This window comes from Andrographis paniculata, unplaced genomic scaffold, assembly GCF_009805555.1.
Source record: "Andrographis paniculata isolate CXL003 unplaced genomic scaffold, ASM980555v1 Contig83END, whole genome shotgun sequence".
NCBI lineage: Eukaryota > Viridiplantae > Streptophyta > Magnoliopsida > Lamiales > Acanthaceae > Andrographis > Andrographis paniculata.
In genome coordinates this window covers 984,594-1,056,682 of record NW_026137621.1, presented here as the reverse complement: position 1 = coordinate 1,056,682, position 72,089 = coordinate 984,594, and the positions used below count along the sequence as shown (strand labels likewise).

General features: G+C 39.0%; 5 protein-coding genes across 7 annotated transcripts; 3 read left to right on the top strand and 2 right to left on the bottom strand.

Annotated features, from left to right (window-relative positions):
* Positions 1–2,022: 2,022 nt before the first annotated feature.
* On the bottom strand, positions 2,023–2,816 carry LOC127241858 (glycine-rich cell wall structural protein-like). The gene is made up of 2 exons (XM_051261089.1): positions 2,620–2,816; positions 2,023–2,513 (listed from the first exon to the last, which is right to left on the bottom strand). The coding sequence occupies exons 1-2, from the start codon at positions 2,735–2,737 to the stop codon at positions 2,257–2,259; spliced, it is 375 nt and encodes a 124-aa protein (XP_051117046.1). The 5' UTR covers positions 2,738–2,816; the 3' UTR covers positions 2,023–2,256.
* A 15,708-nt stretch (positions 2,817–18,524) lies between these two features.
* Positions 18,525–34,082, bottom strand: LOC127241865 (uncharacterized). Of its 3 annotated transcripts, none has more exons than XM_051261097.1 (14): positions 28,224–34,082; positions 28,060–28,154; positions 26,827–26,895; positions 22,037–22,354; positions 21,716–21,953; positions 21,375–21,615; positions 21,058–21,265; positions 20,886–20,975; positions 20,661–20,759; positions 20,254–20,562; positions 20,099–20,161; positions 19,913–19,997; positions 18,960–19,099; positions 18,527–18,869 (listed from the first exon to the last, which is right to left on the bottom strand). In XM_051261097.1, exons 6-14 carry the CDS (start codon positions 21,455–21,457, stop codon positions 18,852–18,854), a joined length of 1,095 nt encoding a protein of 364 aa, XP_051117054.1. In that variant the 5' UTR covers positions 21,458–21,615; positions 21,716–21,953; positions 22,037–22,354; positions 26,827–26,895; positions 28,060–28,154; positions 28,224–34,082; the 3' UTR covers positions 18,527–18,851. The 3 variants fall into 3 exon arrangements, with proteins under 3 accessions (XP_051117056.1, XP_051117054.1, XP_051117055.1); XM_051261098.1 differs by having other exon boundaries at positions 30,946–34,082; XM_051261099.1 differs by having other exon boundaries at positions 18,525–18,869; positions 20,886–20,942; positions 28,060–34,082.
* A 14,072-nt stretch (positions 34,083–48,154) lies between these two features.
* On the top strand, positions 48,155–48,943 carry LOC127241834 (glycine-rich cell wall structural protein-like). Its single transcript, XM_051261056.1, has 2 exons — positions 48,155–48,344; positions 48,451–48,943. The coding sequence occupies exons 1-2, from the start codon at positions 48,227–48,229 to the stop codon at positions 48,705–48,707; spliced, it is 375 nt and encodes a 124-aa protein (XP_051117013.1). The 5' UTR covers positions 48,155–48,226; the 3' UTR covers positions 48,708–48,943.
* Positions 48,944–69,234: 20,291 nt separating this feature from the next.
* On the top strand, positions 69,235–69,777 carry LOC127241636 (uncharacterized). Its single transcript, XM_051260779.1, has one exon. The coding sequence runs from the start codon at positions 69,235–69,237 to the stop codon at positions 69,775–69,777; it is 543 nt and encodes a 180-aa protein (XP_051116736.1).
* Positions 69,778–70,525: 748 nt separating this feature from the next.
* On the top strand, positions 70,526–71,068 carry LOC127241635 (uncharacterized). The gene has a single exon (XM_051260778.1). The coding sequence runs from the start codon at positions 70,526–70,528 to the stop codon at positions 71,066–71,068; it is 543 nt and encodes a 180-aa protein (XP_051116735.1).
* The last annotated feature ends 1,021 nt before the right edge of the window (positions 71,069–72,089 follow it).

Here is a 72,089-nt window from a genome sequence, read left to right as displayed (position 1 = left end):
AACAACATCGAATTCATGCAAATATTTATGGCGCTTCTCACCTGCGAGACCATAAAAAGACGGCAGTAAGTGAATTAATCCAAATGTCAGTTCAAATTTAATGGTATCATCTATGGCAGGGAAAGTAATGCAGAGGGGCTGTCGAGTTAAATTTGGAGCGTCTAGCTCCCTGAGTGTCCAGTGATCTTCTCTAGCCATGATAGTATCACAGTACTCGTTAGAAGTGTAGAAACTGTCTGACTGTGTATTGGAGTTTTTGTCAAATTCCACTTTCCTTCTAGCTTCTTTCCTCAACTTCCCTGCTAGCTTTTTGATCTCTGAATCGTATATTAATTTTCTAGTCCGAGAAGATCGAGGCATAAACTAGAATCAAACATAAGGAGAATAATATAATAAATAATAATATGTACATGTTCTTCTTAATCAATTTCATAATAGTAGCAGCATAGTCGAATCCATAGGGATTGTGATTGTGTTTCTTTAGTTGATTATTTAGATAGAATAGGGTGGGGGTGTTTCAATCAGGAATTAAGATAATTATACTAGGAAAATTAAATTAAGCCAAATAAAATTCAACAATCAAGAAAATAAATAAATTGATTTGTGAAGAAGTAAAAGCTCTAGTCCAAGGATTGGGTGAAAACTCAGATAAAGACTTTGATCATCGAATTTGATAATCTAATCAATCAATTGATAAATTAGTTATAGGTCATACGATCGACATCCAATTTTTCCTAACATTGTCGGTGATAACGGTACAACCAATTGACCACTCTCTAATCGAAGGAATTAAACTAGGTACGACCATAGTAAAAGTTATTTGATTGAAAATAGCGCAAGAAAAACTCAATTCGGATATTTAATCTATTATAAAAGATTTTCTATTCGATCGTACAATTCTTAGGCTAAGCTTATACAATTACAGATGCAGTTATTCAATTAGCACACAATCAATAGATGAGCTTAAAATTTGTACACTATAATAAATCCCACCTAATAATTGTAGACACGATACGCATAAATTGCACAAATATATAATTAAAACACAAAACCATTTCACAAATTCATAATCCAAAATTTCAATACAACCTTAAACTAGAATTGAAAAACTTAGGCATTAAACACAACTAGAAATTCAACAAGAAAAAGATTATACTTGATAGAAGATGACGCAGGTTTGTGCAACCGTTTCTTGATCGCTCCAGCTGTTTGCACGTTTTTTTTTTTTTTTTTTGATAAAAAACGTCATCCCCTAGAATTGGGCTTTAATATTTTTTTTCTTTTTGCTCCACCAATTCATCTTGATACAAAATTTCAATATGCCCTTAAGTCTTGACTTATCCAAATCTTCTCTAAGTATGGACATGCCTAAATGAAAAAAAAATAATTTGATTTTTTTTTAAATATCTTCAATTTTTTCAATTCCTAATACAAAATCAAATTCGACTAAAAATAAGTAAGAACTATGCAAAATTATAGTTAATATGCACAATTAACATATACAAAGTTAGATAAACAATAAGTTCATCATATATACTTCTTCCGTCTATTAGTAAACTTTCTATTTTATCATTTTAGTTTGTCCAAATCAAAATTGTTATTTTATTTTTTTTTAGTAAAAGTAACTTTGAACTAAATTTTAAAATACTCCTGCCTTTTATTTTTCACACTAATCTTACTTTAATATTAAGGGTAAAATATACATTACAATATTTTATTATAGTACATATCTATAGAATAATAATTTAGTTTACTCTGTATGTAAAAGTCAAATAAAAAATTTACTGAGAGAATTATAATATATAGTCTGTCCTTCTGTATTGCATGTTGTCAGCTCTTATATTATGTGATCTCACTACTAAGTTTTATAGTTGAGTACATTGACAACGGACACGAATATGATAATTTGAATGAATAATTGTTTCTTACGATATATTTTAAATTAAAGAATATACATTTGATTAGATAAAAAACGATCTTAAAAAAACCATAAAGAAAAAAAAATAAAAATAGAGATGCAAATAAGTTTGAAAGCAGTATAAATTTCACAGTAACGAGGTAGTCATACTCATACAGGAGAGTGGCTGTGCCTAGATAGATCGATCGTGACAACATACAGATCATTCTCTTGCACACTATTATTTATTCACCACATAAGGAAAGGAAAGTGGTCGAGTAAACCACAAGATACATACATATATATATATATATATATAGTGCATGCACTCTCTGGCTTTGCCTTGGTCTGAAACAAGTCTAGTTTTGGGTGTCGGCCTGAGCGTCGAACTCAGCCTTCTCAGCGGCAGAGCAGCAGCGATATCCGCAGCGGTACTGGCACCCGTAGCCACCTCCATATCGGCCTCCTCCGCCTCCATATCTTCCGCCGTATCTTCCGCCATACCTTCCGCCGCCGTATCTTCCGCCGCCGTATCTTCCACCGCCGCCGTATCTTCCGCCACCATATCTCCCACCTCCATATCCGTACTGGTCAGTTTCAGCTTCACTTTCCTCGACTGTTTGTTGTTAATCCCACAAACAATTACAATAATTATTTCCAACAATTTAAAAGAAAGAAAAAGGACATGACATGATCAATTCTGCAAAATAAAAAGCACTTACCTTGTTGTTCAGTGGCATCAGTGTTCTCAGCCAGATCTCTGGCAGCCACTTGGGAGGCAATCAGAAGGAATGCTGCCAAGAAAAGGATAAGAACAGCAACTGCTTTGGAAGTAGCCATTGCTAAGTAATTCAGATAATGGAAATGAATATATGTTTGAGAATCAGTTGTTATGATTGGGGTGAGAATCAAGGAGCATTGGTTGCTCTATTTATAGGGACACCAAATGGATCACATGAGTTGCAGTGATAATATGAGTAGGGCCTTAGGTGGTTGGGTGTTGAAGTGGCCATTAAATTAATGGATAGGGATTGAGCTGCAAATTGAAGAAAAATTCAGCCTTGGGTACCATTCATTACCAGCTACAAAACTTGGACTCATTTCAATTTATCTTGATGTGACATTCCACGTTGCAAAATTCCGACTTAATTGGTTGTTCAGAAGCTACTTCGTCCACTCTTATACACAACATTTTGAACATATATATTTATATGTGTGTGTTTTATTGATGTTCATAATTGTGAAAGTACAATCGAAGCATTAATTGGAAGCAAGATTAAATAAAAAAGCCATTAGGCATCAACCTCCTATCCCTCTAAGTCTTTGCATCATCCTTTCCTCTTTTCTCTATCTATTTATAAAATTTAATTAGCTGTGTTGAGGCTCATTATTGGGGTTTAGAATTGAAATGATTCCAATTTCAACTCAGGCAAATAACAAATTTCCGCTCCGTACAACAAGAGTTTTGAAAGTTATTTTGGTTCGTGAGGCTTTTGAATTAGAATTTTTTGGATAGGTTTTTTTTTATTATTATAAATACTATATAATAAATCATGTGATTAATAAAGTTGAAATGAAATATTAATTTAATATTTAATAGAAAAAAAATTAAATTTGATTTTGAAGATATATTAATGAAAATATAATCAATATATTTGCTATTTTATAAAAAATTATAACTTTGTATTTGTTGATGTATTTTTTTAACAAAAATAAAGTAAAATTCAAAGATATAGAAAATATCCTTAAACTTGATTAATTAGTGCCTGAGATTAGGAATCTCTAAACACTGTATGGTACAGAAAATAAACTGGAAAATAAAAGACTGAAATTTAAAGTGGTGATCCCCAAATCTGACTTTGCTTTGTTGAAGTTGATTGAAGATACCCTGCCAAATGATGATTCAAACCCTTAAATATTCTCTGGGAAACTGTACTGAAAACCGTCGCCCGAACGGTTACAACGTCTCCTTTCCAACCGTCTTCCAACCCTTCTCCTGCTGACACGTGTCCTCAGCGGACCAAAATTGTCACTATATTTCACTCTTTGAGCCGACCACAGACCTTCCGCCCTTTTGGCCCGACTGCCAATCTACAACCGTATTGGTCCGACTGCCAATCCTCCCGACTTGCAAACCATCTGACTTGTTTGGATTAGCTACAGACATCCCGACTAACAAACCATCCGACTTGTTGGTCCCGCCGCAGAGTTCCGACCTGAGAACTTCCCAACCTGTCCGACCTGAGGACTTTCCGCCCTGAGGACTTTTCGACCTGCGGACTTTCCGACCTGAGGACCTCCCGACCTGCGGACTTCCCGTCCTGATGACTTTCTGTCTTGAGGACCTCCCGACCTGAGGACCTTCCGACCTGAGATCTTTCCGTCCTGAGGACTTTCCGTCTTGAGGACGTCCCGACCTGAAGACCTTCCGACCTGAGGTCTTTCCGTCCTGAGGACTTTTTGTCTTGAGGACCTCCCGACTTGAAGACCTTCCGACCTGAGGTCTTTCCGTCCTGTATTTTCCTTAGAAATAAACCTATTTTCCTTGATTTCCTCACGGTGTCCTTCAGCCAGTTCAATCAACTCTATTGCCAGGCCCATTTTTCTTTTACCTTGGGCTTTTTAACCTAATTCTAAATTTCATACGTAACAACTTGCCCGCCGCCAAGGGACTTTCAAACGCCATTTATCAATCGACGTTTGGAAGTTCATAAAGCACCACCCTCTTGAAAAATTTTCTTAGCAACTGCACCAGTTACTGCAACACTCCTGATTAACTTCCCTTTCCGCAATACGAGCCTTTGTGAATCACAATCTCAACCACTCTAACCATGGCGAATCGATACATTCCTGCCCTTCCCTTTGACGGAACCCTCCCAGAGGGCCCGTTTTCAGCCTCGAAAGTACTAACTCCGACCATCCGCCCATACTGCACTACTCCTGAAGACTCAAATCGGATGAGGGAAGTTTTGGAATCCCGAAATTCCTTGGCTATCAACAACCCTACTTACCAAGCAGTTCGCATTCGAGACAGCATCAAAACCCATCTCACAGACCCAAAAGATCCTTATCGCTCTTGGTATCGACGGGTATCAGAACACTTCCAGACCCAATGGCGATCTCAAAAAATCGACCAAGCGATTCTATTATCCACCATGCCGATCAATCTGCACGAGAAGGTGCTCCTAGCTATGTCGGCCTTCTGGAATGCGGAAAATGGGACTTTTCTCTTACTGTCGGGCCCCTTTGGTCCAACTCTTATGGATGTAGCGATGATCGCTCATCTCCCAGTCGTGGGTGAAGACCCTGTGATGGGAGCCCTAGATGGGCAGGAGCCACCAGAAGACCATCCAGGGTGGTCTTTACAAGGCGTGAAGGAATGGGGCTGGACAAAGTTCGCGATTGACCAGCAAGGGGCTCCAGGGACCCCCGTGACCGACCGGGAGCATACTGCCTTTATTCTTTTTTGGCTTTGTAGGTACGTCATTGTTTCCCCTTCTAAATGCGTTCTTTCTTCTCACCTCGACCTGGCCATTCATATCGCGTCAGGTCGGTTCTTTTCCCTTGGCACTCTGTTTTTAGCCAATCTGTTTGAAGGACTCACTAGAGTTAGCCTTCGTTTAACAGATAATGATAATAGAAAATTAGACACCGCCGCGTCGGGTCCTTTTTGGTTTTTAGAACTTTGGCTCCGTCTTTACTTCCCCAACGCGTTCAACTTAGGATCTCCACCCACTATGCCAATATCCGAAAAACATTTGGGATTAGCCCTCAACCGACTCTGCTCAGGACGCAGTAAACTCCAATCCTCCGACCCAATAATAACCACAATTTTGACAGATACCCGCAGTAACTCTCGATTTTCTATGTATAAAAATATGCGGGTTATGCTCCCGACCACTTTTGGCCTTTTCCGGCACCAAATCCTCTTCCGACTCCTGAGCCTTGTCCTCATCCCACTTATCCTTTTGCCTGGGACGTTGCCCTCAAACCCAGGTCTCTTTTTAGCAGTAAAAAACTTGATAAAAAAGGGCAAAAAACTTTTTGCACCTATAATTACGAACCTCAATTCATGGCGCGCCAGTTCGGCTGCTGCCAAGGTATCCCTGGACCCGTCGCTTGTCCTCATATAATTTTTCAAAGTCCTGACCGACGGGTCCTACCTAATTCAATTCCTTCTTATATCTCCCAGCTCACCACGTATATAGTTTCCAATTCTTATATTCCTTTCCGCTCCAACCCTGAGACTGTAAATACATTCAATGAATGGTGGTCGGTTGTATGGGCCCTGATCTCCCCTGATGAGGATCGATTGCTGAACGTGCTCCTTCCCCCTCAAGGATTGGTTATAGGGGCAGCTAAACATACCAGCACTCAGCAACAAACAGCCGCCCCGGGAGTCGGATCTAGCGTCCCAATGCGGAAAAGGAAAGCTTCCCAGCTGCAAACACCTCCGACCTCTGGGGCTGACCAGCAAGCTCCGGCGGACCTTGGAACTACTAGGACGTCAGCAAGGACCCGACCCCGAATTGGTAATTTTCTGAAAACCGTGAACCAATTCATTATATCTTAACTTTGATTTCACTCATTTCATTCACCAGAACCGACCTTGGTAGCATCGACCACACAAACGACGCCAGCCCCAGCTGACCAACCAATCGTCCCTTTGGTCCAGTCTCAGGCACTTCCTCTCCAAACGAGCAGTCGGGCGAAGGACCCGACAAGGAGGCAAACTCTTCCCCCCGCGCCGAGGAGCGGTCGGACCAGGCACCCGACCAAGAGGCAATCTTTACCAGCACTGCCTATAGAACCAGTAAGTCCTCTCATCTGCAATACTTAGGATTCTAATGATCAACCTTGGTGTATTTAACAACAACATTTCCATACTTTTTCACAGACACCTTCACCAATCGCATCAGCAGCAGGGGTCTCTTCAGACAGCGAGGGGACTACTTCTCAGATGGGTCGACCGCCATACATGGCATCAGACTCATCCATTTCGAAAGAAGAACCGACTGCCCTTGCCGAAGCTGACCCTCAAGACAACATCCCTGCTGCTGCTGATCCCGAAATCGTCCAATCGGATGCAGCAGCGCTGGAAGCCGAAAGTACCTCAGCTGCGGCTATCCCAGTTGCTCCTGAGGTACCGGCTGTAGTGGCCCTAGATGCAGCCGCCCAACCAGCAGCCGCCCAGCCAGCAGCGGCCCTACTTCCAGCAATCGAGTGGCAGGCAGAAGAACCACCTGTGGCAGCCCAACCTCCAGAAATAGAAGAACCTTCTTCGTCTAATTCGGAGACTTCTGTGAATTTGGTAAGATGAAACCAATTCATGCCACAATGTTTCTTTCTAAAAACACTAACTGTTTTATATACTACTTTCCATAGGGACCCAGGTCGGCACCTCAGCGACCATTCGCAGCAGCCGACGAGTCGGCTGCTGTTATACCAGCTGTCCGCCCTACTCGACAGACCTCATTGTTGCCCCCCTCAATGACAGCAGTTCGCCCAGAGGTAACATATATCTCGCCTGAATAATTTTGCATCTCCTTTGGAGTACTTATTGAAACTGTAAGACTTGCAGGGGCCTTCGGACTTAGCTATCCTATCGACTGTTCCGGTTCCAGCGGAGGCCCAAACTATATTCACCGAGGCCATTAACCATCCCCTTCCAGAATTAAGATCCGACCTCTTGGACAAACTCATTCAGACGGTTGGTGGCCTTCTTTTTTATACCCCGACGGAATCGCCAGCCGTCCCCATTCTGCATCGGCTGATGGAGAGACTTACTGAGCTCAAGACTGAAGTGTTAGTTATTGGACTCCTGTCAGCCGAAACTCCCCAGCCTGTCTTCGATCAAACAACACTGGAGAATTCTTTGGCTAAGACCCGAGAATCCCTTCAGCAAACTACTGGAAGGTTGGACGGTCTCCTTAGCACGAAGGCTCAAGTTGATGAATCCATTCAGAAAAAGGAGGCAGAATTGCAGGAGCTAAGGAAGGAACAGTCTATCCTGGATAATCAAATTACCAATGAGCAGCGTCTGTTTGAGAAGTATACAAAGAACGAGGCCGAATTGGATCAAGAGCTAAAAACCCAAGCTCGATCTCAATTCATCAAAAGATATCAGACGGCTGCTAATACCAGAAGGCTATCCAGGGATGAAGTCAAATGGACAAATATAAAAACTGCCCTTGGGGCACTTTTGTAATACTTCCCCCTCTGTAACATCATTTGACTTAGTAATATATTTTTCCTTCTTCTCTCAAAACAAGGATCACCTTCCAATTTCCAACTTTTGAGGAACCGAAACAAACTCCTCCCTTAAAAGAACAATGTTTCTCACATATTAAGAAACACACCAAATTCCAAGGCATATTTTGAAAACCAAAACACTTGAAGTGTTAACAAACATGGCGAACGACCGACCTCATGTTCCATCAAACAACTGGGAAGGTGTTCTTCAACCCTTCTTTGTAGGTAATCACCCTGTTGGAGGACATGCAGAAGACTTGTTACATATACTCAAGCAACTAGACTTCAAATTCCGATTCTCCCAACGAGGTAGAAGAACCATTCATCGCGTCATCCGCCTAATGGAAAAAATCATTGAGGGGTATGAAACTCTTCGTGACATCCTTAGCCGCATTCCTGACCTCCATCATCACATGGAATTGATTGAAAATCACACAGCAACCATACTTCCAGACCTTGGTTGGGATAATATATTTTCCAATCAACGAAAAGTCTTTTCAAGATTGCGTACCATTGTTGACCGTGAATATCAAGCCATAACAGACATGCAAGCACGTACCAATCAAGATTTAGACGAAATGCAAAACCAATGGGAGAGGTACCGACCAGATTTGGAAGATCTTATTGAAGAAGAACCAGAACTAATATCCACTCATTGGGATGAAAATTCTGATTCAGAGGCAGAAAATTTCTCACAAATACATGATGACTAACAGAAATGAACCTTTAAATAGGTTCGAACCCCATAAATGGGTTCTGAATAATATTTTGTTTCATAGAGTTTTGTTATCTGAAAAGGCAGGATAATACCTCTTCAGATATTTAGCATTAATACAATCATGTACTCTCTTACCTTCATGATTTACAATAATGAAAGCGCCATTCCCAATATCTTTTTGAATAATGTATGGTCCTTCCCAATTTGGTGACCACTTTCCCAATTGGTCAGTTTTCTTATATGTAGGAAGAATGGTCTTCCAAACTAGGTCTCCTTTTTGGAATGTCCTGTAAAAAACTTTCTTTCCGTAATTCCTTGCTCTGATTTCACTCTGTTTCATACTTTGACCTATTGCACGGAGTCGGTTAACATCCAACTCCTCCAACTGTTGCAACATAAGCTGTTGGTATTCTTTTGTAAGATCACCATCAGTAAATTCTGTCCGGCCAGACGATACTCGGATTTCGGCTGGTAAAACAGCATCTTGGCCAAAAGTGAGTTGGTACGGTGAGAACCCTGTGGCCGTATTTCTGGTATTCCTGTGTGCCCATAAAGCCCGAGACAGTAACAAATGCCACTTTCTTGGGTTCCCTTCAATCATCTTCTTTATAATCCCAATAATGATCTTATTTGCTGCTTCCGCTTGTCCATTGGCTTGGAGATAATAAGGTGACGAATGGTGTAATCGGACACCAAATTCTGCCAAGAAACTAGAGAACTTTTCCCCTGTGAAAACCAGGCCCTGGTCGGTTGTTATAGACTGAGGAATACCATATCTGTAAATAATTTGGTTCAAAACGAAGTCTATCACTTCTTTCTGATCCACATTTTTCAAAGCAACTGCTTCTACCCATTTGGTAAAGTAGTCAGTCGCGACCAATATGAAACAATGGTGTTTCGATGAAGCAGGATGTATCTTACCAATGATATCCATAACCCATGACTTAAAAGGCCATGGTTTTACCAAAGATTGCAATTCGGTTACTGGCAAATGGTTTAAATTTCCATGTCTCTGACATTCCTGGCAGCCTTTGGCAAATTGTATGCAATCTTCAAAAATCTTTGGCCAGAAAAAACCCAAACGATGAATGGCCCATCTCATATTTAGACCTGCCCGATGAGCTCCACATATCCCATTATGTACTTCTGTCATTACCTCTAGAGCTTCTTTAGACCCCAAACATTTTAAAAGTAAACCTTCAAATGATCTCTTATACAAAATTCCATTTATTAATTGAAAACGTAAAGCCTTCAATCGTATCGCAATTGAAACATTCGCACCTGGATTTTGTAAATACATGATAAGTTCTGTTCTCCAATCGGTCGCTGTTTCACTGGTATCTTTGTGCCCGACTGTAACTACGCAGTCGGGCTCCTGTCCGACGGTAACTACACAGTCGGGCCCCTGTCCGACAGTAACTACGCAGTCGGGCTCCTGTCCGACAGTCTCTTGTCCGACCATTCGATCACATATTTGGTCTGTCTTTCCTTCTATGTCCGACTTGACCTCCGAACACATATCCTCCAGAATTCCTTTACAGGCCCTTTGAGCCAACTCATCAGCACGTTGGTTTTCTTTCCTTGGAATGAACGCAATTATTACTTCTGAGATTTTTGTCAGTAACCGACCCACAATGTCCCTGTATCTGCGAAGATGAGGGTAATTGCAAACATATTGATTGTTTACCTGGTTGATTACTAGTTGAGAATCCCCTCTTATGATTACAGACTGGACCTTCCTGGCTATCAAAGCCTCCAAACCCAAAATTAAAGCTTCATATTCTGCCGAATTATGGGTCATGGCTTCCAATCGTAGTTGTAAGTTGATCTTTTGACCATCAGGTCCTTGCAAAAAGACCCCTGCTCCTGATTTGTTTCCAGAGGTGGAACCATCAAAGAACATCAACCATGTTCTGGTACTTATATAAGGCACACATCCGACCTGTAGATTATTCAGATATGACAAACAATTGAGTGGTCGGACACTATCACAAAAGGAGTATCCGACTTGTGAAAATTCTGCTAAAAAATCGGCCACTGCTTGTCCCTTGATTGCCTTCAAAGGGGAATGTTGGAGATCAAAATGAGCCAATTTGATGGCCCACTTCATGAGTCTGCCCTTCATAGTAGGTCTCTGTAAAATCAATTTGATGAGATCCACCTTTGATATGACTTCAATTCTTCTGGGCAGCAAATAATGCTCGAGTTTAGTGCAAGCGAAGACCAATGAATAACACATTTTTTCTGGCATAGTATAATTCAGTTCTGGTCCTGTAAGGGTTTTACTGAGATAGTAAATTGCCCTTTCCTTCCCGTCATCACCGTCCTGTGCCAATAAACAGCTAACCACTTCATGTGTATTTGCCAAATAAAGTTTGAGCGGCCGACCTTGTTTAGGAGGCATTAAGACTGGAGGGTGAACCAATGCCTGCTTGATAGCATCTAAAGCCGTCTGTTGGTCTGGACCCCATTCAAAAGCATTTTTTCCAGCTTTTAACAATTTAGTAATTGGTCTGACCTTGCCAGCAGCATTAGAGATGAAACGCCTCAAATAGTTCACCTTACCCAAAAGACTTTGGATTTCTTTAACCGTCTTGGGTGGCCGACTGTCAAGAATGGCTTTAGCCTTATTAGCATCGATTTCAATTCCTCTCTCATGAACTAAAAATCCTAAAAAGCTCCCAGCTGATATTCCAAAAGCACACTTGGTTGGATTCATCTTCAACTTGTACTTCTTCATTCTTTCGAATGCCTCTTCAAGATTTCTCAAATGTTCGTCAAAACTGGAGGATTTAACAATAACATCATCAATATAAACTTCCATAGATTTGCCAATTAAATCATGAAAGATTGAATTCATGGCTCTTTGGTAAGTTGCCCCTGCATTCTTTAACCCGAATGGCATGACTGTCCATTCATAAATACCTAAAGCCCCTGGGCACCTGAATGCTGTCTTAGGAATGTCTGCTTCTGCCAGAAATATTTGGTTATAACCTGCATAACCATCCATCAAACTAAGGACTTTATGCCCTGCTGCTGCATCTATCAACATGTCGGCCATAGGCATCACATATTCGTCCTTAGGGGTAGCTAGATTCAAATCCCTGAAATCGATGCATATCCTTATCTTACCATTTTTCTTGACCACTGGCACAATGTTAGCCAGCCACTCCGCATAACGGCAAGGCTGAATGAAACCCACTTTGAGAAGTTTTTGGATTTCTTCCTTGATTTGAGGCATCAGATCCGGGCTCATTCGCCTTGGGGGTTGTTTGTAAGGTTTGCAACCTTCCTTGATAGGCAATCGATGCTCTATTAAACTTCTTTTCAAACCAGGCATTTCTGAATAATCCCATGCTAAACAATCAATGTTGTTTCTAATAACTTCGAGCATCATTGTCTGTTGCTCTTTAGACAAATAACCACTTAGCCTGATCACTTTTGGAACCAATTCGGTTCCTAAATTAAACTCCAATAATGGGTCTTGTGATGAAGCTGTTGGTTCTGTTTTTTCTAATAAATCAGGCCAACGAAATTGTTAATCTTCTTGGAGGTGAACATCAAGAATCTCTTTACTATTTTATGCTTTATGTAATAACTGCTTTAAATAGAACCTATTAATAAGAGAACTACATACTTCTAAACTTGTATCATCCATAACAAACAAATTATACGGGAATGGGTGTGGCTTTATCATGAGCCATACAATAAAGTTGTTCTTTTAATAGAACATCGAGTTCTGGCCAGTGACTTTATAACCCTTGTTTGGGTATTCCCTGGCCATATATAACTGAGACATCGGAGCCAAATGACTGGAATAAAAAACTGACTCTTCAACTTGTTCTGACACATCGAATGGGTTGTCATTTGCTTCCATTTTGAAGACCTGATTTCCTTCCCAGAACATTAATTGTTGGTGCAGTGTTGATGGCACACATTGAGAGGCATGAATTCAGTCTCTTCCCAGCAAGAGAGAGTATGTAGTATCCGCGTCCACAATAAAGAAAATAGTGGAGATCTTTTTTGGTCCGACTTCAATTGTGGCAACCATCATACCTTCAGGCTTGGTCGGCTGCCCTGTAAAGCTTGTCATTTCGAATTCCACAGGAGACAGATCATGAATTCCTTTCCCTAGCTTCTTGAGAGTCTTCAATGGCATAACATTAAAGACTGCTCCATTATCCACAAAAACCTTTGTGATTGGTTTCCCGCAAATGTGAGCATTAACATACAGAGGTTTCAAATGGGAGATCGCACCCTCTGGAATAGGAGGAAACACTATCGAAGGTGTCTCCGACTGAGACTCGGAATCTGAAGTCTTTGCCCACTCTGTTTCCTCTAATTCATCATCTGCCAAGAATGCCCATAAAGGTTCGTCCATAGTATCATCTACCAGACTCGCCCACATCGGTTCATCTCTCATCTGATTAATCTCTGTCATTCGACAAGGGATTCGTGGCCCCAGACGAGATTTAACAGATCTCGAATTTTCCTCTGTAGTTACAATTTCTTCCTTTGTCTTATTCCGAGATCGAACCGTCAAAGATTCTATGCGGAATTCTTCAGGAGATGGATTGATGTTGATCCGTTCACAATGTTGGCATCTAAAACCTCTAATTATTTCATCTGATATTCCTTTACCTTTCCCCTGTCCCGACGAACTTCCTTTGGTATAATCTGAAGCGCCTAATCCGTCGTTCGGTTGCTTTCTTGAACAGACCCGACTGGACCGACTTTTTGGAGATTGAATGGCTGCTCCCTGCTCGTTGGTTGTTTGTTCTGTAAAGACTCTAATGGACTGATCTCCTGCCAAGTGGTCGGCTGCTTTTTGTTCGTCGGTTAGTTGTTTTGCTGAATGAACTCGTTTCCCATACTTCGCAGCATACCTGCGTTTGGCATTGCGAATCTGTGTATGATTCATACCTGGGAAACGAGGATCTATATCAACTGGTAAAGGCTTTTTATTTCGAGCCCAATTGTTCCCGACTGACCCTGTTTTTCTGGTCGGGTGGTCACGCACTAAAACCTTTTCTTTCACCTCCACATTAAAAGAACCGTCTGGATGGTCCCATTTTTCAGCGACTGGCTTTTCACAAACTTTGAGTCGTTCTTCCGGTCGGCCACTGTTTGGCTGACTTCTTCTTTTTGTTCCGGGGCTTGCCTGAGTTCGTTCCCCTGTTTGTCCACTATTGGCCGAATTTTTCGCTGTTCCCGAACTTGGCTGGATGTCAACCATTGCCGTTGTTACTTTCGGAAACGGTTGCTGGTCTACACCTAGAGTGATGTACTTGAGCCGACCTGTCTTGATGGCCTTTTGAATTTCCTTCCTGAAATGAGTACACTGACTTGTATTGTGTGTGAAAGAATTATGCCACTTACAATATGGTCTCCCTTTGATTTCTTCTTTAGTGGCCAATCTTTGCCCCTTTGGAATACGGATCTGGCCATCAGTCAACAGGATATCAAAGATTTCGTCAGCTTTCGAACTATCAAACGTCGGTTGATCCTTTCCTTCAGACCCTGGTACAGGCTTCAATTTGGGGCATACATAAGGTTTTCCTGAGAGGATTTCAGCTGCCATCTCTTCTGACTGATTAAAATCAAAGTCACACGTTTCTGTTCCCATACTCGCCATATGTTGGCCTCTATTACGCCTGTTATTCTGATCTTCCTCTCTGAACAAAGACTCTAAGCGCCTAGCCTTAGATGCAAGACTTGCCAAATCCTCAACATCCAGTGCAGTGAGTGCCTTTCTTAAGCGAGTATGCATATTCCGGACCACTAAATTGGTCATCTCTTTCTCACTGATTACCGTAGGACATCGCCCTTTCATCAATCGCACCCTTTCTATAAACTGTGAAGCAGATTCTTCTGGATACTGTCTCAATTCTAGTAAATCAGTTAAAGAAACAATTGGTAAAGGATTGAAGAATCTGGCATGAAATGCCATCTCCAGTCCTTCCCACGTCTGAATTTGTCCAGGAGGCAGACTTGCGAACCACGAAAACGCTGTTCTAGTAAGAGATAAACCAAACAGTTGCAACTTATAAAAAGGGTTATTGCCAACTTCTCCCAATTGTGCTGTGAACCGACCAACATGTTCTATGGTGGAAGATCCGTCCTTCCCTGAAAATGCATGAAAATCGGGTGGTCGATAATTCCTTGGGAGGGGGTGTTCATTAATGATCCTTTCTGGGAAAGGTCTCTGATATGCAGGGCGGTTAGCCATCTGAGGAGTTAGCCCAAACTGATCCCTTAATATATGTGCGATCTCATCAGGATCTACATGAAAGCGTTGATGATCAGGAACATGGAAAGGATCCTGCACAGGAATATGAATAGGATCATGTATATATCCTCCAGGCCTATCCTCCCTTGTATTGTTCGGCTGCGGACTGGAAACCCTTGGTCCCAGCGGAACAGTGTTTGGAAAAGTCAGAGGAGATTTTCCCCTATCCGTTCGGTTGGGATTTGTGGCACTTGGAAATGCACTATCCACGAATGATGGCCCTGCGAAATTTGCCTGTAGTCTGGATGGTGATACTCCTGGTGGAGTTTGAGTGGGTTGAAGACTAACCCTCGACAGTGCTTGATCCAACATGTTCTGTATTAGATTTTGTTGTTCACGCAACATGTTCGTTTGTTGCTCACGCAACATATTCTGCATAACCAAAGTTTGCTGGTTGTTCATTTGTTGAACATAAGACCTCCAATCAGTTGGTGGTTGTGGGATTTCCCCGGCATTTGGCACAACAGGTGGTGGAACGGATTCTCCCGCCGGTGCCGAAGATGATTGAGGTTGTGAACCTGCCATATGGACCCTTCCGATGATACGGCCGGATCTAAGACGTATGAAATTATCGCCGGAATTGGAATGAGCAATTTTGTCTTGCTCCCACTGTGGTCGCCAATTTGTTGATGTATTTTTTCAACAAAAATAAAGTAAAATTCAAAGATATAGAAAATATCCTTAAACTTGATTAATTAGTGCCTGAGATTAGGAATCTCTAAACACTGTATGGTACAGAAAATAAACTGGAAAATAAAAGACTGAAATTTAAAGTGGTGATCCCCAAATCTGACTTTGCTTTGTTGAAGTTGATTGAAGATACCCTGCCAAATGATGATTCAAACCCTTAAATATTCTCTGGGAAACTGTACTGAAAACCGTCGCCCGAACGGTTACAACGTCTCCTTTCCAACCGTCTTCCAACCCTTCTCCTGCTGACACGTGTCCTCAGCGGACCAAAATTGTCACTATATTTCACTCTTTGAGCCGACCACAGACCTTCCGCCCTTTTGGCCCGACTGCCAATCTACAACCGTATTGGTCCGACTGCCAATCCTCCCGACTTGCAAACCATCTGACTTGTTTGGATTAGCTACAGACATCCCGACTAACAAACCATCCGACTTGTTGGTCCCGCCGCAGAGTTCCGACCTGAGAACTTCCCAACCTGTCCGACCTGAGGACTTTCCGCCCTGAGGACTTTTCGACCTGCGGACTTTCCGACCTGAGGACCTCCCGACCTGCGGACTTCCCGTCCTGATGACTTTCCGTCTTGAGGACCTCCCGACCTGAGGACCTTCCGACCTGAGATCTTTCCGTCCTGAGGACTTTCCGTCTTGAGGACCTCCCGACCTGAAGACCTTCCGACCTGAGGTCTTTCCGTCCTGAGGACTTTTCGTCTTGAGGACCTCCCGACTTGAAGACCTTCCGACCTGAGGTCTTTCCGTCCTGTATTTTCCTTAGAAATAAACCTATTTTCCTTGATTTCCTCACGGTGTCCTTCAGCCAGTTCAATCAACTCTATTGCCAGGCCCATTTTTCTTTTACCTTGGGCTTTTTAACCTAATTCTAAATTTCATACGTAACAGTATTATACAAACAAATGAAAGTTTTATAGCTTAAAATAATACATAATATACGAATATATATTTACTTCCAAAAGCAATAGTTTCAAAATCTATCAAAAGGTACCCAACATTAATTGGCTTGTAGGAAAAGAACCAATCTCTCTCTTTTTTGTTTTTTTTTTTTTTTTTTTTGTGGTAACAGATATGATACGTGCAACTAAGTACTCAAGTGATAAAAAAAATGTATAGAGTATGTCAGAGCATTCTTATTATAAGATGAGAAGTCAATAGTATTTAAAAAAGAAAAAAAAAAAATCGTCTTACCATAAACTTTTCAATACTGTATTTCAACCCACACAAAACCAATTTGTTACGAAGTCAGCCGCACAAAAAATCATTACTCCAAAACTAATGTAATTTTTTTTTTTAAGAAAATACAATTTACATAGTTTAACAAGATACAACCGATTCGAGATTTTTGCAACCTCGCAAATCTAGCGATGGATAATTCAAGCCTTTTGAATCCATCGAAGTGATGTTCAAATGAGTATGATCCCATCTTAACCAATGGAAAATCAATATGATTGTTGCTAACTACGAATTTGTTGCGCCTATAGTTATTTATATTAGTGAGGATTTGGGAAAGAAGAATTACTTCAAAGTGATGTTGGAAATTATGAGGAACTAAATCTAAAGACAATGATTTGTCGCATTAAATAATTGAAATAAGAAAATAAAGTAAATTAACCTCATTCCATTAGCATAAAAGGGATCTCAAATTGATTCAAGTTATTGTGTTATGCAAGCCTGTTAGGCGACCTCTCCTGAGAAAACCAGTAAGTTTATGCCGTTAATTTTATGATAAGATATAAAAATAATGAATGTTCTGTCTAGACTTGGGATCACAAACCTAACATATTTAAACCTTATTAATAATTGGCCTCATTACCAAATTAATAATCACCAGGTCTCTACATAGGAAGGCCGCACTTACGAAATATATTTAAATTCAATAAATTTAATAGATCACACTATCAAAAAAAAGTTTTCTGCTACAGTCGGAAATTCGTAACAAAAAGCCAATTTTCGTGCAATATGCGTATTTGTTACGCATTAGTGACGAGTTTTATCCGTAATGTGTACTCGCGAAACGAATGTTTTTTGCCACGCACATTTTCGTAACCACTACTCTTGGTCAACGATCCTTATGGCAAACTTTTTGTTACGATATTCGTTACAAATTTTTCCTCATAATAAAAAGTCGAGCTTCCCACGCGTGTGCTAGGTCTTTTAGTCACGATATTTGTTACAACAATGCCTCGCGTTACCAAAACATGTTAGCCTGATCCCTTGTCAGAGTACGGTTTTTGTAACGATTTGTTGTTACGTTATTGAAGCCGTAATAAACAATATATTCTCCTATGGTGACGAAACCGGCTGTAACAAAAAAATCCCTTCATATTTGTTACGTCGAAAAACAACTTTTCGTTACAACATTTCATTTTTTTTGTTACGTCATTTACTTTTTTGTTACGTCATTGAACCCTTACCAAAAATACCCATTCTTATGGTCACAGAACCGGTTGTAACAACAAACACCAAAACAAACATTTTGTTACGTCATTTCTCATTTTTGTTACGAAAAAATAGCGTCTCATAAAAACGAGTTGTTGTGGAACAGTTGAATTTGAGCGTAACAAATAAACCTGTTGTGATCTTTCTTATACAACCATGCTATAAATATTACAATCGGCCATAATTGTAAACAATAAACAGTATAAGGAAATCCCAACATAGGATACTAACATAACAATATTTACTAGTCGATGTCCTCCAGCAAACAACAAAGTAAATTAACCAATCGAACAAGGCTAGCAACATCTCCACTTCGACATTATGTTCCATCAAACACAAGCATTTCAAACATCCAACCTAGTAATAAGCAAGTGGGGAGATCCATCAATCCATAGCAACAATTCTTACCACACAAAATATACATCCAAATGTCTATGCATCTATTCCATAGGTATTTCACATATCCATAAGAACCTACCATCCAAACACATCCACAACATGCAATTGATAATGCAAATAGAGATAAAACATAAAAGAACCGGTCGATATGCTTCAGGGGTGGCGCATGAGCTGCAATTACAAACAAAATAAGGTTTAGTTTAAGTAATAATTATTGTATTTACGAAGCCATACGTAAAAGTTGTGAAAGTCGATCCATACATCCTTATAGTTCCACTCAATAGGATCTTCATCGACCACCTCGCAAAAGGTAGTCGCGCCAGCAATTGTCGGCAAAATAAGGGGTGTGTCCGGGACTGCGGTAGATGTAACAAAAACCTTGACCAGGGAAAGTGTGTCACCTACAAAATTCACAAGAGCAATTTAAAAATATGTAGTTCACCGTATATATCAACACATTAAACTGTACGTAAAACATGTCATAAATTATTTGAAGTGTATATTTCCCAACTTATATACCACGAGTATGTACATTCGGACATGTACTACGATACATGATATTTGACCCATTAATTAGGCACCAAACTACACTACTTTCTAATTTTCAATTCGTTTGCAACTCGAACTATAAACCAGTCATCCACAAATAAAACCTACGTAAAGCAGTTGATCATGTACAATATTAAAATAATAATTTCAATAATTAATAATTCCTTACGGTTACCCCCAAACCCGGGCTGCTCCATGTATGTGTTTTAGTATCATGCCATTGAAGATTAATTATCATTTATGCGCTAAATATAAGCAGACCCCCACAGATGAGTTAGTGATCTTCATCACATAAAAACCTGTTGTGTGCAGGTCGGGACTACACAAATAGTCAATAATAAAACATCCACTCATCGGTGTTGGGACGTAGTGTGCAACTAAATAGTATAATAACAACATAGCCATAAACAATGTCATGTCAGCAATGAAAAATATAAGATCAACATAGAATCAGCATTACACCAACATAGCCACTATCCCTACAATAACAGCCTATATATACACAATACTTTAACTGCCACATATGTCAAATTAAAGATGCCCATACTTAATAAAACCATAATCAATTGCACTATGAGACTTGTATGGTCACAAAATCGACAATGCGGTATGAACATCATATTGAAGGATTCAAAAGAATAAAATTAAGGCACCATGCCACGAACCTGGTGCAGGGGGGCTGAGCAGAAGTCCCTCAGCAACAACTTTCTTCTCTCTGGTACGAGATAATATAAGCACACGGGTGCCAACCTACAATATAGATTACAGAAGAGTTGGAAGCATACAGGTTGGAGATGAAGGTTAGCCTAAAGTTGACACTTAGTTAACATTAGGGTTTCACAAAATCATACCGTCATAGATGATTTAGAGACGGGCCTAAGAAGCTTAGAGACCGTATCAATACGAACTGTGGCCTATGAAAAATAAACGGATCGTACTGAATTTTTTAGCCATTCAAAGCTCGTGGGATGCAATTAAAGAAAGTATGAATATTAAGAATACTTACAGATGGGCCACTAATTGCTCCGGAGTTTCTGTGCATGAATGCATACACATTAGCTTTGATGGTTTTGAACTCAGCCATCATTTCCTTGAACTCTGCAAATCCGCTCTGCATTTCTTCCCACCCTTGCTGGAATGCTATAGTATCTGTTAAACCAGTTGCCTCACTGCGGGGATGAGCTGAACTGGCGGCACTGTCAACCTTTGAGCATTTTTTGGTCTTTCCCCCAAGAGCCCGTTGGTAAAGAGTCTCCCGAACAGCCGGAGTCTGCCCTTCCGGCGGAATTTTGTTTAGCTCATTCTGCAAATATGTCTACAACAAAAGAATCAACTGAGGCCGACCTTGCACGTATAGTTATAGAGGTAGTTAATGTCTAAATTGTATTAACATAGGAAATGAATTTATTATACCAATATCTCTTCAGTTTTTTGATTGTCTGTTCCCTTGCCTTGTGTCCGACTGGATATCCATATCTCTAAACTGTCGGGGTCCTTCCCCTTCGCCTTGATCTGCATCAACACAAGGCCTTGCGTCATTGAAAAACCCATCAACTATACAAAAGGAAAACGTATGGATAGAGCATAACATAGAAACAAAGAAATTTGGACTGATTTCTTAATTGTAATAAAAGGTACCTCCTCAGTGAGAGTCGTGAAGGACTTCCGCCCAGTACGATGCGGGAAGCTTCTTTTCTGTACGTTAGATGCATTTTTCTTGGATTGAAGCTACATATATACGAATTATATATATCTCAAAGAAGACTCTGCCAATATAATATTCAAATTATTTTTCATCTCTATTCCATACCTTAACTTTTTTGTCCTGCCAGTACTCGACCAACTTCGGCCATTGATCGGCCACAATCCTGCTTGAAGGAACCTTCTTCAATGCTTCGTTGTCATCCTGGATTGGGTTGCAGTAAGTTGATTTGATGCTGTATTTCCAATGCCTCCAAACCTCCCGTAAGTCAGCCAAGACCACTTTCTCTGCTGAGTTTGGTAAATCCGTTGTTGCTCTGGTAAGACATGCGGCGTGGTTATCGCCCCGTCCAAAAAAGATAGTATGAGAGTAAATAGAACTCTAAAAAAATTGAAGGAATTTATAATTAACGAAGGTTACATCACCTGAACCTCCATCCATGCACCCTGTCTCTTTGTCTCCGGTATTTCGGCAAACGTCGGGTAATGCAGAGGAAGTCGAGCTCCATTGCGCGCAATCACCCCAATAGCGGTCTTATACTCGTTTACGTCAGGTCCAACAATGCTTTTGCCATCCGGCGATGTAAATACAAGCATCTTGTGATCTTTTCCCTATCCATATGGCATTCTCGCTACCCCCTTCCCTGTTTCTTCTTCGAGGAACCAACTAATACAAAAAAGATATTACATGTTATTATAAGGAGCGTATGTACCACTTTTGTCTTTAGTTAATGCAAGATATAAACTGTCAATGATGATTTCCAAACCGCCATATGATGTTATCCCATCCAAGTGTGCCATATCGCCCGCCTCTGTGTCTTCCATGGCCATAAGGTCGGGCCCCAATTCCCCACCCAGGAACGGCATGTCACTCTCCGCAGTCTCCATGTCTTGCGTCGGTGGGATTGTCTCGTCATCTACTTGTATGTGGGGTATTGTCTCATCCTCATCCTGCATGGCTACATTTGGCTCAAGGGAAGCTGAGATATCCCTAGCATTATGTTCCTGTTGGGTTTAATACTGTCAGCACATTACGGACTTATGTCAGTGACAGTTAAGAACCAAGTGACGCAAAAGAACAACATTACCTCTGCAGGCCCCTGCAAATCCTGACGGACTGCCCATCGAGCGGACGATGTCATTGATTTGGTGGGAGCATGAATATTGCCCTCTTTCTCCCACTCTGATATGATGGAGCGAACTTGCCGGAGCAATGGTGAGACCCGCGTTCCCTTTCGTTTTGTCATTTCTTTTGCCGTTTTTCGCACAGGTGATGGGTTCCTGCTAGCTACATTAGTTCCATCTACGGGGCTGTTGCCTGCGGATGCCCTGGTAACACGTCTTACAGGTGAGCCAGTCGGATCTTGGGACCCTCCTACGGTACCTCGTTGAGTTTTTGCCATAACCTGCAACATATAAGCATTAGGGAGTTGTGAGAAATAACAAAAAAGTCACAACATAATAAAACAAACAATGCATGTAGCTGACGAAGAACATACAACGATAGAAAACAGAGTTGATGAAACGAGACTATCCACGCAAACTTGTTACCTTAGGCGTACTTGAACTGATACACCCTTACGAAAAAAGTACCACATGTTGAGATGTGAAATTTATTCTGACCCTGGAGCTCAAAAAGGAAGTGTGGTTGTCACACCGTCAAAATGGGGGCGTTCACTAAGTAATATTTACAAACAGTCAAAAATGCCCGCTATCTTCCTTCACCACTAAGCATATTCATCTTTGGAGGTTTCCTCCGAATGCCGAGTTGAAATCTCTACATTGTCAATCTGTGTTGTTCTATCAAGAAGTTGGCCCTCAACGTCTTCCCTTAGCCAATAGTCGGCAGCTTCTCTGGCGTTGCCTCAGTCATCTAAAGCGAACCTATTACTGAATCTATGATCGATTGTACTATATACATCATATGTGTCCCGCCAAGTCACCGGAAAAACAACACTCCAGTCCTCTTGAACCGGGTCTGCAATGTACCAAACTTGATTGGCTTTGGTTGCCAGGACAAATGGCTCATCAGTGGGCAAGTTCTTCGGGTACATCACATGATTGAAGTTCACAAGCTTGTACTTGAACTCATCTTCTTTAACACCTCTCTCCGGATCCACCCAATCACATTTTAAAAGAAGGTACTTCTGTAGATTGTCATAGTACACCTCTACAATGTATGTAACAATCCCGTAATATGCCACAGAACCTTCTCGTGGGTTATGGTCCCTAGGAGAGGCGTAACTTACTGTATCTGCTGTAACCATAACACTTGCACATTGTGTCCTCTTTCCCGCATCCCGATCTTTAACCCGATAACGTATTCCAGAAACAATGCACGAAGAGTACCGTGTTGCACTACACGATGGTCCACGGGCCAATGCACGTATCCAATCCAAGATTGGGCAAACATCGTTATGAGTTGGATCATCTACCTACATTTGACGTAAAGTAGTTGATGTTTAGATTCTTGGTTTCAATATTGTTTTTGGGGCGTTCCCGTGTAGGGTTACTGGTAGAGGATACTCACGTATGATTGAAACCATTACGCAAATTGTTCGTTGTGTTGGCGCTGCACCTCACGTGGAGGTGTGCGACCTCGACTGGACCTAATACTATCAACGTGAATCCTACAATGCAAAAAGAGAATTGGAATATATTGAACATCAATAAAGAATGCATACAAGTATTGTGAAGTTGAGGTGAAGTAACCTTCGTATCGGACTTATTGCATCTACATTTCCTAGGATGTAACCATGAATCTGACGCATCGTATTGTAATCAAGGTTAAACCTAGAAGCAAATAATCCTTTCTCGTGTTGTGTCCCTTCTTCATCACCTTGAACACCCCGGTTCTCTTTGGACTCTATGTCCCCAAGATATCTTGAGCAGAAGGTCACGCACTCTTCCATAAGGTATCCACGTGCAATAGAACCCTCAGGTTGGGCCCGATTCCGCACGTACCTCTTCAGAGTACCAAGGTACCTCTCAATCGGATACATCCACCGGTACTGCACTGAGCCGTTGACTATTGCCTCCTCAGCCAAGTGGATTGGCAGATGCTCCATCACATCGAAGAATGAAGGTGGGAATAGCTTTTCAAGGTGGCATAATGTCAACGAAACTCTTTCTTGTATTCGCTCCAGCTCACGAACTGTGTTGCTAGTTGAGCACACAGAATTGAAGAAGTTACAAAGTTCAATCAACACGAGCACAACATTCTTGGGAAGACACCTATAAGAAGTGATGAAGTGGCACCTTTAATTATGGTAAGACGGAGCGTGAATTGGGTTATCAAATATAATTGTGTTACAAGGGTATACCGTCGGGCTGCAATAGGAAGAAGTCGTTGCATAAGAATGTGGCAGCCGTGGCTCTTAAGACCCCATAGTTGTTGTTGTACCCTAACACGACGCGATAAGTTCGAACTGAATCCATAAGGTGGTCGTAGATCCTTCAACACAGATAGGAAGATTCATTTTTTTGGGTTACTCATAGTGTACATAGCAGCAGGCAAGTATATAGAACCCTTCGAGCCGGAGACCGGGTGCAAAGAAGTGCGTATTTGCAGTAACTGCAAGTCTTTCCTTGTGTTGAGATTATCCTTTTTTTTTTTCCTTTAGTCCCCAACAATGTATACAATACATTCTCACACACATTTTTTTCAATGTGCATCAAGTCGAGGTTGTGACGTACTTCGTTCTCGGCCCAATAAGGGAGCTCGAACAGAATGCTCTTTTTTTTCCATGTACGTTGGTTCACATCAACCTCCCGGATACGCTTTCGGGATCTTTGTGCAACAAGCTTCTGAAGAAGATCAACCTTACGGTACTCAGTTCGCACATCCTGAAGCTGCTGGAGCAGTTCATTGGAAGTCAAGCGAGACGGCTTTGTCTCAAAGTCCATCATACCGTCAAATGCATGTTTATCATAGCGCATTCTATGCCCACTCGGTAGGAACCTTCGATGCCCACAGTAGCTATATTTGTGGCCATTTTTTAGATACCTGGAATGAGTTTTCACACCAAAAATAGGACATGCATTCGTCCCACGAGTTGGCCACCCTGACAACATACCATAACCTGGAAAATCACTGATGGTCCACAACAACGCAACTTGCATTTGGAAGTCCTCCTTGCTTCTTGCATCGTATGTCCGAACACCGTCATACCAAAGCTCCTTCAACTCATCCATCAGAGGTTGAAGGAAGACGTCGATCCGATCCCCCGGGCCTTGCGGACCATCTTTAATTGTAGATAGGATGAACGATGGTTGCTTCATGCATAGCCATGGTGGTAGATTATATATCACAAGTACTACGGGCCAAATGTTGTAGCTGACGCTCATATTTCCAAAGGGGTTGAAACCGTCGGTGGCCAACCCAAGGCATACGTTGCGAATATCCTCAGCAAACATGGGGTACCGATGATCAAACCCCTTCCACGCAGGAGTATCTGCTGGGTGACGCATCTTGCCATCATCGACACGCCCTTTGGCATGCCATCGCATAGATGATGCAGTTTTGGAAGATAAGAACCATCTCCGTAATCGGGGAACCAACGGAAAGTACCTCAACTTCTTCACGGGAGATCTATCTTTACCCTGTGTGAATCTTTTTCCCCCACACACAACACAAGCATCACGGTGAACATCTTCCCCGATAAACAACATGCAATTGTTGATGCATGTATGGATAGTCTTACATGTGAACCCCATGTCCTTCGTGATCTTTTTAGCCTCGTAGAAGTTCTTCGGGAGGACAACATCATCTGGAAGTGCATCCCTTAACAACTCTAACAACATGTCAATAGATTTTTAGACCAGTGGCACAAAACCTTCAAGTGCAAAAGGCGAGCGATAAACGAGAGTCTCCTCATTTTTTGCACCCTGGTATAAGCTCCTTCTCTACATCTTCTAACATTTTTCGGTACCCCTTATTGTCATGATGTATATGGTCATCCTCTTTATCATTAAGAGGTTCGGTGTTACTGGGCCCCTGCCCGGTGTCCTCAGTTGTTGCGCACTCTTGCAACAGAAGATCTAGTTAATCCTCCCAACGCATTGGAACATTGTCTTCTGCAGCCGCATAGTTCACCTCTCCTTCCCCATGACAAATCCAGACCTTGTAGGATTGGTCGAATCCATAGCGAATACAATGGAGCAAGATATCCCTACGAGATTTTGTTATGCGATTGCCACAGGATGTACAGGGACAATAGATGGAAGTATCAGAGTTCCTATCTTTGAACGCAAAATCTAAGAAAACCTTGACCCCATCCAAATATTGAGCCGAGATATGGTTCGCATCGTCTATCCAACTCCTATCCATCTAAAAAGGCAATGTACATGTGATTCCATCAGCAAAATATGCATTCAAACTTGTATTGTTTAAGTCTTGATACGGGCGTGCACCCTCAATTTAAAAGAACAAAGTTATAGCATCGGCTTTAATAAACCACATTTTTGTACCTATAAGTCCATGTATTGCACTTATAAGTAAAACATAACATTCATGACAACATTAAGGCCCATGGTTTAAAATCACCCATTATCTCCACTTTACTTTAGAACCTTTTATTGATGCCATTTAATGAGAATTGAATGATTTCTACGTTTCGCCAAAAATTCTGAGCGTCATCTCTAAATACTAGAGCAGCAAGCATTATCCATACCCTACTTGTGTCAAGAAAAATTTCTAACTATTCTAAATTTTTCCTTGCCCTTTTGTACGAATATGAAAAAAATCCTCAAATCTGATGTCCAAAGAATATTTCAGATATGTGGGAATGCACACAACACTTAACGACACCACCACTCGAGAAAACATAGAACACTTAGAAGCTTTGCACTATGGAAATGCATTAAAAAGAAATCCGACCTTCCGTTAAACTCAAGTCTGCTTATCCTGAATTCACACTGCACGTCTTTGTCTCCACAATTTAATATCCTGTAAAAAAACACAAGTTAAATATGCACTCATTTTCAGTAAAAATAGCACAAATGGTGTTGCTTCCGACAAATCGACGCATACAACCACGTAACCAAAAAAATGGTGTTGCTTCTGACAAAGGAGCCAATACTTAGAGTGTAGATATGATATCATATTAATATTATGCAACATATGTATGTATTATTATCTAACAATATATGCATCTGAATCCGTATATATTATGCTGTAGAATCCAATGAAACTTACTTAAATATCCACACATAATAACATAATTCAAAGTTGTTTTGGAAAGAAGCACTCTATATTGGATAGTATTGGTAGATCATTTTTGTACTTCATTGCAATTATTGCAGGATGAAAAGATAAAATTAGTGAAAGTCTTAGGAGGGTACACCAATAAATAAATAAATAAATAAAATTCACAAAATCATCAAATCATATAGTGTATTTATTAACTTTGCTTCTGTGTGCACTTTGGTTTCTTTTTTTTTTAAAAAATCTTGTTGCATCATATAATCTATACTAAAATAATCCTCTTCCCTTTATTTAATTATCACATCCGACACCTATTTTCTATTCAAGACATAATATCCAAAAAACCTTTTTCCATTCGAAAAATTTCAAATTCAAAAAATCCACAACACAAGCACCCTTTCCCAGATATTCCAAAAAGCAGCCGTCATATCTTCATGAAAATTGAAACAGAACCATACACCATTGGAATTTCGCCTATATATATCATAGTGTAGGATGCCCAAATTCCATAAACCAAACAACACAAAACATCACACTTAACTTAATCAATAAATTCACTTGGCACAATTGTATACAATTACATTTAACAATGTAAAAAATTCAAAAGTGCTGCACTTTGCTGGGTAAATGAATTTTATCTGTGTTACAAACACATCACCAACATGGTGGATCACACAGTACCAGAGTTTGCTTCTAACAAAAAAACAGACTTCCAAATATATGACTCAATGTGTAAAAATATACAAAAGCATATTTTAAATCTAACAGAAGGAGCTTCAAAATCAAACCTAGAGGACATTCTACAATGTAAAATACTACAAATCTTTCAAACTTATCGGCCATGGCGAGGAAGGAAAGCAAGACAAGAAGAAATAAGAGATGGGAGAAGCTAGAGAAACCACCTACCTGATGGGTCGACGCCGGAGACGTGTTCCAAAAGCCCTCACTTCAACGGGACACTGCGGCGGGGAGAAATCGACCAGCGACCAAGGCAGATGAAACTGCAAACGGAAGAAAAATCAATTGTATACAAATATGAGAAAAATGTTATTATATTATCGATTTTTAACCTAGAGGGGCGCCGGCGGCTGAGCAAGTTTGCAGAAGAGAAGAAGAAGATGAAGAAGGATTTTACTTCGCGTTGGAGAAGAAAGGGGGAGGGTGGCGGGTGTGGGTACGGTTTACTAATTAGATATTTATTATATATATTTTATTCTTAAAATTTTTTATAAATATAATTAATTAATAATAAATCTTTATTTATATTTATTTTACATTCAATTTGTTACAAATACCTTTTCAATAGAGGGGGAGGGCGGCTGGTAGGAAGTGCAATATGTTTTTACTTATTTATTATATATTGTAATAAATTATATATATATAATTAATTAAATATAAATTTTTATTTATATTTATTTTACATTCAATTTATTATAAAAATCATTTTCAATATTTGGAGTTTGATTATTTTTTTAATTTTTAATTTTTTATTAAAAAAATATAAAAATACATTTCCATTTGTTACAGAATAAAGTCGTAATTATTGTATTTACGATATTTTTTGCCATATTTGTATTTTTTACGAAACATTTATCGTAATAACTAAAAAAAGACGTTGACTAATAAAAATTACTTTTGTCACGATAAAATTCATAACAGAAACCACTTTTTATTACGACGATATTGTTACGAATCTTCCTTCCGTAATGAAAGCCTCTTTTTTTTGGTAGTGTCATTTAATACAAACTTAATCTGAATATTGAATACTTAAAACTGAACATTGAATACTGAACATCGAATATTGAATATTGACCACTGCAATCTAAGCCAAAATAACTTCAATAGCATTTGAACATTACTAATTAGCTCCCCTAAATCAAAATATCATAATTTGGTTCCACTTTTATATTTATGTATATATTTTCCCAATTCTAACACAGTCTTGGAACAAATTTAAACACTGAAAATAGAATCAATATGATTCATTTGGGTTATATAGATCTTAACTCGACATTAAGAATAGATAAATCTACTCGTTTTACATTGGAAAGCACTACTGATAAAATGTAGTTGTTTGAAAGTTAAAAGAAGCCAGCATGATGATTATAAATAAAAACATTCCAGAAATATTTACGGGTACTATGCCTAAACTTTGAATGTCAAAGAGTTCTTTGAGCATATTGAGAAGTTTGTTGGAAGTAAAAAACAAAGAAATTAGTACACTTCCATTAAAACTTACTTTTGTTTGTCCTGAAATTAATATAATTTCATATCATAGGCACACTTGATGGGTGGATTTTGGTGCAAAAACTCACATTAGTGTCTTTATGCAATATTGTCTTTATTATCGAAAATCAATTGATAGTGAAATATACATCTATATAGGTGATGACAAGAAATTTGAAGTTGTAGTTATTGAAAAATTTAGATTATTATTAAGTACCGATTATTATTTGGATTTGGATGAGACATTTTGTTGGTATCGTCATTAGACAAAATTTTGTTCAATTTCGATGTTGAACAAACTTGGTTATTATTGTTCATTCAAGAATTCAAAATAGGTTGAAACTAGTACCTTATTTGATAATAATATTGTCATTTGCTTAATTGTGTGGCTTCATATCATGAATTGATTATTGAACATATTCATACAATTTCCATGATAGCAGGTCCACTTAATTGTGTGGCTTCATATCATGAATTGATTATTGAACATATTCATACAACTTCTATAATGAGCATGTTCCTCGTATGAAAATGGAACCAAATTATGATATTTTGGTTTAGGGGAGCTAATTAGTAATGTTCAAATGCTATTGAAGTTATTTTGGTTTAAACTGCACTGATCAATATTCAATATTCAGTATTTGATGTTCAGTATTCAGTATCCAATATTAAATTATTTTGAATTAAAGTTAAGGTGGATCAATTGGAAATAAACATGTTAAGATTACATTACATGAAATTTCCACGTTGTGCATCCACACTTGTTCGAATCTTAAGTTATATTAATGTATTGATCATTGACGGTCTAATTCCGATAAATCAAGTAATGAAAGCTTTGATCCGACATTAATGTGATTGAAAATAAAATTTGTAAAATGCACTAAAACATCTTATAGCAAAAATTTTTTATGAGCTCATAAGGTTATATGATACACATTTACCAAGTGGGAGACTTTTGGTAGACTATCAGTCAGGTTAAGTATATATTAAGTGATCTATTAATTTTATTTGATTAAATGTATTTAGTAAGTGCAAGCTTCCTATATGCAGAAATCCGATAAATTATTAATTGGGTGATGATGCAAATTAATAATAATGTATAAATATGTTAGGGTTGTGATCTAAAATTTAGACGGAATATCTATTTTTTAAGAAGAATTGTGTGATAGACTTGAAAAACACAATACCCTCAATCAATTCATAAATCCCTAATGGAATCTGGTTAAATTTATTTATTTTATTTTATTCTCAATTATTTTAATACGAAAAATGTTGCGCTTAGAATTTAACTCGTCATAATTTCCACTATTTCATATCTACCATGAGAGTTATTCTTCTTTCCCAAAAACTCACTAATAGCGCTAACGATAGCCGCAACAACTTCGTAGTTAGCAACTATCATATTGATTTTCCATTGGTTAAAATGGAATCATACTCATTTGAACATCACTTCGATGGATTCAAAATGGTTGAATTTTCCCTTGCTAGAATTGCGAGGTTGCAAAAATCTCGAATCGGTTGTATCTTCTTAAACTATGTAAATTGTAGTTTCTTAAAAAATATTACATTAGTTTTGGAGTAATGATCATTTGTTGCACGCGTGTCATACAGCTTCAAAATAAAGTATCAGTTCCTACACCACAAAAAATTTGCAAAATGCAGTAGTTCGGTGAGTAGGGTCGTCTCCGCAAAGAGCATAAATGATTTGAACACTCAGTTGAATATAATTATACTAATATATATATAATGGGGGGTTTTGATTATCGAACTAAATAAAGAGAAAATAAATCCGTTCAACTAAATAAAATAAAATAAAATGTAAGGTGGATTACAAAAGATGATTAAACTCTAGCATAGACATGAATTTTCTGTTCGGGATATAAATTTTGTTCATCGACTTAAAATCAAGTTCATTGACTAGTTGGATATATTGGTTATAGTTGATCTACACGCGTTCACAACCAACATTTCCTAACTTTGTCGATAGGTAAGGTACAACCGTTAGCTATTTCCCTAATCGAGTGAGAATCCTAAGTACAACCATAGTTTTACTGATTCGACAACTTTAAGTACTAGAAAGACCCAATTCAATATAAAAAAATTCCTACGCGGATGTGTTTAAAATTGATTATTATTCTTTCCTAGAGTATTCCTCTAAGTTGCTACACCAATTGAAAAATTACACAATTACGTGTGTCAATCTCCAATTTAGCTATGAAATCTCAAATCAATATGTGCACAATAATCAATTTAAGATTTCTAAACTTATAAATTAGAAGAATTAGAAATACCCGATATCGATGAACACCAAATTAAACAAAATTAAATCTCACAAATTCAATCCCAAACATCAATTTACACCTATGCTAGAAATGAAATTACTCGAAATTCATAGAAATTGAAAACACAAAACAAATAAAGAAGTTCATCATTCCTTCAATTTTGAAATCGAAAAAGAAGAAGAATGCCCCAAAAAATCGTCTACAATCCTCTTCCAAGTTCTCCTATCTTCCGTGCTCTTCTTTCTCCCTTATTCCTTTCAAGAAATATGGTGTCGTGGTAGAACGTGGTAGTCTGTTTCTCTTCCCGTCTTCAATTGCAAATCGTCTCTTTATTCTCCATCCCAAGATCCCCTTTTAAATAGATCCCTTTTGCAATTAAATCTGAAATACTTTTTATATTGCCTCACCCCAGAGGGCCTTTTTATGAACGTTAATTTCTTGAGGAATTGTGGAGTTGATTTGATTTGCTTGCAAGCCTATGGGGTTCGTCGTTTAGTTCATGTGCATTGAGTGAATATAGCCTAAAAACATGAGGGTGAGAGCTTTACGTTGTATACATTCCACATTTGGTGAGGTTAGTTGGTTCTTGCATGCTTTGAATCTGACGTAATTGATAACACGGCGAAGTGACTTTTGTGCTAGTGAGTATCTGAATTCTTGGTTTGGACATATGCTTGAGAAAAAGCATGGATTAGGTGTGGGGGAATTGATATGTGTTGTATTGTAATGATATTTTATTATGTTTTGGGTGACTTTTGAGATACAAATGTCTTATTTGAAGGTTGTAATGGGGCCATGGTTGGGGTAGGAAATAGGTTATTAATGGCTCATAGGACCGAGAAATTAATCTATCAATTCATCACATCACAATGAGCGCAAGTTGCATACATGAATGAACAAAAATCAAACAACACTGCACTTTACAAGCGATAATCAATGCAATACAAGAACATACTTTCTTTCTTTTACATGAATCCTTTTTTTTATTCTTTTTTTTAGGACTCGGAATACTTTTTTTTTTCAGCCCCTTTTCATTATTATTATTATTATTTTAAGGGGCAAGATAATGAGATACTTTTGGCAAAAATATATATGAATTTATAACCGTGCCACAATATGAATACTTTCAAGTAAAACTTCAGAATAATATCTTATAATGAATGCAACTCTAAATAATCTAATGTAATGAATCAAAGAACAATCCCTCAAGTTCCCATAGGTTCAAGTAAGCGTTTGGCTTAATCCAATAAAAGGGCTTAGCGGCTTGGGGGTTAAATATAAACCAAGAAAAATAAGATAATAACATCAAGCTCAAACTTGGTTCAGTAGGGGATAATATAGGTGAAGATGTGAACTTAAGGCCAACAAGGGTAATCCTAGTGCCTTATCATTTTAATCCCATCAATTCTCAATAAACACGGAGTCAATAAGCATAAGCAAGCAAGTTCTAGGTAGTCAAATACAACATATGTTCACTCAATCCAAGAAAAATTGAGCATATATGATATGTCTGAGTGAATGTACTCAAATAAGGCTCAAATAACTCACTTAAGAGTTCTTTGTTAGAAGGCTAAGCACACTCATCATCTAATTTCATCAACAAACACGGCAAGATCCTAATGAACTAAGTAAGCACAACAAGATCGGCTCAAAATACACAAGAGGACATGTGGGGAAGTTATCAAAATAAAGCATTATATCGCATCAAAAGTTCTAATCTCCCCCCACACCTAATTGAAGCAATGACCCTATTGCAAAAATAAAGATGAAACGAAAGTGGCAAAGAAAATAAACTTCCCTGGAATAGGTCGGGGCGACCGGCCACTGAGAAGGAGACCCGACACTCGCACGGGTTGGGGCAGTATGAGGGATCCAACTCTTGCACCTTGCCCATCGTGCCTTCACGCAAAAGAATTCAACAAAAAAAATTACAATTCCTCTATAAATTCCACAAAACATTTGCACTAGCAATTATACCCGACACCAAACATCAATCTCAAATATGTATTCAATGTGCAATCGACAATTTCACACCACATGATCATTCCCAATCATCCATTCATCAATTTTTAAAAATAAACTCCAAGATAATCACCCAAATCCAAATTTGCACAATTTCAAGAAATCTCAAATATTATCGAGACAATAATCGACAAGAATCAATCAATTGTCACAGATAGCAGAAGAGATTAGCAGAAAAGAACTCCCTTGAAATCAAAGCAGCGTCTGATAAGAACGTGGGTGCACGGACTGAATGAGCGAACTGACGGTCTAAACGATCAAGGGCCGCGGCGACTGGAGTGGTGGTTCTGGTCAACGGAGGACGGGTTGTGCGATTGCGAGAGAGAGAGAAAGAGAGGAATGAAAGATCAAACCGGCCGTGAACCGACTGCGAGAGAGAGAAAATGAGGGAAGGCGGCGACTTCTATGATTGAGAGAAAGACAAAAGGAAGTAGGGTTTAATGGATATCTAATAATAATAATAATAATAATAATAATAATAATAATACCGTAATAGTAATAATAAATATAGTAATAAATATAAAAATAAAAAAATTTAAATTTAATTACTATAATAATAATTATAATTATAGACGTATTAAAAAATATAATAATAATAAAAATAAATATAGTAACTATAATAATAATAAATATAGAAAAATATATATATACTAGAAAAATTTAATAGCTATAATAATTATTATTATTAAAGAAATATTAATAAATATAGTAATAATAAATTTCATAATAATAATAATAATTATGATAATAATAAATGTAATAATAATAATAAATATAATAATACTCTAAAATAAACCATTGTTTTGCACAATTTTTCAGAATGTAAGGTTTCATTAGGCGTGATCACGCCCAAAAAAGTTTTACGTTCTAATTTCTTTGAAAATGTCTCTTTGTCATCAATCACAATATATTGTATGCGTGGCTGATAACAAAGATTTGTATATTTAATCTTGTACAAATCCACAGGAAATTTATATTCGAAAATCAGTGAGTGGAAGTTTATAGAAAAATGATCAGATATAGTAATTGTTGTGGTTGTAAACCCTGAGTAGTTATCACAATTATTTATACTTTTTTTACTGGTGAGTTTCCAGGTCGAACACAAGAATTTTAAGTCATGAATTTTAATGGTGAAAATCTTGAAAAAGCGACGAAAAAATGCAGGAAGGAGAGATGTTGTGTCTGAACTGTGCGTTACTAAATGGATAGATTTCCCTGGATGTAGTGAGCGAGCGATGTAAGTGTGTTATCAGAAATATATGTATTTTACGGAAGCGGTGAAAAGGGGGTAATATAATTATATAAACTAAATATAAAGAATTCATAACACTGGAAGTTTGACCTTAAGGGATTTACAACAAGACTTCAATGACACCTAGAATCGAGACATTATAAGAAAGAAACCCAATTGTCACTAGGAATCTCTGTGACCTAATAAACCACCACCTATGTCCCGTTAATTTTCCCAATATCTGCCTCATTAGTGGCTTTACCCTTCTGTTACCACTTTTTAAGCAAAATTGAATTCAGACCAGTAGTTAAGCAGATCGACAAGGCTCCCGTGTACTTAACTACATTGAACTACCTTGAGACCGCTTTTGGCGCATAACAAGGCTCAAATAATCAATTCTTCTGTTGTTCTAAATCAGTGAAATGAAATTCTCTAAATTCAAATTTTATATAAGTGTGTAAAAAGTGTGGAAGAAATGAGGATGAAGAACTTAATGATATTTCATTATTTACTACGAAAGCAGGGAAAGACTAGAGCTACAAAGCTGTAAACGAAGACAGGAAGACGACTTGCTTGCAAAAAGTAATTGCTAAAAGTATTTTAAATCGAAGTATCGATTGCCCTTTTTTACATAATGATATCTGCCCTATTTATAGTAGGTAAAACGGGGCGGTTGCAATCAGTTGCTGGGCGATTCCAACCGCTGGGCAGTTAGGCGGTTACTGGTAGTTATTCTGTTGAAGCAGTTGCTGGCCATAACTCCAAAGGCGCTCGCTTTGATTGCATTGAACTGTAAAGACTTAGATCTTCCTCGCTTGCCGGATAGCTGGAGGGCATCAGCGCAGCTAGGCTCGCTTGTGCTGGCTGGAAATGAAATAGTTGTACCGCTGCAGTTGAAACACTTAGTTGGAATCTGGTGATAATCTGCAGTGGTGGGCTTCTGGGCTATCGCTTGCAAGCGGGAGAGGCTGTCGCTTGCGGCGGTGAATGCTACCGCTTGCCTCGCATGCCTTAATATTTTCCAAGAAGTATCCTGGGCGCTTGCAAGCGGACGTGGTTGTCACTTATGGCGTCTGCCTTAGCTTTTTACGCACAGACTACCGCTTAAAAAGGGCAAAAATCATTAATAATCTCAGCAACAAATTCTGGATCATGCCAAGCGATATAGATCAATAATGTATGCCATTAATGGGTCATTGTGATGGTTTTTATACAGAAATTTGAGTAATACGCAGTTCTGTCAAGCTAAGAATATGCTCCTATTTGGAGTCATCAATGGCCACGCTTAAGAACTTTGTTCATTATGCTAATCCAACCATGAATTTGTTACCTGCATCAAAACACAAAAACTCAAGGCATGAGACTGACTCACAAACACAACAAAAACTCAAAGCACGCAAAATAAAATTAAAACACTTGGGTTGCCTCCCAAGAAGCGCCTCTGTTTATTGTCGTTGGCTTGACACATCTCTTAAGCTAATCACGCGGCTCAAAAAGAGCTACGCACTTCATTTCCTTGCTCTGGAACCCCTCATAGTAAAGTTTAAGATGAGTTTATTCACAACAAACTTTTTATCAGTGCTCAAACTTTATATTTTAACTGCACTACACGGAAACACATTAGTAACCATAAATGGACCTATCCAATGATAATGAAGTTTACCCAGAACCTATCCAATGATAATGAAGTTTACCCAGAAAAAGCTTAAGATGAGAATGATGAAGCAAAACCTTTTGACCAACCTTAAAATTTTTTCTCAAAATATTTGGATCATGAAATTTCTTACTATTTCCTTTAATAATCCTCGCATTCTCGAAAGCTTTGTTCTGAATCTCCTCAAACTCTTGCAATTGCAATTTCATTCTTTCTCCAACTTGAAAGACTTCCTCCACATTTTGATCAAGGACATCTACACAATACAAAGCATGAGGTTCCCCAGGATCATTCGATTCATAAAAAAGATTGATATGAACCATTACACCTTCGAATTCCATGGTAAGTGTCCCTGTTTTAACATCAATTTTTGTATGTGCAGTACATATAAAAGGGCGTCCAAGCAGAATAGGTGAAGGATTAGGCGAATTTTCATCATGCATATCTAAAACATAGAAATCAATAGGGAATATTAACTCATTCACTTGCACAAGAACATCCACAATTATCCCTTCGGGGTAAGCGTAAGTTCTATCAGCTAGTTGAATCACTATCCATGTTTCTTTCAAGGGCCCAATGTTCAAAGAGTTAAAAATAGACTTAGGCATAACATTTATAGCTGCACCCAAATCTAGCATAGCTCTTTTAATTTTCATCTTACCTATTTTGCACGGGACTACAACATACCTAGATCTCCGCATTTTTGTGGCAATTTTCTTTGCAGCACGGCGGACACAATCTCTGTAATACCCCGTAAAATAATCGCCGGATGTTTGCCGGAGTGGGACAAATTCATTTTGGGCATGATTTATTTTGGTCTTTTAGTGTAATTAATGAAAGAGTTGGGTTTAAACTAAAAGTAAAATTGAGTTTGCCTTGAACTAGATACCGAATGGGCTAGGTCGAGGGATCGAGATGGTCGGTTCCCTTTTAGGATGATTCCGAGGTGCCCGTCATTCACGATGGAAATGCCTTTAGACCGTCATCCGTGATGGAGGGATAGATTGCGTACAATCCCCTCTTGGTATGTTATATTGGAGACTAGAGGGTTGTGGGCCGTATGGCGCCCCTCGCCAACTAATAATAAATTGATTTACGTGTACTTTGGATTTCGAACCCTTATGTACACATTGTTGAGTTTCCTTTGAGGGTTATGACCCTATGTTTGTTATGTGAAATTATGTGACGTGTCATACGAAGTAATAAGGTTGGAAAACCGGGTCGAGCCGGCCCTGATTAAGGCCTAGTGGAGTTTTTTTCGTGATGTGCTCATCGCTATTATTTGATAATGAAAATGAGGTGTAAGGGATGCGCTAAAAGACTCGTGTGTGTGAGTTCTCCTTATATGATACTTTTCATTTTATTCGACTATCTTTTTCAAATGATTTTGTGGCATTATATCGTATTAATTTATCTTCAATTAATTGCGCTTACTCAACCGTTGTGTTGACCCCCTTCTTACGATTCTTTTTGTAGGTGATCATGCTTCCGTTATGCCTAAGTGATGCATTCACATCATATGATCCATCAGGGGAAATGAGAACTACCTTACTTTCTAAAATGTTTTGAAATTCGTTGATTGTGTTTAAAGACTAATGCATTTTGAACTATTTCCAATTTATGCTTTTAAATTGAACTTTATTTACTTAAGTGATAAGCCGGTGCGCTTTAATTCTAAGTTCCTATTAGTTGTTGGTATTTATTATTTAAGCCTTAGCGCCATAACGTAGGACTCGTTGGTTGATGAACAAGCCTTCCGGTGTGGCGTGGCGGTGACGCTCCGGTTTGAGCCGGCCGGGGTGTTACAGTTGGTATCATAGCCAAGTTAAAGGCTCATGCTTCTTGGTTAATAAAACTTGAAGATTTCAAAATTTCTAAAAACAATTAGATCATGGGCTTAGTCGGGTTTGGGTGCATTTATGGCATGCATTGCATTTTATGTTTATTCCATGTGTTTATGTGCATTGTTCATGCTATCAGACTAATTGGAGCTTATTAGGTCTAGTCTCAATTAGCAAGATGCCCCCTAGGCGTGCTCGTCAGCCACCTGTGGCACCTGATTCCGATGAAGAGGTTGAGAGTAGGCAATCCCAAAACCCCGAGTCTCTAGTTCAGGATCCCGTTCAAACGTCAGACCCGACATTGGAGATCTTTCATCAGTTTGTGGGACAGTTCACTCAGCAGCCCCGGAGTGCTATGGATGCGGTGTTACGTCATAGTCCTCCGACCTTCACGGGTCAATCGGACCCGACTATTTTGGAAGAATGGTTAGATCGTTTGGAGACTATATTTGAGGTGGTGAGATGCCCGAAAGGAGAGAAGACGATGATAGCTGCATATTATTTAGAAGGACTAGCCAAGAAGTGGTGGAATAATGAGAAGGCTTCCGGGAGCAATTTGGTTGGATTACCGTGGGAGACATTCAAGACGATGATAAGGGCACGGTTTTATCCTCCGCACATTCAGAGAGCAAAAGAGGATGAGTTTAGTGTCTTGGTGCAGGGCAATATGACAGTGGAAGAATACTTCACGCGTTTTAATGAATTAGCTGTCTACGCTCCGGATTTGGCAGCGAATGATCGGTGCAAACTAACAAGATTTATTGGTGGGCTGAATAGAGACCTTCAGCGGTTCTTAGCCGGCTTCAGCGTGTCGACCCTTTAAGAGGCGTACGAGAAAGCAGCTAACATCTATCGAGCAAATCGAATAGCGTATGATGAGCGGAGGGATGGGGCCCGCATGGCAGATAGAGGAAAATCGAAGGTGAGCGAGGGTTTGAAGAACTATAAGCGAAAGGATCAATCGGAGAGGTTTTCGGGTACACCCTATGCATTTCGCCCTAAATTCACTCAGGGGTATTTGAGTGACAATCGTGGTGGTCCGACTGTTTGTAGCAGATGTGGAAAATCTCATCCTGGAGTTCGTTGTGACGGCCAGCCCATCACTTGCTATTACTGCCATGAGCCGGGACATGTTAAGAGGTTTTGTCCCAAGTTAGTTGGAGCTCTGAATGCATTTGAGAGGACCCCGGTTCCACAGCAGCAAGGTCGTACACTGCCATTGGCACCTCAGCGTGCAAGAGGAGGGGGAAGGAGTGGCCAGAAAGGTCACATTAATGTCATGACGAGAGGGCAAGTTGTGGAGAACCAGGGAGACGTCATGACCGGTACGTTCTTGGTGAATTATTTACCTGTGGTTATTCTCTTTGATTCTGGTGCATCCCTTTCTTTCATATCGAGTAGATGTGCTAAGAGGTTAGAATTAGATTCTCAAGTAGAAGTTTTGGTGGAGATTAGGCTACCTTCAGGAGAGCTAGTGCCTTGCAATTGTCTTTTCGTAGGAGTGTCTGTAATGATCGGAGGCGTAGAATTCCCTACTAATCTTTTGAAGCTTAAATTGGCGGAGTTCGATATCATTTTGGGTATGGATTGGTTGGCTACCTATCAGGCCCGAATAGATTGTGGTGGAAGGAAGATCTTTCTTCGGAGCCCTTGCGGTGGAGAAGTTGTGTATGAGGAGATTCCTTATCGCCCATCGATTAAGATAGTGTCTGTTGTCTCTCTACATGAGTTAACTCGTAAAGGTCACCCGTTGTTCCTATGTGAAGTACATGATGTCTTGGGAGATGGGAGTCAGCTTTTGAGCATGCCGGTGGTAAAAGAGTTTTTGGATGTATTTCATGATGAGATACCAGGTATGCCGCCTCACCGTGAGATAGATTTCACGATTGATATAATTCCAGGAGCTGAACCGGTGTCTAAGGCTCCCTACCGTATGGCACCTAAGGAGTTAGCCGAATTGAATGAGCAGCTTTAAGAGTTGTTGGAAAAAGGGTATATCCGGCCGAGTAATTCTCCTTGGGGAGCGCCCGTTCTATTTGTTAAGAAGAAGGATGGTAGTCTTTGGTTATGCATTGATTATCGAGGATTAAATCAAGTTACCGTTAAGAATAAGTATCCTCTCCTAAGGATTGACGACCTCTTTGATCAACTGAAGGGAGCAAGCGTATTCTCGAAGATAGATTTGACATCGGGATATCATCAGCTTCGGATTTCAGACAGCGATATTTTGAAGACAGCGTTTCGAACTCGTTATGGGCACTATGAGTTTACGGTGATGTCATTTGGGTTGACGAAAGCTCCAGCTGCCTTCATGGACTTGATGAATAGAGTCTTCAGACCATATTTGGATAAGTTCGTTGTGGTCTTTATTGATGATATATTGGTGTATTCTTCGAGCGAGGAGGATCACGCGAATCACCTCAGGTTAGTGCTACAAGTATTGAGGGAGCATCACTTGTATGCTAAACTGTCTAAGTGTGAATTTTGGTTGAACGAAGTAGCATTTTTGGGGCATGTTATTTCGAGGGATGGTGTTTCGGTTGACCCATCAAAAGTGAGCGCTATTGAAAATTGGCCCCGATCAAAGACGCAGACAGAGATTAGGAGCTTTTTGGGGTTGGCCGGGTATTATCGGAGGTTTGTGCAAGAGTTTCCACGATTGGCAAGTCCATTGACATCGTTCTTGAAGAAAAATTTCAAAGTAGTGTGGAGCGAATCATGTGAACAAGCTTTTCAAGAGTGGAAATGGAGGTTGACAGTTGCACCGGTATTGGCATTGCCAATAGATGGCCGAGAGTTCGATGTGTATTGTGATGCGTCAAGACGAGGATTGGGGTGCGTGTTGATGCAAGATGGAAGGGTGATAGCATATGCTTCAAGGCAGCTTAAATCGCATGAAGAGAACTATCCAACTCACGACTTGGAAATGGCGGCTGTCGTGTTTGCTCTCAAGATATGGCGACATTACCTTTACGGAGTTCATAAGAGTTTGAAATACATATTCACTCAGAGAGAGTTGAATATGAGACAACGGAGGTAGTTGGAATTAGTAAAGGACTATGACTTGGATATTGTATATCAGGAAGGCAAGGCGAATGTGGTTGTTGATGCTTTGAGTCGGAAGTCAAGTCATGACGTATGTTCAATGACATTACCCGTAGAGTTGTGTCATGAGTTCGAGAATCTACAAATTGAGGTAGTGGGTCCTAAGATGATTGAAGGATATATGGGTATCTTGTTAGTTGAGCCCGAGATTTTGAGGGAGATTTGGGAGGCTCAGGTTGATGACGATGATTTACTCAACTTAGCGATAAAGGTGCAACAAGGTGAAATAAGCGAATTCCATATTGGTCGCGATGGAAGTCTAAGATTTCGAGACAGGTGGTGTGTGCCCAAGGATTGGTTGGATATTAAGGAAAGGATACTTAAAGAAGCTCATAGTTCTCCATATTTAGTGCATCCCGGTTGCGATAAGATGTATAAATATTTGAAAGGACATTTTTGGTGGCGCGGTATGAAAAGGGACGTTGCAGAGTATGTCACCAAGTGTTTGAATTGCCAAAAGGTCAAGGCGGAGCATAAGAGACCTATGGGTTTGTTGAGACCGTTGGAAGTTCCGGAATGGAAGTGGGACTCGATTACTATAGATTTTGTGACCGGATTACCAAAGTCGAGATCGAGCGCGGATGCCATTTGGGTAGTTGTTGATCGATTGACTAAGGCAGCAGTTTTTATCCCGATAAACATGACTTGGAGCATGCAGAAGTTGGCAAGGTTGTATATACAGCACGTGGTGAAGAGGTATGGAGTTCTGGAGGTGATTGTCTCGGACCGCGACCCCCGTTTTCAGTCGCATTTTTGGCAAAAGCTTCAGAAAGAGTTCGGTACTCGGTTAAGGATGAGTACGGCCTTTCATCCGATGACCGATGGGCAGAATGAACGCACCATTCAGATTTTGGAAGATATGTTGCGAGCTTGTGCATTGGATTCTCAAGGCCGATGGGAGGATCAGTTGGCTCTAGTGGAGTTCTCCTACAATAATAGCCATCAAGCGACCATTGGGATGGCACCCTTTGAGGCTTTGTATGGGAGGAAGTGTAGAACGCCGTTGTGTTGAAGTGATCTAAGCGAAAAGGTTGTATTGGGCCCCGAAATGATTGAGGAGATGATGAATTAGATTCGTAACATCAAGGCTAAGATGAAAGCCGCCCAAGATCGCCAGAAGAGTTATGCCGACCTTGCTCGGAGGGACGGGCATTTTAAGGTGGGTGATCATGTATTACTTAAGGTCTCACCCGACGAAGGGTGTGAGGAGATTTGGTATTAAGGGAAAGTTGAGCCCGAGGTATGTAGGGCCGTACGAGATCATCGAAAGGATTGGAAAGGTGGCCTACAGGTTGGACTTGCCGGAGATATTGAAAAGGGTTCACGATGTTTTTCATGTCTCTCAATTGAGGAGATACGTGGCTGACCCATCTCATATACTTCAGGCGGAAGTCTTGGATCTTCAGGAGGATTTGGTGTAGTCAGAGCAACCTATTCAGATTGTGGCTTTCAAAGTTAGATCGACGCGGAACCGTGAGTAAGGATGGTGAAGGTAGTGTGGTCGTGGCATGGGGTTGAAGAAGCAACATGGGAAACCGAGCAAGAAATGCGAGAAAAGTATCCAGAGTTGTTTGAGGTAGCTCCGGGCATGCAGATCGATTTTGAGGACGAAATATCCTAAGGGGGGAAGGATGTAATACCCCGTAAAATAATCGCCGGAAGTTTTCCGGAGTCGGACAATTTCATTTTGGGCATGATTTATTTTGGTCTTTTAGTGTAATTAATTAAAGAGTTGGGTTTAAATTAAAAGTAAAAATTGAGTTTGGGCCAAAGTAGAATAAAATAATTAATAAAGGACTAAGTATGTTATGTTAAATAAAAGAATAAAATAAAAAAAAAAGAAGGAGCAGCAGCAGCCAGCACGCCCGCCAGCGCCGCCACCAACCCTGCTCTCCCTTGGAGTTCTTCTTCTCCAAAATTCTTCATTTTGGTCTCTTCTCTTGAGGTAAGTGGGATTAATCTTAGATAGACTGATATATTCTAATTCCTTGACCCTTCTATTGATATCTTTTTCAATATTCTTGTCAAATGGGTTTGCCCTAAAAGTGTTAGTTTTTGTCGATTTCTTCTAGAAAGTTGATTATAATGTTTATGTTAAGATTATTATTGGATTCTAAATTGAAAATCGTGGAATTTATGGGATGGGTTTGAAACCCTAGTTTTGCCCTAACCTAGTTATTGTTTTTGGAAAAAGATTTACGATTATATTTAAATATTATGATTTTTGGAATTAGACCATGCCTATTGTGATTGAAATGTTTTTCGAATGTTTATTTGGCGAAATAAAGTGAGATCATAACGAACTTGTTGGGTCTAATATCCTACTTTGCATGGTTAAATGTTGACAATTGGAATATCTTGAGTTTAAAATACTCCTTTTGAAATTTGCCTAAGAGCATGTTGAGTATTTGGTCAAATTGGTAATTGAAACTACCCGTCGAGTCCGATCAACTCGTCGATTGTTTGGATGATAAGGCATAGCCTTCCACCTCTGTGCCTTGCAAACACGTGAGGGTATACCGGTATTTTAGGATAACTAGCTAACCTTGAACTAGATCCCGAATGGGCTAGGTTGAGGGATCGAGATGGCGGGTTCTCTTTTAGGGTGATTCCGAGGTGCCCGTCATTCACGATGGAAAGGTCTTTAGACCGTCATCCGTGATGGAGGGATAGATTGTGTACAATCCCCTCTTGGTATGTTATATTGGAGACTAGAGGGTTGTGGGCCGTATGGTGCCCTCGCCAACTAATAATAAATTGATTTACGTGTACTTCGGATTTCGAACCCTTATGTACACATTGTGGAGTTTCCTTTGAGGGTTATGACCCTATGTTTGTTATGTGAAATTAAGTGACGTGTCATACGAAGTAATAAGGTTGGAAAACCGGGTCGAGCCGGCCCTAATTAAGGCCTAATGGAGTTTTCTTCGTGATGTGCTCATCGCTATTATTTGAGAATGAAAAGGAGGTGTAAGGGATGCGTTAAAAGACTCGTGTGTGTGAGTTCTCCTTATGTGATACGTGTCATTTTATTCGACTATCTTCTTCAAATGATTTTGTGACATTATATCGTATTAATTTATCTTCGATTAATTGCGCTTACTCAACCGTTGTGTTGACCCCCTTCTTACGATTCTTTTTGTAGGTGATCATGCTTCCGTTATGCCTAAGTGATGCATTCACGTCATATGATCCATCGGGAGAAATGAGAACTACCTTACTTTCTAAAATGTTTTGAAATTCGTTGATTGTGTTTAAAGACTAATGCATTTTGAACTATTTCCAATTTATGCTTTTAAATTGAACTTTATTTACTTAAGTGATAAGCCGGTGCGCTTTAATTCTAAGTTCCTATTAGTTGTTGGTATTTATTATTTAAGCCTTAGCGCCACAATGTAGGACTCGTTGGTTGATGAACGAGCCTTCCGGTGTGCCGTGGCGGTGACGCTCCGGTTTGAGCCGGCCGGGGTGTTACAGTCTCTCCAGCTAGCACCTTTTTGTTCCCTCTCAACTTCTTCTCCTTGGTACACATCTCTTTCAGAAATTTTGCATTAAGGAGGACTTGTTTAATTCTGTCAAGCAAAGGAATGCTTAGCTCCACTTTCTTAGACATCTCCATGATCTCATTGTCCTTGTCAGTCTTAGCCGGTTTAGCTAACCTATGAGGAAATGGAACAATATTAGAAGTGGATTGAATAGGTGGTTTAGAGATTACCTGATCAGTTGACTTGTTCGCTTCTTGCTCTATCTCCTTCTCAATCTTCTTTTCGGCTTTCTCTTTTTGTGCAACAACCTTCGGACCTTCTAACTCATTGCCACTTCGCAAGACCATTGAACTAACATTGCTCGGGTTCATATGGGTTTGAGTGGTAGCTTGCCTTTCTCCCTTTCTTTCATGTCTCGCACCTCTTTCACAACTTGAGACATTTGATCTTCCAAATTTTTAATACTCGTTCTTGTCTCTTGCTGAAATTGCAAAAAATTAGAGGCAATTGATTTCACCATATCATATAAAGAGTTACCAGGCATGGGTGCTTGGGGCATGGTCCATTGTTGTTGCTGCTGCATAGGTGGTTGGAAACCCGGTGGTTGCTGCTGACCATAGGATTGTTGATTCCCATAACTAAAGTTGGAGTGATCTCGCCATCCCGTGTTGAATGTGTTCGAATAGCGGTCATAAGCTTTTCTCGGTGCAAAACCTGCAGCACTCACTTCTACCTCCGCTATCAATGTAGGACAAGCATCCGTAGGATGCGCAACAGTCGTACAAATTCCACAGGGCTTCACTTGAGCGTTCCATACAACAATTTTTCTCACAAAAGCAGTTAATTCATTCAATTGTTGTTGCATAGGAGAACTTACCTCGGAAACTTCTTTCACTCCCACGACATCCCTTGGCTCAAATTGTTGAGAGTTCATAGCCATATCGTTCAGCAATTCCCAAGCTTCTCTCGGAATCTTGTTTATAAGAGCTCATCCACTGGCAGCATCGACTATCCTCCTGTCAATAGAAGTAAGTTCTTCATAGAAATATTGGATTAGAAGTTGCTCATAAATCTGATGTTGTGGACATCTAGCAATTGACTTATTAAATCGATCCCAATACTCGTATAAAGACTCTCCTGATGTTTGTTTGATGCCACAGATCTCTTTTCAAAAATTAGCAGCCCGGGATGCGGGAAAGAACCTTTCAAGGAACTTGCGCTGCATATCCATCCACGTGGTCACACTCCCGGTGGGCAAGTTGAACAACCAATCCTTGGCTGCATCTTTCAAGGAGAATAGAAAAGCTTGGAGTTTTATCTGCTCCTCAGTGATTCCCGGTGGTTTCATGCTCGTACACACTACATCGAACTCCTGCAAGTGCTTGTGTGATTCCTCCCCTGCCAAGCCATGAAAAGACGGCAATAAATGTATTAGTCCAGATTTAAGCTCAAATGCCGTATTATCGGCTATAGCAGGAAAAGTAATACACAAGGGATGCTGAATTAAATCGGGAGCAGCTAGCTCCCTAAGAGTTCTCTGTTGTTCCATTGGATGTGTCAAAATTTCTTCAACTTCCTTGGCCTCTTCACTCTCTTCGGAACTAGTTATGTCAGCCTGTTGGATAGCCAAATCAGGTTCCGGCGACTCAATTTCTTTTACAACCCTATTTCTCTCTCAGCTTCTTTCCTCAAAACAGTCATTTCGATTTCTAAATCCAACACTAATTCACATGTATGACCAGTTCGAGGCATAAACCATTAAGTGAAAATTAGAGCTAAGAAAAAAAAAAAACCAAATATCAAAAATCCTTATAATGTTCCCCGGAAACGACACCAAAATTGCACACATGTCGTACAGCTGAAAAATAAACTCTCAGTTCCTACGCAATAAAAAATTTGCAAAATGCAGTATTTAGGTGAGTAGGGTCGTCTCCGCAGAGAATATAAATAATTTGAACACTCGGTTGAATATAATTATTCTAATATATATATATATAATGGGAGGGTTTGATTATCACACTAAATAAGGAGAAAATAAATTCGCTCAACTAAATAAAATAAAATGCAAGGCAGATTACCAAAGATGATTAAACTCTAGCATAGGCATGAATTTTCTGTTCGGGATATAAATTTTGTTCATCGTCTAAAAATCAAGTTCATTGACTAGTTGGATAAATTGGTTATAGTTATCTACACGCGTTCACAACCAACTTTTCCTAACTTTGTCGATAGTTAAGGTACGAACGTTAGCTATTTCCCTAATCGAGTGAGAATCCTAGGTACGACCGTAGTTTTACTGACTCGACAGCTTTAAGTACTAGAAATGCCCAATTCAAGTTAACAAAATTCCTACGCGGATTTGTTTAAAATTGATTATAATTCTTCTCTAGAGTATTCCTTTAAGTTGCTACACCAATTGGAAAATTATACAATTACGGGTGCCAATCTCCAATTTAGTTACGATATCTCAAATCAATACGTGCGCAATAATCAATTTAAGATTTCTAAACTTATAAATTAGAAGAATTAGAAATATCCAATATCGATGAACACTAAATTAAATAAAATCAAGTCTAACAAATTTAATTCTAAACATCAATTCACACCTATGCTAGAAATGAAATTACTCGAAATTCATAGAAATTGAAAACACAAAACAAATAAAGAAGTTCAGCATGCCTTCAATTTTAAAATCGAGAAAGAAGAACGCTACGAAAATAGAGAAAAGAGGAAAGGATGATGCAAAGACTTAGAGGGATAGGAGGTTGATGCCTAATGGCTTTTTTTTAAATCTTGCTTCCAATTAATGCTTCGATTGTACTTTCACAATTATGAACATCAATAAAACACACACATATAAATATATATGTTCAAAATGTTGTGTATAAGAGTGGACGAAGTAGCTTCTGAACAACCAATTAAGTCGGAATTTTGCAACGTGGAATGTCACATCCAGATAAATTGAAATGAGTCCAAGTTTTGTAGCTGGTAATGAATGGTACCCAAGGTTGAATTTTTCTTCAATTTGCAGCTCAATCCCTATCCATTAATTTAATGGCCACTTCAACACCCAACCACCTAAGGCCCTACTCATATTATCACTGCAACTCATGTGATCCATTTGGTGTCCCTATAAATAGAGCAACCAATGCTCCTTGATTCTCACCCCAATCATAACAACTGATTCTCAAACATATATTCATTTCCATTATCTGAATTACTTAGCAATGGCTACTTCCAAAGCAATTGCTGTTCTTATCCTTTTCCTCGCAGCATTCCTTATGATTGCCTCAGAAGTGGCTGCCAGAGATCTGGCTGAGAACACTGATGCCACTGAACAACAAGGTAAGTGCTTTTTATTTTGCAGAATTGATCATGTCATGTCCTTTTTCTTTCTTTTAAATTGTTGGAAATAACTATTGTAATTGTTTGTGGGATTAACAACAAACAGTCGAGGAAAGTGAAGCTGAAACTGACCAGTACGGATATGGAGGTGGGAGATATGGTGGCGGAAGATACGGCGGCGGCGGAAGATACGGCGGCGGAAGATACGGCGGCGGAAGGTATGGCGGAAGATACGGCGGAAGATATGGAGGCGGAGGAGGCCGATATGGAGGTGGCTACGGGTGCCAGTACCGCTGCGGATATCGCTGCTGCTCTGCCGCTGAGAAGGCTGAGTTCGACGCTCAGGCCGACACCCAAAACTAGACTTGTTTCAGACCAAGGCAAAGCCAGAGAGTGCATGCACTATATATATATATATATATATATGTATGTATCTTGTGGTTTACTCGACCACTTTCCTTTCCTTATGTGGTGAATAAATAATAGTGTGCAAGAGAATGATCTGTATGTTGTCACCATCGATCTATCTAGGCACAGCCACTCTCCTGTATGAGTATGACTACCTCATTACTGTGAAATTTATACTGCTTTCAAACTTATTTGCATCTCTAGTTTTTTTTTTTTTTCTTCTTTATGGTTTTTTGAAGATCGTTTTTTATCTAATCAAATGTATATTCTTTAATTTAAAATATATCGTAAGAAACAATTATTCATTCAAATTATCATATTCGTGCCCGTTGTCAATGTACTCAACTATAAAACTTAGTATTGAAATCAAATGATATAAGAGCTCACAACATGCAATATAGAAGGACGGACTATATATTATAATTCTCTCCTCTATTAGTAAATTTTTTATTTGACTTTTACATACAGAGTAAACTAAATTATTATTCTATAGATATGTACTGTAATAAAATATTGTAATGTATATTTTACCCTTAATATTAAAGTAAAATTAGTATGAAAAATCAAAGGCAGGAGTATTTTAAAATTTAGTTCAAAGTTACTTTTACTCAAAAAAAATAAAATAACAATTTTGATTTGGACAAACTAAAATGGTAAAATAGAAAGTTTACTAATAGAAGGAAGAAGTATATATGATGAACTTATTGTTTATCTAACTTTGTATATGTTAATTGTGCATATTGACTATAATTTTGCGTAGTTCTTACTTATTTTTAGTCGAATTTGATTTTGTATTAGGAATTGAAAAAATTGAAGATATTTAAAAAAAAATCAAATTATTTTTTTTCATTTAGGCATGTCCATACTTAGACAAGATTTGGATAAGTCAAGACTTAAGGACATATTGAAATTTTGTATCAAGATGAATTGGTGGAGCAAAAAGAAAAAAAATATTAAAGCCAGGGGAGGACGATCTATATATCGTAAGAAACAATTATTCATTCAAATTATCATATTCCTGCCCGTTGTCAATGTACTCAACTATAAAATTTAGTATTGAGATCTAATGATATAAGAGCTGACAACATCCAATATAAAATGACAGATTACGAACCTTTCTTAAATATATTATTTTTTAATTACGAAAATAGCTTCGAAATTTTCCAAATCCATTAAATAATTCAAATTTTTCCCATTTTACCCTCTCACCCTTTCTTAAATATAAATATACTACTAATAAATACTATAATATACCATAAATATAAGCCCTAATCCCAAACCCCAAATGCACGCGGCCGCCCTCCCCGTTCCCCTCCTCTCTCTTCTCTACCTTTCTTCTTCCTCTTCGTCTTCTTCGTTTCCCCTTCCTGTAATTTTTTTATCCTTCTTCTTCCTCCAACGTTGCATTTCTCCCAAAGACGAAGTCCACTACTGCCGCCGTCACTGCCGCGAATTTCCGGTGAGTTTTCTTTTTTTTTTTTCTCCACCGCCTTCGCCGCTGCCAGCTTGGTTTTCCGGTGAGTTTTTTTTTCCTTTTATTTTCCTTCACAGTCGTCGCCTTTGTTTCTGTCGTGAGCTTCTTACGCCGGCACTCACCGGTTTCCGTCGCCGGCATTGCAGTTTCAAACCTATGGTGGTGGTGGCGGCAAAAAGAAAACAGCAGCAACTTTTCTTCTCCGGAAGTGGCAGCGGTGGCGGCGACAACCCTTCTTCTCCGGCGACAGCTGCGCCACCTGTTAAAACAGAATTTTGCCCAAAGATAAATTTTTTATTTCTGAAACAGGATTTAAAATAGATTACCAAGCAAAAAGAGAAATAAAATCATAATTAAATATCTACTGCTAATTGAAACCTAAATTATGGGATTAAAATAATTCAAAATTTTAAATTTTATGATTATTTTTGTAATAGCTATTTATTTCTCCCATAATATTCATCAACCAAAATTAACTACTATCAATTTCCTCCTTAATTTCGTCAATCAGAATTAATGTCTATCAATCTCCCTCGTAATTTTGAGTTGCACCTTCCATGTTGTCAACACCCATAAGCTCCCTTATATCAATGAACTTCACTCTTGGTAACTTTTTTCTTTTTTCAAGATGTCTGCCTTTTGTTGATCACCACTCACAGGCTCAACATTGCTTATATCATTCTCGACACATTCACGTATGAAGTGAAACTTCATGTCAATATGTTTGCTTCTACCATGGAAAACAGGGTTCTTCATTAAGGATATCGCTGATTTGTTATGCACGAGCAACTTTACATTTCAACCTTCCCATCCAGTCAAGTCTTTGAGCAGATTTCTCAACCATATCGCTTGACATGCCGCTGAAGTTGCTGTCATAAACTCAGATTCACACGAGGATAGCGCCACTGTACGTTGTTTTTCAGAGGACCATGTAATTGGCTTTCCTGCCAAATAAAAAACAGTCCCTGTTGTCTCCTTTCTATCATCTAGATTCATGCCAAAACTGCCATCGCTATATCCAATTAGCTTTCCATCACCTCCCCTTCGATAGAATAGGCCATAATTCATTGTACCCTTTTATGTATCGCAAAATTTGCTTCACTTCTTGTAAGTGACTTGCTTTCGGGGACTGCATGTATCTTCTGACCACTCCAACTGAATATGCAAGGTCAGGTATAGTGTGAATCAAGTAACGCAAACTTCCAATGAGCCGTCGGTAGTATGTGGCATCGACGGGAACACCACCATCATCTTTCGTCAAATTGATCTTCAGTTCCATTGGCCACTTCGAAGAATTACAGTCACTCATTCCAGCTAAATGAAGTACCTTCTTCGCATAACCTCCTTGGCTAAGTTTGATTCCCGACTTGTCTTGATGGACTTCTATCCCAAGATAGTAAGACAATTTTCCCAAATTGCTCATTTCAAACACTTTGCACATCTTGTGTTTGAAAGATTTAATCAGCTCTTCACTTGTCCCAGTAACTATCAAGTCATCAACGTAGACCCCAACAATCACCATAGCCTCTCCTTTCTGAAATTTGTAGATTGCATGTTCTTGTGGACACCGAACAAATCCCAAATCCTTAAGTGATTTATCGAGGCGAATATTCCATGCCCTCGGTGCTTGCCTCTAACCATAGAGTGTCTTCTTTAATTGATAAACCTTGTGTTCATTACCTGCAACGATAAAACCCTCTGATTGGGAGACATAAACCTTTTCCTGAAACTCACCATTTGAAAATGCTGATTTTACGTCAAGATGATGAACTTGCCATCCTTCCTTAGCTGCTAATGCTAACAACATTCAAATTGTTTCCACCCTTGCCACGGGTGCAAAGACTTCTTTGAAATCCACCCCCTCTCACTACACATATCCCTTTGCGACCAAGTGAGCTTTGTGTCTCGTTACGTTTCCTCCAACATCCTTTTTTAATTTGAATACCCATTTTAAGCCAATGGGTTGATGTCCCTCGGGCAGATCCGTCAAGCTCCAAGTATTGTTCCTTTCTATATACTCAAACTCGCTCTTCATTGCAATTAACCCGTTTTTATCAGATGCAGCTTCCTCGAAACTCAATTGCTTTTCACCAGTAAGTAGAAGCTCCTCTGGTTCTTGTTGCATCGGCTGCAACTCCGCATAGATATCTGCAAGATTTCGATACCCACGAACTTGTGTGTTATCGAAATGAGAAGATCAAGTGTTGGACGTACCAATTGTAAGAGGAATTGAACTTCATGATCCCTCATCCTCACTTTCTGCCAACGGTGAAGTGATCAAAGGGGACGGAGGGTCTGCCATGTTAACATCGGCTGCTAAATTTTCACCAAAAGTGCCTCGATCATTTGCTTCTTCATTTGATGTTGCATTGACTTGTATATTGTACCACCAAGGGCCTGCTATGGACTGATTTTCTTGAGGTACATCCCACTTCCATTTGGCTTTCTCATCAAATATAACATCACGGGCCACCTACAATTTATTTTGCTTCGGGTTGAATAGCCAATAAGCTTTGCTGCTTAGTTCGACACCCAAATGTACCATAGCAACACTCCTGTCACTAAGTTTTGCGAGTTGATTCGACAACACTTTTACATGTGCGACACAACCAAAAACTTTCACATGCTGAAGATTTGGTTTTCTTCCCTTCCAACCTTCATATGGAGTCATGTCCTTCAAGCCCTTCGTTGGAACTCGATTGAGTAAGTAAACGGCATGACGGACTGCCTCTCCCCACAGATTGGAACTTCCATTGTCTTCAATAGAGATGTCGTAACCTCAAGGACAGTTTGATTTCTCCGTTCTACTACCCCGTTTTGTTGCGGAGTATAGGGTGCGGTCAATTGTCGCTTGATCCCTGTCTTGTTGCAAAAATCTGCAAATTGGTGAGATGTGAACTCACCTCCTCTATCAGTCCGTAGTGTTTTCACCTTGTAGGAACTTTCACTTTCAACCTGGACTTTAAATTTCTTGAACGCAGAAAATGCTTCATCTTTTGATTTTATAACATGTACCCACATGTATCGACAATAATCATCCACAAGTAATAGAAAATAACGATTACCTCCTATCGTTTGTGGCGATATCGGACCACATATATCAGCATGGGTCAATTCAAGTGGTGAACTTGCTCGCCATTGTGTCTCCTTTGGAAATGGTTTACGGGTCTGCTTGGCAGGCACACAGCCCTCACATACTTGATTAGGGAACTTTACTCTTGGGAAACATTACACTAATTCCTCGCGTATCATCGATTCCAACACCCGAAAGTTTATGTGGCCGAGTCTTGCATGCCATAGCCATCCATTATCATCAAGACTTGTAACTAGACATACCGGTTGGGAGATTTGAAGAGCAATCTTATATAGTCGATTGTTGGTTTGTTGCACATTCGTGAGCAATTGCCAACTCTCATCATGTACCTTCAAGTAATTATCCATCATTACTATTTTGTATCCACTTTCCGTCAATTGTCCACAAGTAGTTATCCATCAGAAGATTGTTAACATCGGACATTGAAACGGCACTCCACCGGTTTCTTTTCCTTGAGCCACGATCGACATATTTTCTAGCCAGATGTACTTGAGCATGAACGTGGCTCTGATACCAAAATGTTAAAACATAATTTTGCCCAAAGATAAATTTATTATTTCTGGAACACAATTTAAAATAGAGTACCAAGAAAAAAGAGAAATAAAATCATAATTAAATATCTACCACTAATTGCAACCTAAATTATGGGATTACAATAATTCAAAATTTTAAATTACATGATTATTTTGGTAACCGCCATTTATTTCAACCATAATATTCATCAACCAAAATTAACTCCTTTTAATTCTCTCCTTAATTTCGTCAATCAAAATTAATATCTATCAGCGCCAAATTCTCCTACATCTCCGGCAGCGGCAGCGGCAGCTCCTACTTCTCCGGCGGCAGCAACTCCTCCTTCTTCCTCATCTTTTTTCTCCGGCAGCTTCTTCTTTTCCGACCACTGGGGGCAGCGGTGTTGAGTGGTTATGGCAGACTGGTTTAAAATTAGTTTCGGAATATCCGAGACAAAAAAAAAAAAAAGTAATAGACCAAGCATTCAATGCACTTCTAACTTAGTCATAACAATCAGAATCAATCAAATCCAAAGAATTGCATAGCAAGACAACAGACACAAAACCAATTTGTTACGAAGTTCGACACAACTATAAAAATCATTACTCTAAAAATAATGTAATTTCTTTTTCAAGAAAATACAATTTACATAGTTTTAGAAGATAGAACATATTCAAGATTTTCGAAACCGCGCAATTCTAACGAATGGCAATTCAAGCGTTTTGCATCCATCGAAGTGATGGTCAGATGAGTATGATACTATTTTAACCAAAGGAAAATCAAAATGATAGTGTTGATAACTATGAATTTGTTGCGGCTATAGCTAGTTATATTAGTGAGGTTTTGGGGAAGAAGAATTACTTCGAAATAATGTTGGAAATTATGAGGAACTAAACCTTAACAATGATTTGTCGCATTAAATAAATGAAATAAGCAAATAAAGTAAATAAATCTAACCTTATTCCATTAACATAATAGGGATCTACGAATTGATTGAAGGTATTGTGTTATTCAAGCCTATGAGGCGACCTCTCATGAGAAAACTAGTAGGTTTATGCCGTTACTTTTATGATGAGATATAATAATAATGAATTATGTGTCTACACTTGGGATCACAAACCTAATATATTTATACCTTATTATTAATTGGTCTCATTACCAAATTAATAATTTACCAGATCTTTGTATATAGGAGGGCCGCACTTACGAAATATATTTAAACTCAATAAATTTAATAGATCATTTAATACAAACTTAATCTGAATATTGAATACTTAAAACTGAACATTAATACTAAACATCGAATATTGAATATTGACCACTGCAATCTAAACCAAAATATCTTCAATAGCATTTGAAACATTACTAATTAGCTCTCCTAAATCAAAATATCATAATTTGGTTCCACTTTTATATGAGCAACATGCTCACTATAGAACTTAAGTGGCAACCCTTTAGTAATTAAGCGGACTTGCAACCATGGAAGTTGTATGAATATATTCAATAATCAATCCATGATATGAAGCAATACAATTAATCAAATGATGATTATTATCATCAAATAAAGTACTAGTTCTAACCGATTTTGAATTCTAGAATAGACAAAAAAATTTATTTCCAAATGAAAAGTAATAACCGAATTTGTTTAAAAGAAAAATTAAAACCAAGTTTTGTCTAAAGACGGTACCACAAAAAAGTTTCATCAAAATCCAAATAATAACAAATACTTAATAATAATCTAAAATTTTCAATGACTACAATTTCAACTTTATTGCCATCACTGATATAGATGTATATTTCACCATCAATTGATTTTCGACAATAAAAACAATATTGCATAGACACACTAATGTTAGTTGTTGCACCAAAATTCACCTACCAAGTGTGTCTATGAATTGAAATTATATTAATTTCATAACAAACCAAAGTACGTTCCAATGTAAGTGTACTAATTTCTTAATTTTCACAATTGCAAACTTTTTCTCAATATGCTCAAAGAAATCTTTCCCATTAAAATTTTAAGCAGAGTGTTCGTAAATATTTCTGAAATGTTTTTCTTAATGATCATCATACTTAGGCGATTAGACATATTTCACTTTTCAAACTACTTTTTATGAGCAATGCTTTCCAACATAAGAGAAGTGGATTTTTGTCTATTCTTAATGTCAAGTTAAGATTCATATAACCCAAATGATCAATATTGGTTTTTTTTTTTCAGTGCTTAAATTTGTTCTCAGACCGTGTTGGGACCGAAAAAAATATATACATAAAATATTAATGAAGTATAATGAAATTCAAGAAAAATGCAATCTCACCTCAAGAAACTAACTGCAGCATCAATAATCAATCTTTAGATTAATAACATTGATTTCTAACAGTCACCATGTTGCAATAATCATATACGAATAATAAATAATGTCAAATAATAAATCACTCTTTGGATTGATTCATTATTCACGTAAGTTAAAGATATATAATCATCACATACATATTATCACAAATGTATATTTTATTACATCAATTACCAATTGTCTATGGTCAAAGAATAATCATATGAATTAAAATATAGATATAAAATACTTATGTTATCAAGTGAAAGTTTCATATAAGAGATATTACTTTGGCAACTTCAAATACTTGATTTTCACCGTAAAAACGCAGCAAATATTATTAATGAATTTTCAATTTCCTTAAACCAAATTAGAATCAGAATCGTATTCAATGCATATGAGTTTAATTATATAAAAATAAAGAATTGTTATAACCAACTGAATAAACATCATATGTGAATTTTAAAAAAAACTATCAATCTCATCACAAGTTATCGAGCAACATCAACAATCGCCTTTGGATAAATTACTAACTTGCTATGATAAAATTATTTTTGACAATTAAATGTTGAAAATAATGTAATGTATCAAATGATATTTCTTCTTTGGACAAATCTATTATTCACACACAAATAACCAAATTATTATCACCATATTCAATGTCACTAAATGTGTATGTATTTACTTAACCGTTGACTTTCCTTTGGGCCAATCAACAGTTTTATAAGTCACACACAACCTTCTAATATATAAAATAAAATGATTTACACAATATAAATTGTTTTGACAACATTGTTTCTAATTAAATTCACATTAACGAAACTAATATGTATATCCAATATAAATGAAAAACTATAACAATAAAAATTAATATTTGGACTCACAAAAATAATAAGGTAGATCAAAAGCCGTAGATGTAGCGGAAGGAAATAATCTCTGAATTCTATAAATTATTTAAGATAAGACTATATCATTCAAAAAAACTATAAATTTGATGCACTAAACAATTATAGTCGAATTTGAATAAATACATATTGTCCAAAAACGCATGTTGTATGAAAAAATTAATTGGACCATCAAGTGGATCAGGGTGAATCTATAATATTCCATATAAATATCTACATAAAAATAGACTCATGAATATAGTCCAATGAATGTAATTAATAATCCCAAATACTTGATCAAGTTGCCAATTAATTTATGGTATGATCCAATTTAAATTCTTGATTCCAGTCACATGATCATTGGACTAAATGGCTATTGGTATTCTCCTGAACTTATGCAATATTCAGCACCATCCTAAACCCATCTTGCTCGTTGGATTAGATTTCATCTTAATCTAATGGTTGACATTCATCGAGGGTAGTTTAAGAAATTTGAATAAAAATAAGTAAATTTTAATTGATTTAGAAAATTTAAATACGTTAAATAGATACATTAGATTTGGTAATATTAACCCACATAAATTAGAAACATATGCAATTAAGTTTTTTTCCAAATAACAATTACTCGAAAACGTATTGATGCACACACCTTCCAACTATGTTGTCATAATATCTCTAATATGACGTATAAAGGTAAAGTGAACATAATACATATTATTTTAAATTGATATTGAGAAACTCGCAATATGATTGTCAAATTTTAAAAATATTAAATATTAATTACAATGAGTAGGTTTGACTTCTGCATTTTCAAAAATTACAAATATACACGTATATAAAAATTAACTTCAATTAGAGGAGTTATTTTATTAAAGAAATAAGTTTAAAAAGTTAATATAATTAACCAAATCCAAAATCCTACCAAAATACACAATTATTCACCCAACCCTAACCCATCACCCGAAACGAATTTACCTTGTTGACCGCACACTGCCGCCGCCATCCACACACCACCCTCGTCCTCTTCCTCCCACCCCCACCAAAATAACTCGAGCCTTAATCCAGTCGTACCCGTACCATCCGTCGCAATTTTTAGTGATAATCGATTTTTGTATAATATTTAATTACAGGGAATTTGTATCAAGTTTAGTGTGAAGTATGCTATTGTGGGTGGTCAGATATAGAATTAAAACATGTAGTTGTAGACTCTGAATCATTTATCACAATTATTTATACTCTTTAACTGGTGAGTTTCCAGGTCGAACACAGGAATTTTAAGTCACGAAATTTGATCAACAATTGACTAGTGAAAAGCAGCAAGAAAAACATAAAGGGTTTTGCCTATGAGCGAGCCAAAGAACTACACTGAGCTAAAAACAGAATTTCAGAAAGCCCGTAAAAGTGAGCGGCGGGGTGCGCGAAGCGAGGCTGACGAGCGATGGGGGCAGGGATAGTGGTTTGTCAGCGGAGGTGAGCGGGAGAGAAGAGCGCGGTATATATACATATATATTGGGCGATAGGGAGCGACTAGAGGATGTTTTGTGTGATCTGTGAGTTATTTAATGGCAAGTTTGTCATGGATGAAGTGAGCAAATGATGATGGTGCAATAAGCGGAGATTATATGTATAACATGAAAATGTTAGGAGATGTGAATGTAATCATATAAGCAGAATTATATAGGACTTAAAATTGCTTGACCTTAAGGGATTTACAACAAGACTTCAATGACGCCTATAATTAGAACATTATAAGCAAGAAATGCTACAGCCACTAGACATTTCTGTGACCTGATAGACAAGCGTCTATGCCCCTTTAATTTTTCTACTTTCTATCTCATTAGTGGTTTTACCCTTCTATTACCTCTCTTTAATCAAAATCAAATTCAGATCAGTAATTAAGCAGGTTGACAAGGCTCCCGTGTACTTAACTACGTTGCACTACCCAAAATCTATTAATGAATACGACGTGAAACTAGGCTTAGATAATCGATTCTTCTTTGTTCTTGCTTAGCGGCTCTAAATACTCTATTAATCAAATTTATAAAAATATGAAAATGGGGAAGAAGCCATGATGAACCAAGATTGATATAACATTGCTTACTAAAGAAAATAGTAAAAAACTACATAACAAAACACTACAAAAGCTATAAACAAAAATTGTAAATGTAAGCTAAAAAGCAGTAAAGTGAGCAGCCAAAGGAGGAGAGAATCTCAACTCCTATAGCGATTCCTGATGAAAACTCCCTTACAAGGTTGGAGCTCTCGGGAGGCAGGAAGACAGCAGAAAAAGAATGCAAGTACAAGTTTATACTCCTAGCGAAGTATATTTTTACAAGAGATATCCGGCCCTATTTATAGCTGGATGAGAAAGCAGTTGCGAGCAGTTGAGAAGTAGTTTCAACTACTGAGCAGTTAGGTAGTTGGCGGGCGGTTATTCTATTGAGGCAGTTGCACTAGCCATAACTCCCAGGGTGCTCGCTTCGCTTGCTTTGGTATGTAGGGGCACAGACCTTCCTCGGTTGCCCAGATGGCAGGAAGGCATCAGCACAGCTAAGCGAAACTATCCTTGCTGGCTGGTAACAAAGTGGCTTTACCGCTGCGAGTTGGATATTTAGGCATTTTTTTGGGTTGATTTATTCCCGCTTCGCTGCGGCGGATGTCCTGTCACTGGCACTGGATCGAGCGAGAAGGGTGTTGCTTGTTGAACGGTCGGTGCCGCTGCTTAACTTCCATGACTTAGCTTTTCTGGACCAGAATCATCGCTTAAAAAAGGCCAAAAATGTTAATAATCTCAACAAACAAATTTTGGATCATGCCAAGCGAAATAATTCAATAAAGTATGCCGTAAATAAGATATTGTGATGGGTTTCACACCAAAATTCAAGCAATACATAATTTTGTTAAGCAAAGAATATGCTAATATTTAGAGTTATCACTGAGCAACACCGTTGAACTCGGTCCATTTCCGTTGTCGACTAGTCAACCACCGCCGCATCAACGGAGAAACAAAGAAAATAGTCCCAGAGCCCTTCTTGAAGCCCAAGCCAAAGAGAAATAAGTTCATACAAGATTTGTGTGTCTTCAAGAAGTTTTTCGATTTCAATAACGCCAAGCTCTTTTGACCTAGCAACAAAATGACCCAAATCTGTGCTAATCTACGTTTACAGCCAGAGAACACAGGTGGCCAGTATATTCAAGATAAAGGAAAAGCATATACATCAAAGGAGCGTGCGTTGGCCAAGCTTAGGAAGGCTGCAGAAGAAGAAGAACAGAGAAAAGAACATCCATCATGCCATGAAACTAGAGGTACTGTCGCGCATGGTAGGGAAAGGTGGAGGGGCAGGGTTGGTTGATGTTGAACAAATTTTGTTGCCTTTTTGTTATGATTGCATATTTTTTGCATAGTTATTATCCGTAAATGTGCATTTTTGTTTAGATGCTTGATGAAAAATCTGCCCATGTTGGTTCTCTGGTAGATGCAAATACTATTTTTATGCATAACTTTGATCTATGTTGATATCTTTATCTGATTTTTATCTTACGTTTATATGATGTATAGATTTAGGCTATATGATGTCCATCTTAAGTAGGTATGCTATGTGAATGGCATGTTTACGATTAAACCTTTTTGTTCTACCTTTTGCACGATGTATACTTGTTATATATCAGCGCTAAATGATATATTATAACTATGTTAGATGAGACAATTGTTATTGGGTCAATAATTTATATAGGTATATGATGTGTATCTTAAATAACTATGGTGATTGCATTAGAATCATATGATGGCTATACCACTCTCATACTCAATACTTGTTTTTATGTGTGTCGACAAAAAATTGTGTTAGTTTTAATAAACACAAAATTTGTACAAATTATATTTGATTTGGATTTGAACCGGGTCCTATTCTCTAAATGCGTCCTTTGATTCTCCTTCTGGGTTAATTTGTTTTCCAACTTGGTTTTCAATGGCTTCTTTGATCCGAAGAGGTTTGGTCTTCAGTTTGACTTTGCCGGCTTTTAGAGAGCTTTGGTCTCCGTGTGGGCGATTTGATCGTCGGCTTTGGATTTGATGTCTTTTTTAGATGATCCGAGGCTTTGATCTTTGATTTGGCTTTGCCTTTTTGGAGGGCTTTGGTCTCCGTGTGGGCGATTTGATCACCAACTATGCATTTGATGTCTTTTTTGGACGATCTGTGCCTTTGATATTTGGTTTGTCTTTTCCACCTTTTGGAAAGCTTTGGTCTCCGTGTGGGCAATTTGCTCCTCAAGTTTGGATTTGATGTCTTCTTTGGACAATCTACGGCTTTGATCTTTGGTTTGTCATTTCCGCCTTTTGGAGAGCTCGGTCTCCGTGTGGGCGATTTGATCATCGGCTTTGGATTTGATGTCTTCTTTGGACGATCCGCGGCTTTGATCTTTGGTTTGGCTTTGCCACTGTTCGGAGGGCTTTGGTCTCCGCGTGGCCGACTTGATCATCGGCTTTGAATTTGATTCCTTCTTTAGACGATCCATGGCTTTGATCTTTGCTTTGTTTTTGCCGCTTTTGGAGGGCTTTGGTCTCTGTGTGGGCGATTTGATCGTTGGCTTTGGATTTGATGTCTTTTCTGGATGATCCGAGGCATTAATCTTCGGTTTGCCTTTTTCGCCTTTTGAAGAGCTTCGGTCTCCGTGTGGACAATTCGATTGTCGGCTTTGGATTTGATGTCCTCTTTGGACGATCCGCGGCTTTGATCTTTGGTTTAGCTTTGCGCCTTTTGGAGGACTTTGTTCTCCATGTGGGCGATTTGATCGTCGGCTTTGGATTTGATGTCTTCTTTAGACGATCCACGACTTTGATATTTGAGGAGGTGGATTTGGTGCTCCAAACACTTTTGGCGGCGTGTCCTTTTGACTTTTGGATTGAAGAGGGCCTAGTTGATGCTTTGTTGAAGAACGCGATGAACATCTTGAAGCTTTGAGAGGAACTTTGGAGACCTTCCATTAGCTTTGATGAATTCCTCAACGACTTTGAGAGCTTTGATCGTTCCTCCGGCTTGGACATACGACGAAAAACGTTAACTTCATCGATTCGGCAACCAATATTGGATCATTTGTCCAAATTAGTGACTTTCGACGAAGAACGCTTCGAAGGACACGAAGAACATAAAGAACAATACAGAGAGAGTCTAGAGACTTACCCCTTTGCTTGAATCCTCGATGTAACTTAGGTGTCTCAAATGAACTGGCCATGACTCCTATTTATAGGGGAGGGGTGACCTCAGCTTCCTTTTTTAATGATACCACGTGGCGCGTTCTGATTGACCAACAGAAAGATTTTATAATCTTTCCTTTTCCATCAGATGCCGTTTTCCATTCCTGATAGATTTGATTGTGCACATTTTTTTCTCGCCAAGATCTTTATATAATTGTCTTTTTTCGGAATATATTAATTTATATGCTTCCTTTATTTACAAGATTAATTTATTTTGTTGCCAAATTTATTATGGCTCTATTTATGCACGCAATATTTGTACGATATCTTCCATTTTAAGTAAATTTTTGCATTAATGGTTGATATTTATTGTACAAAAATTAACATATGTGCATAATTAAATACCACATATTTATTTTATTCGAATTTATTTTCTTCCAAAATACATAATATTTAATTTAAGTTAAACATATTTTTAGTGTCTACAATATGATATATTGGATGATTTTTTTTTGTCTTATATTAATATGATGCCGCGAAATATTTTAAATTGTGACAATTTTATACTAACATGCTAGCCTGATATCTATTTCTCCATTAGTTTGATGTATGAGTATAGTATAGATGATGTCAATCATAAATAAATATGCTAAATTACTTATACCTACTCATAATCAAATAAATTTTACCATAAATATATTTATATTATTCACATATTTATAATATTTATTATATACATTTTGTTTAAAAACAAAAAAAAATATCGTTCCCAAACGGTCCCAAAATTTTGGGCCCTGGGCACATGCTCACGTTACGACAATTATTAATGTTCAAGCATCGAGTGAGTGTGTGTTTACACATGTGAATCTCACGGTCTGATTGAATTTCACGGGGTGTGTGCTTCAGAATTTTCTATTCATATAAGCAATGAAACTATGCACGCTTTATTTAACGCGCGTCTTCCCTCTATATGCTACATGTATAAGTTTTAGTGTGTAAATGTGCACACATAAATATTTCTTCTCACTAAGTACCTATATATATATATATATATGTGGTAGGTTGTATAAAATTATTCATATTTTACATGCACGGACCATGCGTACTGCACACACATAAAATAAGCACGTGTACATGCAACACATCAACACCACATATAGCACATGTATATCACATATATACTTATATAAATGTAAAAACGTGATGATAGGTACTTGTATATTAGTATCTGCACCACACGTAGCACGTGCACATCACGCGCTTATATAAATATACCATCATGATAGGTATATATAACTTCTACTAGTAAGTGATACGTCAGAAGCATGTATCTCTTTTTCTTTTTTTTTTATCCAAAAGTGCGCACTGGGTAAACCTCCGGCCAAACATAATACCCTGCAAATCAAGCCCGACGGGAAAGTCACACTAGACGATCATAATACCCTGCAAATCAAGCCCGACGGGAAAGTCACACTAGACGAACCATGTGTAGCAGGTGACCTGAGGTGTCGGGGGTTTGAACCCATGATCTCACAGTCACAAGTCCAACTCCTACACCATCAGGTCATCCCTTACGGGACATATATCTCTTGAACTTACATAAGTGCATTGATATTGTTGAGCACAAAAAAACAAATTGTAGCGTTTTCGAGAATGAACCTATTAAATTGGGTTAAGGATTGATGTAGAGTTTAATGGGCTTGTTAATAGTAGTAGGACCTTAAAAAAGAGCCAAAATATAAGTCCGAGCGTTGTTAAGAAAAAGGCTTCCTCGGGACAAAACGGAAGTTGGACGTGATAAGGTCGGGCACGGAGATCGGACGTGATAAGGTCGGGCACGGAGGTCGGACATGATAAGGTCGGGCGTCATATAGGTCGGACGAAATGAAGTCGGGCGAGGAGAGGACGAACGAAGGAAATAATGTGCTTCCAGGTCGGACGGTATATAGGTCGGGCGAAGTGAAGTCGGGCAAGGAAAGGACAGATGAAGGAGATGATATGCATCTAGGTCGGACGGCATGTAGGTCGGGCAAGATGAAGTCGGGCGAAGAGATGATTAATGTGGAGATAAGACAAGTGGAAGACGGGCAAGGGGAGACGGAACAGCAGATGTGCAAGTCGGACGAAAAGCAGTTTTTAGACGGTTGAGAGAAGTTACAACCGGCGAGCGGAGATGAAGACACGACTTGGTTGTGGCGGTTGACATGGGTTTTAAATAGGTTTGTTCATGACCTAAAGAAACCATCTTCAATCGACATCAAATTCAAGAGAATTGCTTTTGGGGATCACCATTTACTTTTTTGTCTGTAGTTTTTATTTTCCTATTTTATTTATGTATCATACGGTGTCTAGAGATTCTTAATCTCAGGCATTTAGTTTATCAAATTCGAAGATAATATCTATTTTCAGATTTTAATTTTTATTGTTGAAAATCGGCATCAACAATTTCGCGACCATAGTGGGAGAAAGGCAAGATTGCTGATCCTACGTCAAGCGAGAATTTTATACGATTGAAGTCCGGTCGAATAATCAGAAGGATCCATATGGCAGGCTCACAGCCCCAAGTATCTTCAACACAGTGGGGGAAACTATTTCACCACATGCTATGCCGAATGCAGGGGAAGTCCCCCAAGCACCTGTCGATTGGGTGTCTTATGTTCAACAATTGAACAATCAGCATACTCTGGCTATGCAAAACATGTTGCGTGAGCAACAAAACCTTATGCAGAATATGCTAGATCAAGCTTTATCAAGAGTTACTCTGCAACCCACCCAGTCACCGCCAGAATTGTCACCATCCAGATTACAAGCAAATTTCGCGGGGCCTTCATATGTAGACAACACTCTTCCAAGTGCCACTACTAGGGTTGATCGGGGGAAGACTCCTCTAACATACCCAAATAACGTTCCATTGGGTGTCAGAGCCGAACCAACCTTCTCCAGAGAAGAAAGATTAGGCGGTCGGGCTCATAATCCTATCCCAATCGAGCCGGCCTTCTCCAAAGAAAAAAGATTAGGCGGTCAAGTTCATAATCCCGTTCCTGTGTTCGATCCTATTTCACCTAGAGTGGATCCGGAAGACATCGCTCAAATTCTGCGGGTGCATTTCGGAATCAATCCTCAAACGGTGAACAGGCCGGCATATCAGAGGCCATTACCAGAAAGAATCATCAATAAGCATCATCTCCCGAGGAATTACAGACCACGCGATTTTCATTCTTTTTCGGGGGAAGATGGAGCCTCAACCATTGAGCACGTGGAACGCTTCACGGCTCAATTGGGGGAAGTGGGAAATAATCCATTTTACAAATTGCAGTTGTTCGGATTATCGCTCACCAGAACAACTTTTTCTTGGTCTGCCAGTCTCCCACCAGGACAATTGCAAACTTGGGAAAGTTTGGAAGCGGCTTTTCATGCAAGATTCTTTAATCTGCTCCTGATGGTTTCACTCACAGATATTTTGGAAATCCGGCAAATGCCAGAAGAGACTGCTTATCAATTTATAGAGCAGATACGTCTAATGAAGGGACGTTGCCCGACAATCATTGAGGAAAGTGAGATGACCAATTTAGTGGTCAGGAACATGCATACCAAACTACGGGAGGCGTTGACAGCCCACGATGTTCGAGATCTGGCCAATTTGGCTTCAAAAGCAGGAAGGTTAGAATCTCTTTTTAGAGAAAAAAATCACAATTTCTGGCGGAACATGGTCCAGCAGATGGCCGGTGTCGATACAGAAATGTATGTGCAAGATGATGAGCAGAAGAATAGCATTGAAGAAATGGCAGCTGAAATTGTAAACGGCAAGCCTTATGTGTGTTCCAAACTAAAGCCCCTTCCAGGGGCAGAAGAGTGGGAACAACCAACCTTTGATGCATCTAAAGCAGATGAAATCTTCGATATTTTGCTAGCGGATGGGCAAATTCGCAACCCTAAAGGGCAACGATTAGCAACGAAAGAGGAGATAAAAGGAAGGCCATACTGTAAGTGGCATAATTCTTTTACGCATTACACTAATCAATGTACGCATTTCCGAAAGAAAATACAGAAGGCTATCAAAGCAGGGAGATTCAAGTATGTGACGATGGGAGTAGAGCAGCAACCTTTCCCAAAGGTAACTACTGCTGTAATCTCTGTACGTTCTTCACAAGACACACAAAGAGATGACGAATGAGATACCAAGCAAAAGGAGCGTAAGACAAAGGAGCGGGAGTTTGATCAGGAAGACAAGTTTAAGGTTTGCGAAACCAGAGTGACAGAGAAATGGGATAAAAAGGACGGTTCTTTTGAAGTGGAATTGAAAGATAAAGCGGTAGTGCGAGATCGACCAACGCGCAAGCCACAACCAGTCCATGACAAGTGGAGCCGGAACAGAAAGCCTCTGCCAATAGACATAAATCCCCGATTTCTATGTATGAATCGTACACAAATCCGTAATGCTAAGCGCAGGTATGCAGTTCGGCACGGGAGGCGAGCAGACAAGGGGAAGGAAAAGAAAGAGACGTTACCCAAAAGAAAAAGCCCGAGCGACCGACTACAGGCACACGGGGAGATTGAAAGGCCTATCAAAAAGGCTAGGTGCTTTCGGTGTCAGTTCTGTAGACGGATCAATATCGATCCCGAAATAGAAGCTGTCGAAGAGGAGGTCCCTAAGATAGTCTTCGGAACATTTGCTCCGGAAGAAACAAAGGCTTTGCGCAGCAAGATAGTGAAGACTGATAAAGCCGGGTTCAAGGTCAGGATGATTGGCATGCGTTGGTTCGATGAAGAAGATGAACCCTTCTGGGCAAGGCTGAAAGAAGAAGAACCGAAATGGGCGGCAATGGCTGGCAGTCCCCCATCTATGGTTTTTTCGCCTATACCAGAAGGAGCAATTCAACACTTGAAACCATTATATGTTAACGCTGACATCTGTGGTAAGCCCATTAACAAGGTTTTCATTGATAATGGGGCCGTCTTCAACGTCATGCCTCTCAAAACTCTGAAGAAGTTGGGCAAAGGAGTTGCTGATCTGTCTCCAGTAGATATCGAGATGACAAGCTTCACGGGGCAACCAACGAAACCAGAAGGGATGATAGTAGCCCCTATTGAAGTCGGACCAAAGGTGATTTCAACGGTATTCTTTGTGGTAGATGCCAACACCACTTATTCGGTCTTGTTAGGGCGAGATTGGATTCACACTTCCAAATGCGTACCTTTTTCTCTCCATCAGCAGATCATGTTTTGGGAAGGAGATCAAGTGTTCAGAATGGATGCCAGCACAAATCCGTTTGGCTCCACAGAAGTTGCGGAAGAGTCGGTACTTTATTCAGAGTACGTACCTCCTATCTCTCGAACAACGGTCATAGATGATTATCCCTGGAAGAGCTGTAGGCTCACTGCTCAGGGGTACGTGTTTCATTAGAAACATTCTTCTGTCTTATGGATCTTTTGTTAGCCGAAAACTTTACATTTATTAAAGTTAAATTATGGAAGAAATAAATAAATGTGATTAGCTAATTAGGCAGTTTTATTTAAACTAATTAATGGTTAGACTACATAATAGAGAAGGTTCCAACAATAATGTTGACGAGGGAGAAGGTTTTCGCTGGCCTGATCTCTTGGAAAAGACAGAACCTTCCTTATCAACTCAGGATCCTCTAATTGAATACAATGTAGGAATCGAACAAATACCCAAGATGGTCAGGGTAAGTGGTTTTTTGTCTAAAAACCAGCATGAGCAAATGATAGCTATAATTCAGGACCACATGGAGTGTCTGGCTTGGGATTATTCCAAGATGCCCGGATTGGCACGCGATTTGATAGAGCATAGGTTGCCTATTAAGAAAGGGTTTAGGCCATATAAACAACCACCAAGAAGAATTAGCCCGGAATTGCTGCCCCAGATCAAAGAAGAGATTGAGAAATTGTTGAAGGTAGGATTCATTCGACCCTGTCGGTATGCAGAATGGTTGGTCAAAATTGTTCCGGTAACCAAAAAGAATGGGAAGATTTGGATCTGCATAGATTTCAGAGATCTCAATTTAGCCACTCCAAAAGATGAGTATGTGATTCCCATAGCCGATATGCTGATCGACTCGGCAGCAGGGCATCGAATCTTGAGCTTGATGGATGGGTATGCAAGGTATAATCAAATCTCACTAGTGGAGGAAGATATACCCAAAACTGCGTTCAGATGCCCAGGGGCTTTGGGAATCTACGAATGGACGGTTATGCCATTCGGGTTAAAGAATGCCGGAGCAACCTATCAACGGCCAATGAATACCATCTTTCATGATTTGATCGGGCAGTCCATGGAAGTATACATCGATGATGTGATCATTAAGTGTACTGACTTTGACACATATCTGGTTGATTTAAAAAAATGTTTTTTTACGTATGAAGCAGTACAACCTGAAAATGAACCCAACGAAATGTGCCTTAGGAGTTTCGGCAGGGAATTTTCTGGGTTTTTTAGTGCATGAAAAGGGGATAGAGGTCGACGCAAACAAGACCAAGGCTTTTCTGACAATGCGATCACCTTAATCGGTCAAAGAGGTGCAAAGTTTGTTGGGCAAGGTAAATTACCTAACGCGTGTCATATCAAATGTTGCGGGAAAGTTAAAACCCATCACAAAGCTTTTAAAAAATAAAGCAACCGATTTTTGTTGGGGTCCGGAGCAGCAAGAGGCGTTAGAAGAAATCAAGCAGGCACTAACCAAACCACCCGTGTTGGTTCCTTCAAGAGGGGATCGACCCCTTCGGCTGTATGTTGCGAACAGTTTCGATGTGGTAAGTAGTCTGCTTACACAAGAATGGGAATATGGTAAAGAGAGGGCTATTTATTATTTGAGCAAAACTCTGGCAGGACCAGAGTTGAATTATACTATGCTCGAAAAAATGTGCTATTATTTAAACTTTGTTTGTACTTGGTTGGAGCATTATATTCTGCCAAGAGAAACTGAGGTTGTTTCCAAAGTGGATCTGGTCAGATTAATTTTGCACAGACCAACCATGCAAGGAAGGTTGATGAAATGGGCAATTAGATTGGCTCCTTTCGCGTTGCAACATCGACCAATCAAAGCGATGAAAGGGCAGGTTGTCGCTGATTTATTGGCTGAATTTGCAGACGACGATCCAGTTAAAAACAAAGTAGTGCAGTATATAGGCACTAGTACTTGGAAAATGTTTTCTGATGGTTCTCATTCAAAAGGGAAGTCAGGAGCAGGAGTGATATTAAAAGGACCAGGAGCCAGGAAAATTAGTTTGCAGCTTCAAATGGAAGAGATGACTCATAACTCTACGGAATACGAAGCACTGATTTTGGGTCTGGAGGCACTTATCGCTAAAGGAGCACAAATGGTTCTAACTTGTGGAGATTCTCAACTGGTCATCAATCAGGTGTTAAAACGGTACGCTTGTAATTATCCTCATCTGCGTCAACACCGAGATTTGGTATATCACATGTTATACAGAATTACGGAGGTAGTTTTCGAGCATGTACCGAGAACAGAAAATCGGCTGGCGGATAATCTTGCTCAGAATGCTTGCCATTAGATGATTGGTAGCATTGATACTGGTACTGATTAGAGAACATAAATTATGGTTTATTTGGAATCACCAAGTTTTGTGACTCCTGTGGGCATTCGATTGAAAGCATTACATTTTCAGCTTATTGAAGGGATTCTGTATAAAAGAACCTTTGAAGAAGTTTTATTGAGGTGTTTGGGGCCGGAAGAATCCATTAAAGTAATGGAAGAGATTCATGGTGGAATTTGTGGGGCACACCGAGCGGGACTGAATATGCGATGGGCTATTCATCGTATGGGATTCTATTGGCCAAAGATTTTTTGATGATTGCATCAGATCTGCTAAAGGGTGTCAGGAATGCCAGAGGCATGGTCCATTGAATCATCTGCCAACAGTAGAACTGCAGACGATGGTTAAGCCGTGGCCATTCAAAGCTTGGGCGTTGGATGTAATAGGGAAAATTCATCCGACGTCATCAAAGCAACATTAATTGATTTTGGTAGCAACTGATTACTTCACCAAATTGGTAGAGGTAGTTCCTTTGAAGAATGCGACGCAGAAAGAGGTGATTGAGTTCGTGCTTAATCACATTATCTGTCGGTTTGGGATTCCCCACACTCTTACAACCGATCAAGGATTGATGTTTATTGGGGAGAAATTTGTTGAATTTTTGGCCGAATTTAACATCAAATTGCATCACTCTTCACCATATTACCCATAGGCTAATGGGTTGGCCGAAGCAGCAAATAAGATTGTCATCGGTATCATCCGAAAAATGGTAGAGGAAAATCAAAGTAAATGGCACACATTGCTATCTCAGGCATTGTGGGCCTACCGAAATAGTAGAAATACGTCTACTGGATTTTCCCCATACCAATTAACATTCAGGCAAGACGCTGTTCTGCCGGCAGAATTTGTTGTATCTTCACCCAGAGTGGTTAGTACAACAACATGTATTGACGAGGCGTATGCACAAAGAATGTGGCAACAACTGAAGGAGGTGGACACATATCATTTGAATGCTCTGGATCAAGTGGTTAGACAGAGTGAGATTAGACCAAAATATTATGGAAAAAAAGTGTCCCCAAAGGTTTTTACAGAAGGGGATTTTGTCTGGGAAACAATTCTGCCTACGTATAAGAAGGTGGACCAATTAGGGAAATGGTCCCCCAATTGGGTAGACCCTTTTATCGTTAGCAGAGTAATTGGAAATGGAGCTTTTATTATTGTAAATCAAGAAGGAAAGCTGGTACATGAGAATATTAATGCTAAGTATCTGAAAAGGTATTACCCTGCCTTTTCAGAACATTGTCATTAATTCTTATTACAAAATCTCGGAACCCCTCAAAGGGTTCGAACCTACTGGAAAGGGTTCTTTAGTCATCGTCCGAAAGGGTAACACAAGGATGATTGTCTTCTGGTTTAGAAGTTTCATCCCAACTCGCAGAAACCATTTCAAGTTCTTCATCCAGAAGGTCGTCTAAGTCAAGGCGGTAGCGATCCCACTGGTCTTGCATTTCTTGAAGATCTTGTTCAGTGCGGACCTTCATGTCTTGTAGAGATTGATTTTCTCGCTCAACAAGAATACGTAGTCTGGAGAGTGTTGATCTCTGTTGGTGGAAAATATTGTTCCAGCTGAGGTCTGGGAGAATTTCTTAAACATGATGGTCTATCATGTCCAGATGATGATCAAGATCGGATATGCGGGAGAGTATGTCAGTAAAGGGTTCGTAGCTGGTGGATACACGCTCCATTAGTTGGATCATACGGTGTATGGTTTTCCTGCCCCTGCCAGAGAACTTAAATTTAAAGTTCAGTTGTTTTAGCACCTGTATCAGGTCCTCGGCATGATGACCTATGGGATGTTTTCCCACAAGGAATGGTTGCAAAGAACCTTCCCAATTGGACGAAGGGACGCGAATGTGAGGAGAAACCATTTTTTAGTGTGATGCGGGGGTGCTGATGGTGTTTGCAGTATGAGGTATGGGGTTTTATATAGGTGTTGTGATGTTTAATTTTTGACTTATTAGATGTGCAAAAAACATGGATCTGTGTTTTGATGTCTGACTTAGTAAAAGCGCAAAGAACATAGGATTTGTGTTCTGAAAATAGGATGTATAGATTAAGTCTGGGAACTCCATACAAATTATGTTGGGGTTACAGAGAAAGCAGGGCCTTAAGAGCAATTTGGAGATCGGCCCACTTTAGCTCCGATTTTGTGGCCCGCCAACGCTGGTAGGCCTCCTGGTGTCCCCGGACGAGTCGCATTCGTATGGCTGTTTGGAGTTGCTCGTAGAGAGTCACCTGGGTTTGGCAATGTGCCTCCACCAGGCGACTGC

Bases quoted from the DNA above. Each gene is read 5' to 3' on its own strand.
- LOC127241858 (XM_051261089.1), bottom strand. From the start codon at position 2,737: ATGGCTACTTCCAAAGCAGTTGCTGTTCTTATCCTTTTCTTGGCAGCA. The intron at 2,514-2,619 runs GTAAGTGCTTTT...AACAACAAACAG, and splicing joins TGATGCCACTGAACAACAAG to TCGAGGAAAGTGAAGCTGAA.
- LOC127241865 (XM_051261097.1), bottom strand. From the start codon at position 21,457: ATGGAGCTCGACTTCCTCTGCATTACCCGACGTTTGCCGAAATACCGG. The intron at 20,976-21,057 runs GTATGGAATAGA...GTATATATGTAG, and splicing joins GGCAGGACAAAAAAGTTAAG to CTTCAATCCAAGAAAAATGC. The intron at 19,100-19,912 runs GTTCGTGGCATG...TGAATTTTGTAG, and splicing joins GCTCAGCCCCCCTGCACCAG to GTGACACACTTTCCCTGGTC.
- LOC127241834 (XM_051261056.1), top strand. From the start codon at position 48,227: ATGGCTACTTCCAAAGCAATTGCTGTTCTTATCCTTTTCCTCGCAGCA. The intron at 48,345-48,450 runs GTAAGTGCTTTT...AACAACAAACAG, and splicing joins TGATGCCACTGAACAACAAG to TCGAGGAAAGTGAAGCTGAA.
- LOC127241636 (XM_051260779.1), top strand. From the start codon at position 69,235: ATGCAAGGAAGGTTGATGAAATGGGCAATTAGATTGGCTCCTTTCGCG.
- LOC127241635 (XM_051260778.1), top strand. From the start codon at position 70,526: ATGGTAGAGGAAAATCAAAGTAAATGGCACACATTGCTATCTCAGGCA.